At 36.3% G+C, this 72,089-nt stretch overlaps 1 protein-coding gene across 1 annotated transcript; it reads left to right on the top strand.

Moving 5' to 3' along the window:
- The first annotated feature begins 830 nt into the window (after positions 1–830).
- On the top strand, positions 831–46,184 carry CCDC170 (coiled-coil domain containing 170). The gene is made up of 13 exons (XM_085308422.1): positions 831–899; positions 2,242–2,318; positions 4,454–4,481; positions 10,103–10,234; positions 13,935–14,191; positions 19,920–20,064; positions 21,998–22,183; positions 30,565–30,882; positions 35,864–36,064; positions 38,875–39,048; positions 40,146–40,388; positions 41,256–41,492; positions 45,179–46,184. The coding sequence occupies exons 2-13, from the start codon at positions 2,242–2,244 to the stop codon at positions 45,377–45,379; spliced, it is 2,199 nt and encodes a 732-aa protein (XP_085164548.1). The 5' UTR covers positions 831–899; the 3' UTR covers positions 45,380–46,184.
- Positions 46,185–72,089: the final 25,905 nt, after the last annotated feature.

The following is a 72,089-nucleotide window of genomic DNA, read 5'->3' on the forward strand; positions in this document are numbered from 1 at the left end:
CCCGCGGGCGCCCAGGGCGCCGGCCTGGCAGCCGGGGTGGGTGCTTCCCAGCACAGCCGACTTCGCTGGGTGTTCTCCAGCGCAGGAGGAAACACGTCTCTACAGGAGCATCGCCGCACTCAAACCCTGCCTTAGCCGGTGGCGTTCRTGACTTCCCTGGGCTGCCATAACGCTGTTGGGCACGCCGCGTATTCTTGCAAATCTAAGGTTAATAGTCCAAAAACAATTTCCTCTGGCCTAAGGGGATTTCTTCACGTGTGCAACAGTATGCTGTGGGTTCTGCAGGGCAAAYGCCAGCTTTGAATCCAGAGATTGCTGAAGTCTCTGATGTGTTTCTTACAGCTTAAACTTGGACTTCAAACAAGGTAACTTGGTGGTACCACAGCGGTCCATTCSCTGTTGTTTTATCTACAGGAGGGAAAAAAAAATCTTCCTGTAGCAGTTCAAAACACATGAACTTCTCCCCATTAATTTAATAATATTATATGTGAGCAATTAATTGTATTACTGTTGTGTGCTTTCAGTACTTCCCCATAACGCCAGGAAAAGCCTGTGTTTTATGTATTATGCTACCGACCACCCCTCTTGTTATGCCTAAATGTGTAATATGCTAAATCCAGTAACTTGTTTCCTGACGGAAACGCTTGGGTGTCCTGGTAACGGCCGGTTTGGAAGCTCGCACACCACCCACCCGCTGCCTGCGCACCCCCGCGGAGGGGGGCGGGGCCTCGGCAAGCCCCGCCCACGTGGCCCGCCCCGCTCCCAGCCCCGTGCGCGACTCTCGCGATAAGCCGCGGTGCGCGTTGCTAAGCAACCGGCGGCGCGGACCGGCAGCGGCGGGCCCGGGCGGCCGCGGTCGCCCTGCGGTTCCGTGACGCGGGGGCGTCTAGGCCGCGGAGGTACCGCGGTGCTGCGCGGTAACCTCCCCCCCCCCAATCCCCTCCCGGGCGGCGGAGCAGGCCCCGGGGAGGTGACTGACGGCACCACCTGGCTGCTGGAGAGTTACCTGTGCGGTTTAGTTGATTTTGTGTGTGTGTATGTGCGTATATATAAAACATATATATACATATATATGCACACATATATATATACGTAAATAACTTCTGTAGTTGCATACCCACGTCAGTTATTGCTGAGTAAACTTCAGGCTTATCTTTACAAATTCAAGGACAAGAACTATTTTTTTTTCTCCTTTCCTTCCCCCCCCTTCTTGTTAAGTGCTGGGAAAGGGAGTATCTTTTATGTAGTAGGAATTTATTGTTATCTAAGAATTTCTCTGCGTTTCTTCCTCCTGGTTTGCTGTCTTTGATGTGAATTTAAAGGAGACGCCCAAGTATATTGATTGCAAAGATGGATCAAACTGTTTGCTAAAGATACAGTCGGAAACTTGTAACAGTTTCTTATTCTRAAGGGGGAACAACCTTAGTGTCTGAATGACTGGTTATCTCCTTAATAGTGAAATGTAATTTTGTAATTACGCTCTATTGTTGAGACCGTCACAAGGTCTACTGCTATCCAATACAATAGTTTGGGCCTGACTGAAAAGTTTTCATTAGCCTTGTTTAGTTACAGAATAGGTAGTAACCCYGTCCCAGGTCCTCCTCACCTGAAGTCGGGAGCTTGGAAACATTAGAATACTGTCAAAATTCAGATCTATAGTAGAAACTGTGATTTGTGGTTTATAAGCCTCAATTTATAATTAATCAACAATGCTAATCAGTCTGAATTGTGTATATGCCCATGCATTTAACTACATCTAGAGCATTTGCCATTTGTTAACTGTAGTAAAATGGACACTGTAGGAGAATTGCAGGAGTGTTGGCATTGTATGATGGTTTAATATATTTTTCTTCTTACAAAGTCATCTAACTTGATCAAGTTGATCAAGTAAAGACAGTAAAACAACAAGCTTTGTATAAAAAAAAATCCCACTTAGTCCCCACCTAAGCAGTTAATTTTGTTACACGTTRCTCCTTCTAAACATTATCTTAGTAAGTTTTCCAGCAATTTTTATTATTTTGAGACTAAAGACGTCAGCTCTTCCTCACCATTCATTTTGGAAAAGTGGTGAGACAAGACACCAGAGAGAATCCAAATTCCTTAATTTAACTGTATAGCTAAAGGATGAAGTAATGCAAAAAAAACATATTAAGCAACGTTTACAGAAGGTGATATGCTACTGCCTTGTAATTGTCTGGAGATGACTGCTGTGTTTTATCACATTAAACTTACTATATTTAGATGCAAAATCAGCACATCCTGACAGAAAGGAAAATGAAAGATGGAAATATGTTAACTTCTGCTTGTAATAGTAGAAGGTAAGACTGAAATTTTGATTGTCCTGAAACTTCTGTTTACGCCTATTAGTCAAGTTTGAAATTGGCTTCTTGAGTAAATAACAAAGACAGTGGTTTTTACCTTTCATTAATACCTTTTAATGGTTACTGTAAAAGAAGGTAGCACTGAGCATTGTTCTCCTGAAAGGCATTTAGAAAATTTCTCTGGTAATTTATTTGAGCTATTGGAAACACTTCAGTTTTGTATGTTTCTAGAAAAGTGTACTAATGTGTTTAAAGAAAAAAAATAGCAGGTATATAACAAAAAACCTTTTTTCGGAATTGAACACACAAAAACTGTGAAGAGTTTGACCTTGTTAGCAGGAAGAAAATAGAGTTGAAAGTGATCAAAAATAATGAGACATATCTGGCAGCTGATATAATGTGAAAGAGTAACTGATAAATCTGAAATGGTTTTGAAATATTACCTGCGAATTTAAAAATGCTATTAATATAGTATTAAAAATATTTTTAGATCTCCAAGGGGAGGCAAATTTTGCTAAGTATTACACAGAATTAACTTTATCCAAAAYACACATAGAAGCTGGTTTATTTACGAACAGAGATTTTTTTTTTTCCTGAGTAGATCTGATTTTTGTCTGTTTTCATTTGCGTTAACAATCTGCTTTATTGTATATTGATGGCTTATTGTTTTGACACTCATTGGTGTGTTTAGGTGCAGTGACTATTCTGAAGCTATGTGCATGCTGCTTGGCTGGTCATTTTTACCAAGCAAAACGTGTAATAGTCAAATTCTGCCTGCCTTCCCTTTATTTGACTCACTAATTAATGTCTGAACAGGGTTCAGYCTCCTGATTTTCATGGAACTTGTGGTTATTTATGTGAGACTTCCTTTTTCTCCTGCAGATTTTATGAAAAGTTGTACTCCTAAACTTGTTTCTTATTTTGAAGTAGATTATTTTCCAAAATAAAATTTATATGATCTGTGAATGCTGAAGCAGTTCTCTTGTCTTTTCTATSAATTTTACAGCAAAGTTTTGAAAATGGTGTTGTTGGAACATGTTTCAAATGTTTAATCAGAAAACTAAACTAATTAGATTCTGGAAAACAAACTTTTAATATTATCTTTYTTGCTGCTGTTACAATAGAGTCAGAACACAATGTTTAAGCTCCCCTTTTCAGCACTTCAGACCATGCAAAATKATTTTCTATGGATCCCCATTGATTTATAGGACACTTTAGCCTCCTACAGAAGCARTTGGATATTTGGGGACTGAATTTCCTTGTAATTTTTTAAGGAGCTAATTTTGGGTGGGAATGTCTCAACAATGCAGTCTCCCTGATACTTCGTACTAGATGTTGTCATCTTCTGGTGACAGCAAATAATAATCAGCTGTTGTACTGTGTTAAGAAAGTGCATCATATTTTCAGAAATGAAAACCATTTAAAGGTATATCTACATCCATGAATATTAATTTAGGTCATATTAGAAAGAAGTATTATAGTCTCAGGATCTCTCATTTTCTTGCTTTCAGAATATAAACTATTATGACACTGGAATTTGTACAATTGTCTTATTTTCAAATTTGCCCTTTGTCTTTAGGTATGTGATTATTGGATAGCCCAGTGTGTCCAATTGTRTACTAAGTTCTGTACAAATGTACAGTTAAAAATGGTCTACTAGTTAACTTATGGTCTAGGGAGAAAGGRGTGCGTTCAACCAATTAAAATTGATTACATGCTTGTTAGGCAGATTTAGTTTTTCTTGATTTATTACTGTAGAGTAGATAGAGGATAAAAAGAAGCTGTGATGAAATGAACAATAGCAATACATATAAAGCAGTTGCAGAAGGAGGTTCTACCTGCCAAAGGCCTATGTTTGCAGCTGAAACGGTGATTATAACTCAAAGTGAAAATGTCTATTTTAGCTAGAGGATGAAAATTTGAATATTGTGGAGGCCATCAAAGCTTCTGGTTTACTAGAAAAGCTTTCTTACAGTTTTCTGTTTTTTTCACCCTATTTAGTTGACAATAAATTATGAACTAGTTTAATGAAGCAGGTTATGAAAAATCTTGGAATGCCCTATATCCTCATTTCACAAAATCAGTTTAATTCTAATTTTCAATCTCTTTTCCTCTTTTTCCCCCCCCTGTAGTTTCAAGGGAAGAACGGAGTCGACAAAGGTTTGTGACTCATTGTTTGTTTTTGACATGGTAACCCTAATGTACTTAGGTGGTTTGGAAATGGGAAGAGGGAACCCCTGCCCTGAGTAGTGTATGTCTGCTATAGGCAAGAGGCAAGGGAAAGAATACGCTGGCAGGTCACTTAGGGTGATGCTTTACTGAGGGCTTTCTGTTTCAGTAGGGATTTATATGTATATTTTGGGAAAGGGATGGGAGCAGTGGCAGCAGTGTTTGCCAGGGTTGAAATTAGAGAGAGGAGCATCGGGAAAGGGCTTTATTAATAAAAGAAAAGTTGACAAAAGCAGAATGGGAATGAGCGACCTGAATGGTTGAAGGTTTTTGAAGTATTTAAGGAGGTATAAAACGAGTATTACTGAAGTTCTGCCAATCTGAAATTAGGTGAAGTTTGCTAATTCAATAACAAGAAGTTGGGTACCAGGAAGGTGAAAGTTGCTATTTTTTTTAAAAGAGAGAGAGAGAGAGAAAACTCAAAACAAAAATCCCCTCACAGCAACACCAACTTCATGTACTGTACTGATCAACTACATCTGCTGAAAAAATGCCTCTAAGCTGAGTTTTACAACTCTTGCATTTAAATTACTAATAAAGCTGAAAGTCTAAGTAGGTATTACTCATAAATATTGTAAACGTATTTTAAATTCTGTTTAGAATTTGAGTTGATACGACAAGCTTCATTTTCTTGCAGGTGAATAGAAAGTGATTAACAAAGGTTCATAAAGCAAATGTGAGACAYCCCTCCTTCTCCCTCAAACCGGAGTGGTTGAGTATTAATATATAGAATCATAGAATCAGTCAGGTTGGAAGGGACCTCTGGATATCAGGGGGGTCACCTAGAGCATGTTAGACAGGATTGTATCCAGGCGGGCCTTGAATATGAAGGTTTCTCCTGTCCATTGCCTCTAATTCTTTTAACATTTTATTTATTTTATTGCCTTAACAGTATTCAGTATAAACTAAATAGTATTGATGAGCTATTAGATTTGATTTTTTCCAGAGAAACTTAGAAGTGCCACATCTGCCTACTAAGTTTTATCTTTGCAGTAGAATCATGCCTGATGAAATGGTTTCATACAAGTATGTTTAATTACCAGACTTGTGAACAGCTGCAGGCAAAAGATTAAAAAAACCTATTCACTTAAATATGCATATCCCCTGCCAAAAATATAATTATACTAACTTTTCTAGTGTGGTGGTGCAATATATGATTAGCTTCGTATTTACAAAGGCACTTCAAGATGCAGAGAACTACTTCTATAGTAAATCTCACTAAAATTGTGAGTGAGTGAAATCGTGATTCTCTAACTTTTGCACCTGGCTTCATTTAAATCTATTTTAAATCCTACTGTATTTCCATCTTTGCATTTCCATTTTTTTAAAGTTCATCCCTTTAAAATCTAGTCATATGACAAATGTAGGTTTCAGAAGTTCCAGCTATAAAAGGTTTTCTCGTGTTGATTATTACTGAGGAACAGAGGCCTTCTTTCTTTGGCAACAGTCTATAATCTTTTCTTTTGTCAATTTTAAGATTTATTCCTTCTGTCTGTAGAGTCAAAATTGGTTGTGTTTGTTTAAGGAAAGAAAAAGAAAATATACAATAATATAGTAATATAAAAGTATTTATCTTTTTATTACTGTTTCCAAGCTCAAGCTATGGTTTTGGAGCCCTGTTGTATTACAGAATGAAACAAAAATCCCTTCTTCAGAAGATTTCAAGTGATATTAAACAACAAGTGGAGTAAAGCAAAAAGGCAGACAAAGTATCAGAGACAGCACATGCCTTGCCTTACTCCCTCAGAATGATGATAAGGTGTTGAGAAAATTAGTAGCTCTTTTATCTCAGAGTTTGTGTCCTGTATTATATGTGACCATGAGCTATACTGTATGTATCAATCTGACTTGATGAGTTGCAACTCCTGTGTTTTTGAAGGAGCACAACTGAGTTTTTTTGAGGGAGATCGATGTGATTGAACTGGATGGATCTAACCCAGTGTATATGAGAAAGCTGAAGAAAGATGAAAAAAAGAGTTGACAATATTATATGTACTAATCTAAGGTTGTTTACATTCTATTATAGTCCAAACTAGCAATTTTGCTTTATTTCCTAGGCCTTTTTACTTATGTTTCTGATAGGAGAGGGTTATTTCACTAGATGGTAGTCTGTTTAGAAAACTGTTCTTTCTTTTTGCTATTTTGAGTAGGTAGGAGCTGAGTTTCTGATTTATCTCAACTTGAAAACTGAAGCTGATATACATGAAAGCAGAAGGGCAGCATGTCACATTTTAACTTTATATGTACAAGAGTCTCTGTTAACCTCCTATAAACTCTGGATGCACCTTTAAAGTCATGGTTTCTGACATCATGAAACCTAAGTATTTTGGAACTTTCTTATCAAGCCGTCTGATGGCTGTTTCCACATGTGGCACATGGCTTTCCTTATCTCAGCTTTGGCAATCTGAGCTACACCCTCTTTGGTATAAAAGAAGGGAGTTCTTAGGAAAAGCTCCATAACTTCTTAAGCCCATCTGAAGTTGAAATAGCTATTAGTAGTGATGGTGAGTAATCGCTCACTTAAGGCTACCTTGGTACTTGAGGGCTGGCAGGAAGGAAATGTGACGCTTATTATTTTATTAGTAAGACATTTCATTTATAATTCTGCTTGAGAAGGCCTTGTTGGAAGTGCGTTGATTTCACAGCCTAAATTACTGTCMAGAATTACAGGAAAAATGTAGGGAAAGGAGAGTAAAAAGACCAAAATGATCTCAACTGAGCTGCTAGTTATTCTGTCTTTCTTACATCTCAGGTAGTTGTCTTCAAGTCAGTCAGTAGTCTTCTCTTAAAAAACACAATTTGTGCTTCAGTTGGTCTTCCACTCATGCAGTCTGAATAGCATATGAGAATGGAAATAAGCAAAATTTTTGTCTGAGATGTCTTCGCACAGAGCTAACTGTGTGTGCTGCTCCCTCTTGGTATGGGTTTCTCTTTAAAAAAAAAAAAAAATCTTTCTAAAGCCTAATCATGCCCTGAAGATAAGATGCAGCAGAAAACTATTTGTACTCCCAGTAGTTTTGGTAAGGGTTATATTGTCCACTGAACAGATGTAGAGTTTGTTTTTTCTAATTGAATATTTTTATGAACTATTCCAAGTTGCTTATTAATCCATAGAACACTGATGGTTTATTGACAGGCAAATTAAAAATACATTTGTGTGTGTGTGCGTGCATGCTTTTGTGCTCTAACCAGAACTGAAACAATTGCACAATTTGCAGAGGGACTTAATAAATCAAATCCATCTAGCTTTGGTCTGTTTCAGCGGCCCTTTTGTGTGTTTGGCTGCTCTCTTAATCACATCCCTCATGGACTTTTTCTATCACTATTCAGTGATGCTATTTTCCTAAAGCAGCCCACCACAGAAATGCTTCTTGCTTTTCTACTAAAATGCATATTTAAATCTATACTTGTGAAACAGTATTTACAAGCTTACTTATTACAGGAGGGTAATATTGTATTTGGAACTGAAATAGTTTTTATTCCAAAGTAAGATTTTCTTTTCAGGTAATTATCTAGAAATAACTTTTCATCTAATTCACACTACAATAAAGAATGAATTTTAAGTAAGATAAACCTATACAAAATGTGCAGCTTTTTCCATATGGAGTTAATACTGATTACATACTAAGATACTGTAGCCCATTAAGAAATTGTGAATGGCTTTCAAGAATTTGTATCTCCAAGTCTTGCTTGAAAAGAGTGTATTTCAAAAATAATGCCTTTGCTGGTCAGCATGAAGTGCAAGCAATACCTTGTCTCTCTCTTGTTTGGATACCTAGTTTCAATAGCAGTCATGACCTGGAGTAGATGTGCGTTCCTGATGCGTACTAAAAGCATTAGGATGGCAGTTTGGCTTCAGTCTTCTGTGGAAGCTGATGGAATAAAAATCTCATGTCCTCTCCTCTGCTRTATATGCTCCCAAATATCACTTAAACATAGTACTATTCTGAAGGTGTTAATGTCTTAGTTTTGTGGTTACTATTGATCTGAAAAAAAGTTCTGTCTTACAAAGTTTTTATCAACATCTCAAGTTTGAAGTTTTGTATGGAAAAATTTAAATATCAAAGGCAAAGAAATCCACTACACTTATTCTCCATTTTTATAGTAGAGCATACGTGAGAGAGCTTGTTTTGACAAGTCAAAAATGTGCATCTAAAAGAGCTCTAGCCTTACAAGTGGCCTGAAGGATACTACTGTGCTGGAGGCACAGAGCCAATGCTTRCCATCTATTAGAAGGGCTTGAAAAAGGATGAAAGGAGGTCAGTATGGCAATGATGACTTCTAGGGAGGAGAAACCATCATTCACTAAGCTGAACTTGTTTCTAAGTGAAGAAGTTCAAAAAGACCTTTAACCTTGGCAGGTTAGAAATAAAAGCAGAACTGTGCAAACCTTAAAGTGACTTTGAGGAGCAGGTAGGAGTGACTGGGTAGGTATGGACACCTTAACTTGATAAAGAGACAGCTGAGGCATGGAGAAGATTGAAAGGACTGATTTTTCACCATCTTGTCCAACATAAGAATTGGAGGTCATGAAATGTAAGTAGTAAAAGCCACACTGAAAAGTTAAGTGATTCTTTGCATAAGATGTACTTGTAGAGTTCCTTGCCAAACAACATTTTGGATGATGAAAGTTTATATGGATTGAAGAAAAGACTGGATAAGTTGSTAGAAGAGGAACGTTCTGAAGGTTACTAAATACATAGTAACTACAGGGAATAACCTGAGATGTAAATAATTGAAGGTTRTGGAGTTGTTGAAGGAGAACATACAGCACAAGCATGTGGTATTTACTCAGGGTTCTGTTTAAGGTTGCTGTTGGAAAGAAGATACTGAGAGAGATGCTCTAACTCTGTACAGGAGTTGCTACCATGTATCTTCATTTACTCCCCCCCCACATGCACGCGCTCTGTGTTTTTATCAGTTAAATTAACTTGGTGTTATTTAAGGCAACTGCAATTTCTGTGTTAAGTGCTGCAAGATACCTTTATAAAGAATAAAACTGAGGGTTCAGAACTACACCATTGCAGCTTCATTAGCCCAGTGGTTATAGCCCATTGCATAAAGGGAACTGTTGAAAGGCAAGAATAGCAGCAGCTAGAAGCAGGGTTGAGAAAAGTCAGATAACTTAATGATTGCGTACTTCGACTTTTATTTTCTCATTGGTTTTTTTCTTTCTCCTCCATACTGCTAAACTAGATAGATACACAGAGCAGCCCAGCACTTCTTAGGGGTAATGGGCTTATGTAAAGAATAAAAAAGTCTTTCTCTGACATCAAGGATACTTTATATATATTCATATTTAGTCATGCAGCAACCATGTAAGTGGCGCTGCTGATATACTTTGTCACCTTAAAGACACTGGTGACTGAACTTGCAGATGGAAGTGCTGACTGGTAGAAAAGTCACTGTTTACTCTAATAGAATCAGTTACTGTGGGAATAAGGTACTTGGAATAAATGCTGTTTAGTAGCTCAAAAGGCCCACCAAACACYGAAGCAAAGGTATGCAAAAATGTGATGTTTGATAGTTTTCTTTTTGTGTTGTCTTCCCAGGAATCTTATGATTGCTTTCCTTCGGATATTCCTGTCACTAGAGAGCAGATGAATCGATATCGGGCTGCAGCTGAAACTGCTCAGAGTGAACTTGCAGCACTTTTGGTGAAGTATGATTGTGCCCAGTCAGAGGTACATTTTAAAATACCTCCAAATCCTTCTCCAGACTTGAGGATTCTCTACAGTTACTTTCTGTAGAGGATAAAATATTCRTAGGAAGTCCAAAAGTCCTTGTCTTTTGATGTAGAATTTTTGTTTCTCATAACTTTTTTTTTTATTATTTTTATTTTATTTTTTACTCTGGTTGCTCGGTATCCGAGAACTTATTATGACTGTATATTTGAAATATTGGCACTAGAGTCTGTCTTTTACCATGGTCATTATTATCTTTGTGTGAATACACTATTTGGTAACTAAACCTGAAAGTTAATACTTCAGAATTGTGACTGTATAAAATTTGTGATTATTGTCATCCTGTTATTGCTGGCGACTTAATGTGTAGCTCCATCCTCGCTCATCTCTCCTTTTTAATGAAATTACAGCTCCCARAATTTGTATTTCTTATGTTGCCAGTGAAGGTGTGTTTGAGCTAATAAGGCTGATTGTAACTAGAGTAACTAAAGTACACATAAGCATAATTTTTTGCTCTCTCTGCTGTGGGGATGGTAACTCAGGAGAGATGTAAGGTAGGCAACTGGAGGAAGTAACATTTATAATGAACAATTGGATTTGTTTAGACAATTTTCAGAGTTTCTATATTTTCACTCTTTTTAAATATATAGCTGAATAGGACTTATTTAATCTGATTCTACAGTGCAGTCACTGGTCAGTTTTAAAATGGCAAAGATATTTGCTGCTGAGAGAAATGAAGTGCTGCATACATTTATCTGCATCCATAGATCTAGGGATATGTGTGTGTGAATGTATGTTTGTGTGTGCATAACATATATGTATACCTAAAACATGACAGAAACTTGAAACATTCATCATCCAATTAGTACTTTAAACATTTGTACATTTTACAAATGTGTATTTCTCTTGCACTTTGTAAAGTGCTTTGAGATACACTTCTGTAACACGTGAACATTAAAAAAGGCTCTGTCTGCCAATGAGATAAAATTTCTTTTATTACGGATAACAGCAAGAATATGTAATGTTATAGGAGAATGACTTATTAATAGAGTATCAAATTAAAACCACAGGGATGAGTGTGTGTCGGCTGAGCTGAACTTTGACCAGTTGATCCTGAAACTGCTGTAAAGATCCTGAAAATACTGTGAAGATTGTAAAAGGTCTTTAATGGCTATATAGGTTCAATAGTTTAACTCTACTTATCATTTTAAAAAAGTCATTCAAAACTTCATGTTCTCATGTAAATAATTTGTTCTCTATATTATTTGAAATCTTGAATGGCTTTACTGCCAGCATAACTGAGTGATTTATAGATTCTTTCAACATTCTTATTGCAAAAGCAAAAGAATAGTCAAGAAGGCAGCTGCTCATGCTCTTGTTAATAAAGACCTTCATGACCCAGTTAAGGTCAAAGTCTGGTTATGCTGAGTGCTCTGTAAAACTCATGATATGGGATTATTCTTGCCCTTTCTGCTGTTGAAACTGACCACAAAAACAATGGACAGAAGAAAAAAATATCCCATTTTGCAGATGGGGAGTTGAACCACAGAAAAATTTAAGATTATGAACATTTTAAGCTACAATAACTTGGTCCAGCTGCCAAACAAAGCAGCTCTATTGTTCATTCAGCTGCTCATTCCCTTCCCCACACTGCCTCATCCTTTGGGTTGACATGAATATCTGTGTAGTTATACAGCACACTGGGTTGGGGAAATGATTCATCTGAAGAATAAAGCCTCTCCTTCTGGGCTGTGCTTTAGCCGAATCAGTTTCCCAGGCTATGTTACTTCATAGCCTTATAAATATTTTTGCATAGCACAAAGAAGAGGGTGGAATATGGAGATGAAACATTTGAGCCTAGGAAGGGTCAAAGCTGCTTTCCTCAAAAACAATGCTGATTTATGTCAACTCTGAAGTGTCTGATGAACTAGTGCTTGCAGAGGAGGGGTTTTAGCAGTGTAAGCTGATCAGAGACTGAGCTGCTGTTGAAGGGGTGGTCTATCTACCTGACTTCTCAATAGTACCTTTTTTGCTGTAGCTTGAGTCATATCAGCTTTCTGATCCAGCTAAAAATAATAGTCTTTTTTTTTTTTTTTTTTTTTTTTTGAATGGAAGGACTAATTTTCACCACGTATCTCCATGAATATTAGCAACCACATATGGTCGGTGGTAAAAATGCATTGTAGGAAGAGAGGGAGATATGCTACAAAATCTAAAGATTTAGAATGTGGTTCCAAGACAGTTCTCAGTAAGACTGATATTTTTTTCCTCTTCAAAAGGGTTGTTCTGYGTCAGTGTTATAAACACTATGTTCRTTAGATCTTCAAAAAACCTACACTCTTCCTGCCTATCTCTTCTCCATAAAAAGTGAATTCTTTTCCTTCAGCTGAGTGAGTTAAATTGTTTTGTTGAGAAGTCAGACAAGTACCAGAGCCCAGAGCAATGCAAGGAAGAAGGCAGGAGTTGCATGGTGGGGAACATCCCTTTTCCAAGGCAACAACCATTCAAATGGTTCACTAGTCTCTTGAAATTTCACTCAGAGTGTCTGGAGTTTGTTCCAASTGATTAGACTCTGGTAGAACCATGAATTTATTCTGACCTCCTAAGTTACACTGTAATATCTTTAAATTTCTTAAAATATTTTTCACAACTTAAAAACCTTAATGCAAATCATAAAGAGCGGTTAATGCTTAGTTATGTGCCTATTAATTTTATATACTAGGAGCTAACRGGTCACCTTATATCTTGCTGCTTATAACTGAGTTGTAAGGAAAGCTTAAATGTGGCTTAACACTTCTTATAACAAAAATTCTGCTTTCAATTACTTGTTCCTTTTAACAACATATAATAGTAACACTGAAATTTTATGTGCCTGGCATGTCTGCCTCAAGCTCACTTTTTGGAGATGTTTGTAGCAGAAATAGTTGAGTAGAAAATGGTACTATAACTGAAAATTTTCAGGGAGGGAAAAGAAAAACAAATGAACTCCTTAAGCTGTTGGGAAGATCTAGCATCATCTTTGGAACAAGTTCTTGAAATTTGGCARTGATCTCTTCCTACCCTCCCCGAAGAGTCTTTCTGTTTCTGTGTAAATCCAGCTACATTGGGTTGGACTGAAAAATAACTGTTTGCATATACTGAGAAGAGGCTGCCTAGAGCACAACTCGAAAAATTTCATTGCCTCTGAAAAGGCTGCAAATCATCAAAACGCRATGCTCCACCCTCATAAAACAGGATCCTTTATATTTGCTGCTCCCAGCAACTGTAAATTATTTGTGTGATTGGGAACTAGAATTGGCAAAAGTGGGGAAACGGGCAAGAAGGTGGGAGTGATGGTGTTAACAGTATTGCAACTGTATATGTGTAASGAATGTGAGTTAAGGTTATGCAGAAAACCTTTACATTGGCTTTTCCTAAATTCTGAAATTATGAATGTATTTATCTTCCTGTAGGAGATTATATTAAAAAGTTGTATTACATAACAGAAGCTTTTTTTTTGCTAACCCCTTTTACTATTATTCTTTTCTACTTTGAAAAGAAAGTTAGTTGCCTCTCTCCACCCAGTCTCTTAGCAATACAAAACTGACACTTTTGTTCCAAAATGTCTCTTGTCACATTCTTAAACTTTTAATGTGGTTTGATATTTCAGTTTGGACAGACTTTTCCTTTCTTTTTGTGTTTTTTATTCTTCTGTTTATAGCTTCTTGAACTCAGATCCAAAATGGTCTCTAAAGAAGCCTCTTTTCAAGAGCTGAAGGCTGAAGCTGAAAGCTACAAGGAAAACAACGCTAGACAGACTTCTCTACTTATGTCTTTGCAAACCCGAGTTCAAGAGATGGAGGAAGAATTAAGTGTGCTCGCCACTTCTAAAAAGCAAACTGAGTTGAGAGCTCAGGAAGTATTCAAGGAGAGTTGGGAGCTGAAGGAGAAGCTTCATGAGCAAAATGCTGAACTTCAGTAAGATTYATATGAGCTATGAAACTATTTGTGTTTGCAATGACAGAATATAGCAGTTGTCAACAYAGAAAAATATGTCAGTAGGTAGACTTCATTGCAGGCCTCCTGAATTCTGTTTTGGTGCCTTGCAAAATCATTCTACTTGAGTGTGTGGAAGGTATTGAAATTAGTCTTCTGTTTTGAGTTGTTAGACCATAAATAAGGTTTTAAGAGTTGTGTCCTCTGGAGGAAAAATTAAGATATGGCTCAGCTTGGTATAACCTTATTTATCAAATATGAGCACAGAGGTCTGTTTCTGAGTGCAGCAAAAAAAAAAAAAAAAAAAAGGTATGGTTTCCTCATGCAGGTATTTCCAAGTATGGCACTGATGTAAACTTTATGCTTTTCATAGCACAGTTGTGATGAGTTCTATCTCCAGCAGCAGTCTATTGCCCTTGCCTGTCCTTATTATGTGATGCCTTTTCAGATACATATCTGTTGATTGGATTGGCTATGTGGTGGGCAGTAACTGTGCTGCTGCCCTCAGTCTTCTCTTCCCCAGRCTAAACAGGCCCAGTTCTTGCARATGTTCCTCGTAGGGCAGATGCTGCAGCCCTTTGATCATYTTCGTAGCCCTACACTGGACTCTCTCCAGTAGCTCCATGTCTCTCTTGTCCTGGAGAGCCCAGAACTGGACACAGTGCTCCAGATGAGGCCTCAGCAGGGCTGAGTAGAGGGACAGGATCACCTCCCTCGACCTGCTGGCAACACTCTTCCCAATGCAGCCYAGGATACCACTGGCCTTCTTGGCCACAAGGGCACATTGCTGGCTCATGGTCCACTTGTCATCCACCAGCTCTCCCAGGTCCTTCTCTGCAGAGCTGCTCTCCAGAAGGTCAGCCCCTAGCTTGTACTGATGCCTAGGGTTATTTTTCCCTAGGTGCAGGACCCTGCACTTGTTGAACCTCAGGAGGTTCCTCTCTGCCCAGCTCTCCAGCCTGTCCAGGCCTCTCTGAATGGCAGCACAGCCCTCAGGTGTGTCAGCCACTCCTCCCAGCTTGGTATCATCAGCAAACTTGCTGAGGAGGCACTCTGTCTCTTCATCCAGGTCACTGATGAATAAGTTGAGCAAGATGGACTGTTGGGGCATTCCACTAGCCTCAGGCCTCCAACTAGACTCTGCACCACTGATGACAACCCTCTGAGCTCTGCCTTTCAGCCAGTTCTCAATCCACCTCACTGTCCTSTTGTCTAACCCACACTTCCTGAGCTTGCCTAAGAGGATGTTATGGGAGAAAGTGTCGAAAGCCTTGCTTTTTTCCATTCTTGTAACCATTACARGGCTGGTATTTAAATGAGAATGCAATGTCCATCTTAATATTGTCTAGCAAAGMGCAAGATGAGTGTTTACCAGATGTCTGTTTTTCCCAAGTGAGTATTTTGCACAGCTCTTCCAGGCTTTGTGAATTTCAAGTGGATAATTAAGTTATTTTAGAACCTGGAGAAATCTATTATATTGCGCTTGTTTATTACCAGCTGARTTGCCAAAAGCCCTACCTGGAGAGTGCTGATGTGGATTGCCAAAGATTTTAGATTATAATCCAAATGTAAGCAAAAGAATAGTTAAGCCAAAAAGTATATTAKACATCCTTACAGGATAGTAAACATCACAGTCTCTAAGATAACARTTGTTAAGATTTAAAATGCTATCTTTGACCGAAAGAAAGAAGGATCTCTTACCCTACTTGCTTGACTCACTAGGAGAAAACTTTCAAAATAGTTTCATAGTAGTAGGCTTTTGTTACAGTTATGTGGCACAAATTTGTGCTGCCACCCCCAGTGTGGTCTTGTCCTTTACTTGCCTGCTCTGTTTTGCCTGGTTTGCTTTTGTTGGCACTTCCATTTGTRTGGCCACATGGTGAACAGGACCAGGGAACTGCTCCAAGTGATAACTAAATATGCCAATCCCAGATCCAGTTCACTGCACACGTAGTGTATACCACCAGAGTGCTAGCAAAAAAGGAAGGAAAAAAGGGAGGGTAAGCTTTCAAAGCTTTTTTCCTTCATCCTTTTTCTCATTCAGATGGTTATGTCCTCCCACTTAATACTAGTCAATATATTGACTTAGTGAGTTTTAGTTGCTTACTCTGACCACCTTAGTAGTGCATGGCACATGACTACCCATAAACAGACATTCAAGATTTTCACCACTAATTTCTAGAAGGAAAGAGCAAGTCAGTAGGCATGAAATGCACATTTGCATTCTATACCCAGGGATAGAATCAAAAATGTTTAATGAATTCTGTGATTGGTTTCCAAGAAGTACACCTCTCCTATTCAAAATGGTGCTTTTCTACTCAACAGGACTATTGCCATGGTATTTTTAGAGCCTGAAGTGTGAAAAGCTTTTTTTTTTTTTTCTTTTTTTTTCCTCATTCTCTTTGCTCATTAGTTCTGAAGAGCTAGCAAAACTGTGAAAGAGCTATGCTCCACTTTTTTTGTATCTCATTGCCTATCTTCTAGGTGCTCATACCTGTATGGTTGTACTGAAGGTAATTAAGGTTGTTCGTAGTTATCAAGTGTGTGCCTGGTACTTCAGATTCTTTATTTTTAGAAGCAGTTGCAGTTCTGTATGTGATGTGCCTTGATTTTCAGAGCCACAGGACAGTTTGCATGCTTAGAAGACAAGGAGATATTTTTCAATTTGTAAACTGAACACRTCTGAAATGGCAGTCACCAAGAAGCAATCCATATAAAGGCTTATTATGTCATTGCAGAGTAGCATGGACTTTAAAAAATACATTGCAAGTAATGATATGTGAAGTTCTCATGCCCTGGCTTTAAGGAGTGAATTTCATTTATTTTTSATTCAAAGATTACAAAGGAAAAATAATTTTAAAAGATTAAAATCTATATTTAAATTATGTTATCGTTGTTAACTTGCAGAAAAATTTGCCTCCAAAACTAGCCTGTACATTTTAAGAATGTAATTAATATATGCTTTGCTGCCTTGGCTATGTGTAAAATTGTCTAGAATCTGATAAAAGGTTGGAAAGTCATTGTTAACATTATAAAAGTTCTTATTAATATGAAGACTCTTTGAATATGTAATACCAAACATTTCATGAATCTGTTAGTGCTTTGAAAAAAGCTGTCTGCCTTATGATATTTCAAGTCCTCTTGAAGGTTAAGCTGACCATTAATATGTGAGACCAGATGTTTCCTGTGGTATATACAGCTTGTCTTAGYACTGCTGCACATTTGGGCTTCCCTAGACAGGTACTTTTTCCCCACTGAGAAGTTTTGCTTTGCACAGGAATTCAGGCTTTCCTCCATTCCTCCAGGATTTCCAGCTACTCTGTAACACAGTAACTTTGATCAAATTGCAGGATGTCAGAAGTACTAGATGATAACAGCACAGATCAACTCCATAGTGCATACACAGCAAGTTCAACATGGTCTGAGGTGTGGATTTTTGGTATGTGGGATCATGGAGTAGTTTAGGTTGGAAGGAACCATTTGAGGTCATCTGATCAAACCCCCCACTCAAAGCAGGGCCATCAGTTAGATGTGTGCGGGTCATCTGGGCACCACTTTGGCAGTAAATCTGACACCTGTGTTGAATCAGGCTTGTACAGGTACTTAGACTGCATACGAAGTATGATATACAAGTGTCAGTCTAATACAGTAGTGTATATGTGTGTATCCATTTCTGGATTCTCCACATTTCCACTTCTGATGTATCCCTCTTCAGGACAGCAGTTTAGTAGCCATCTTGCAGCTTAGTTTTGCTGGGGTAATGGAGGAGAATATCGGTTGCCTTGAAGTGAGGAAACTGAGGTACTTTTAATCTGAGGGCCAGAGCATGCCGCATAAAATAGCGCTCTTTTGGCTCAGTGTGTGTGCTGTGCAGTATTGCACAACATTTTCCTCATTCTATGTAGAGAAGTAATTAATGATTTTCATTTCTCTCTTTTATTCTTCTACTCTCTTYTGTTTTGCAGCAATGACAGCAACTGGGCTGATCCCCTTTCTACGGCAGTATCTTATGTTTTTTCATGGACTGCCTCTTTTGCTGACCGYCATGTATTTCCCAGAAGTGTCTCATGATGGTTTTTGATTATGGAATGGTGCTCAGTTGCTTCTTTAATTGCCATCCTAGAGAAAAATAAAGCAAAAGTGAAAAAGAGAGAGTCCTAAAACTGCAAGAATGGCCACCTTGGCATTGCTTACAACAATTCTGTGCTCTAATAAATAAATACTGTAATAGAATTAAAATAAAGTTGCTGAAGTTAACAGATAACTCTTCGGGGGTATCTTAGATCTCATTTTATTCTAGTGCTCAAATCTTSGTCAAGAACTTGCCTTAGAGAGTACCTTGCTTCTCCTCTAGAAGCTTGAAAGATTTCTAGCTCTTGTACCAATTGCATTTTTACCACTGAGTACTGTTCTAATATTAGTTATCTCTGAGAATAAATCTGAACTGAAAATTCTTTTTTTTTTTTTTTTTTCATTGCTGTTTGGTAGCATTATCTGTGATCTCTGCATGTTGCTGGGTTTAAGAAATGCTGTGAACAGCTTGATACCTGTTCCTTCTGACCGTGTCTGTTGAATGGTATACCAAGAATACAAACAATTCCTTCTGATTAGTTCTGTTCATTCTTATATATTCTGAAATGATGTTGGAGTTGATACCTGGATTTCACAAATCATTATTTTGAGCTCTTTGATTTTTTTTTYCCCAATTTGTTCTTTTGCAGTTTCTCAGGAGTGATGCTCAGTGCTACAGTGCCATGAACAAAGTTTAGCACTTCTATATGTTTATTATCTACATAGACTATGCCAGTACTTTTTTCCTAAACTTGTCTTTGTCTGTGGCAATGAAAAGAATGTAACCGTGTTCATGCAAATGAATTAAATCAACCACTCTGTTATTTCATTGTTCATTTTTATAGAGCACTTGAATACCTATACCTACTCTTCGTGCAGGTAACTTTGGCTGTTAACTGATAGATATGTCATGTGGGATGCGTATCTGCCTGATAGGTACCTTTGGAGAGTCCTGAAACTGAGAAAGAAGCTGCCTTGTCTGCAGACTTCTGTGATAGTTTTCTTGTTCGTTTGTTTTAACTTGATCCCCTTTGGCCTGATGAGGATTACACTTTTTTTTTTTTTTTCATCTTCTTTTTTGGGGTGTAGTGTTACACAGCAGAAGGCTGTGCCTACAGCAAACTACTGTCTCCCTTTTCTGGTTGCTGCTGCCTGTAAAATATTCTGGATGTCCTACACTTCCGTTCATCAGAGGGGGCTTTTCGCCCAGAGTCTGTGGAACAGCACTGTCAGGTGCCCCCCCACCCCCGACAGGGATTTGATCCCTTTCTTCCMCTTTTTACTTACCTTTTTACTTGCAGCCTCCATTACTATTATCTTGGGTGCACTTGTGTTAAGTTTATTGGGCTGCTGTGTCTTAGTGAAATCCTKTGCTAAGTAAGATGGGATCGTAGAGGATTATTTTAAAATGCTAATCAAAAGTGAAGATGAAAAAATGTTTACGCATAAGGCAACTAACAAGTTATATATATTAACATTTAGAGAATTATTTAACACACACAACTTGTAAAGATCATTTTACAATGTGCAGAAGCTAGCAATAATCTTAGGATAATGTTTTTTGGCTAGAACTCTGTTTCAGAGAACATTCATCCTGATATGCGCTTTCCTTTTTTTTTTTTTTTTTTTGGCTGATTAGTAAATGTTTGAATGAGCGTGAAGAAAGTAAGACTGAAGCTTTGAAGATTAGCAGAAAACATGAGGAGCTGCTAGTACAGCTTTCTGAATTCTTGGACACGGACATCAGAGAAAAAGAGGAAGCTCAAGAACATTTAATTTTAAAGGTAATTATGTGTAGGCAAAGGCTTTTTATTAGGTACTGATGAGACTCATTAAAACATTTCACTGTTTTATTACTCCAGTGGATATTCCTAAAATGAGTTTAATTCTTAAAAATATTTGACTTGACAAAAAATGCATTCATACTTCTATATGATTTTTAGGAAAATATTTATCAAAGAAATAAAGCAAATATTTCAACAACTTAAATGACAAAGACAAAATCTTTGTGCTAAATGACARCACTGTCTGTAAATCATTATTTAATCAGTTTTTCATATTGTCCTGATTTTACAGATGCTGAACACTATTAGACTTCACTGAACTCAGTTTTGTCTTACCTACATAAATATTTAATTAACGAGCAGTTCCTAAGTATGAACCCTGAGTAGATAGGTAGCTGAAAGCTTTCCTAAAACATTAGCAATGAGAATCACTAGATGACCTATAAATTGTACCACTAGTTCKTAATATTTATCTAAAGCCAATGTACCATTAAGTAGAAACATCTGAAATGGTCTACTCTGAAACAGCCTCTAACTGTGTCCTGTAACAAATTGCTATAAATTGCTGTGTGATGTATTTGAAACATAATCATAAAACTTTATTATCTTTTTTCAGAATATTTCTAAAGTTCTGGAAGCTAAGCTTCCATTCAGGAAAGGAAAATTGTTTTTATGATCTGTTAGCCTTTCAGATGCAGCTAAAGGCCAATTTATCCTAATTTTATGCATCTTTCTCATTTTTGTCTGGTGTTCTCTATCCCTACTTTTCTCTCACTTGGGAGCATACCAGCTATTTGGGGAAATTCTGCTTTAGTATATTCATATTATAAGAATTCTGGCTCTAAGGAATACTTAATAAATTAAACTTATTATTTATTTAAGTATGTGTCACAGTGATTTCTTACAGTCTTTGCTGTCATAATATTACAAGCACATTCAAATTGTAACAGATGCTCTACTGCAATCTGTCTAGTTATCATTTTAGGCAAATATATTTAGTGTTAAACTAACTCATACATGCTTTGAGTTAAACAAATAATGAGACATAGAGCTTAATAAAGAATGTGTTGACTTATGTTTAGTGACATAAATAAATCTAGATGGCAAATCTAGTTTGCACTGAAAATTGTGTGCTTTAGGAAAACATAACTACTTGTTTTTCTGTTTGGGGTCATGGTATGTGTATCTAGGTTGTCTTCTACATTATGGTTTAATTTAAGACAGAAGTGCTCTGGCTTAATCTGTAGAACCATCTTGCTGGTAGGAATCAGGGTACATTTTATTCCTTATTTTCCCTGTATACTCTCTTAAGTGTCCACACTCATCTATTCGGCTTCTTGGAAGCATATTGTGCCAAAATAGACCTAGAATCTTCCTGGAATTACTACTTTTTCCAAGGTGTCAGTTGTTCAGAACAYAAACTCACAAGTTATTTGGCCCCATCCTTGAATAAGCTAATGAAATAGCTGTTACTAGCTCAAGTCTCCCTGTGCCTAAAAAAATTCAAGCATGAAAAGAAGCTTTTGGTTTCTTATTCCAAAGCCTTGGGAAACATAAATCTTAGCAAACCAAACCAAAACTGTCTGCCTTTCACAAGAAGATAGTTACATGATCTGTTTTCATTTTTCTGACCTGCTTCATGTCAAGTACAGATACACAGAAGTGACAGTAGCTCTCTACATCTTTAATAGATCATAGAGATTGTGCGGAAATAAGTCTGAACCACGTTACACCAAGATGTGGGTTTGTGATGGGAATATGGTTTTCACTTTAAATGTCTTTCTACTATTTTAAAATGGAATAGTAGAATGCAATTATAAATCTAACCTACAGGTCTTAAACACCACGTTTTTAGGATGATTAGGATTGTGATGAATATAGATTACTGTTAAGTGTTCTTAAAATTTTACTAATATTTGAATTATTTGTCTAGGCCTGTGAAATATGTAAAGAAAATACGACACTAAAAAGCCAGATTGCTGTTCTTCAAGAAGCCATCAGTGYCCATGAGATGGAGTCCAAGGCTAACAGAGAAACTATCATGAGGCTTGTTTCAGAAATGACCAAAGAGCAGAAAAAGGCAGCAGGATACTGTCAAGACATGGAAAAACTTAGTAAGGTATGTAATTACAGGGTGTGCACGTTTGTCTTGTTTAGATATTTTTTAGATATTTCAAATTAATTTTCAGTAGAARGTGTATTAGAAAAAGTATTTTTGGCAAACCTTCAAGCGTCTTTACTAAGAAGAGAACATTTTTCTGTGGTTACCCTCTACTTTTTTAAATTCTGAAAATATATAGAGATTAAACATCAACACAGCTGAAGAGGGACCTGCTTCAGATTTGATGTTGACACTTGAAAATTGATATTTTTGCTTCCTTCATACAGTCGTAGGCTTWGCTGTTGCTTGCACAAACATGTAATTTCACAGAAGTTTTGTTAGAACAGTGCAAATGTATAGAGTTATTGAGTATCTCTGAGGCACAAGTATGGCACRAGGAAAAAGTACTCTTTTAAATAGTATTTATGGAATATCACTAGTTTTCTAAGGGTTATTCTACTGAGTTTCTTTAAAAATTCTAATGAGAAACTGAAAGGAATTACTAGAACAGTATTGTATTCTTTTCACTTAAAGAACTGGAAGTAAAGTGTCTTGCATTACAGACACTAGATTATTTGCTTTACCATGTGACAAACTCATGCTTCRTTGACTCATAGACAAGTAGGTTGTAGCCAGCAGCATGCCTCTTGCAGGAGAACACTGTTTTGCTTTRGAGAACCCATACAGGAAATCTGAGCAGGAATGAAGCTGTAAGTCAAGAATTCAATAAGTTCACCTAGCTACAGTTTGTAAAAGGTAAGAGTAAGTGAGCACTCCAAGAGAACTCACCTGAGAATTTTTGTGCTTTGCAAAGAATGGGCAGGTGACAATGTGAGTTATTGTAGCAGTTTTCCTGATTAAACAACACCTCACTTTGAGCAATAACTATAAAAAAGGAGCAGTTTACTAAAATGGTCATGATCTTCTGCAGGTACTGAAGCAGTGCAATTAAAGCTGAYAGGCAGAACTTAGGAAAATAAGAGCTGTGACTTAGGCTGCTAAATGATGTGGCTGAGTTAGGTATAGAAATTTTAACATAAATTGAAAACTTAGTTGCACAATGTTCTAAGTTAATATAATTACTCCTTCCTCCATATTAATCCTTCCCTGAACAAAAGTCCACCACTATATGCTTTAAAAGATGAAGTGTTCTGATTTGTTTGTAGGCATGGTACTTAAGAGATGAGAAATAGCTGATGGCATGCTTTAGAGAAGAAAGAATTTGCTATGGAGAAGATAAATATTAGGCACTAGGAGGGTCATAAATCTTTCTTCTGAAAGCACCTATAACAAAGCTATGTAACACATTCTGTCCAAGAATAAACTTAGAGTGAGAGCGCCTGTATTGAAAACTTAAACAGGTCCTTTCTGAACACTTTTTGTTCCCATACATTCARCACAAACTTGTGTTTGAATAAGGGGAAAATGTAGTATACTTAGTAGGTAAGCCAGAATCAGTCATTTTAAGTGAAGATGTTGGTTTCATTTGTGGTGTTTTGTAAGTTTGCTCTGACAGTCAAAACGTCTCCAAATTTCAGCAAGTTTTATGAAAAACATTTTCCTATGATTTATTGTGCAAATGCCTAATACATAATTTATTTTATTTGTTCTRCAGCAATATATTGTTAAATTAATAGCATAAGCAAGTTATGATGGAATTTTAGTGGTTCTCTATTTCTTGCCTTTCAAATGAAGTGTATGCCATTATGGCTTACATGGAGGTTGCAGATTCTTCCAGTGGTTTGGCTACAAAAAGTTACAGAWACTGAGTAAATTGATTGAGAAGGCTTTGTTTGCAACTGTGTATTAAAAATTCAATATTGAAAAAACAAATAAAAAGCAGAAGATTTTAATATATGTATCTAAGGTAGGATATAGAGCATCAGCTCTTCCCCTGATGGGTGTCTTACTAGGTTACAGTGGACACATCCTCAGTGGTATAAAGTAGACTTGACTTTGCTGCACAGTTTAAATAACCACATGGATACAATTGCACATCGTGATATGTACGCTTGTCAAAGAATAAAGCCTCCACACTGTCCAATCTATACTGTCATAGGCAACAAACAAATATTTCTCTGCTAGAGGAACACACACATTGCTCATTATACCTAGATTGTTTTCACAGAATCACAGAATGGTTGATGTTGGAAGGGACCTCTGGAGATCATCTAGTCCAAACCCACTGCTCAAGCAGGGTCACCTGGAGCATGTTAGACAGGGTTGCAACCAGGTGGGCCTTGAAGATCTCCAGAGAAGGGGACTCCACAACCTSTYTGGGCAAYCTGTGCYRGKGCTCTGTCACTATCACAGAGAAGAAATTCCCCCTCACGTTCAGGCGGAACTGCCTGTGCTTCAATTTCTGCCCATTGCCTCTTGTCCTCTCACATGGGGCAACTGAAAAGAGTTTGTCCCCATCTCCTCGACACCCTCCTTACACACATCGATAAGATCTCCCCTCAGTCTTCTCTTCCCCAGGCTAAACAGGCCCAGCTCTCGCAGCCCTCTGATCATTTTCGTAGCCCTGCACTGGACTCTCTCCAGTAGCTCCATGTCTCTCTTGTCTTGGGGAGCCCAGAACTGGACACAGTACTYGAGATGAGGCCTCAGCAGGGCTGAGTAGAGGGACAGGATCACCTCCCTCGACCTGCTGGCAACACTCTTCCCAATGCAGCCCAGGATACCACTGGCCTTCTTGGCCACAAGGGCACATTGCTGGCTMATGGTCAACTTGTCATCCACCAGCWCTCCCAGGTCCTTCTCTGCAGAGCTTCTTTCCAGCAGGTCAGCCCCTAGCCTGTACTGATGCATGGAGTTATTTCTTAACTTATTTTCTGAGCTTTTATTAATTGAATTGCCTGTAATAGAATTTACCCAGTGCAAATTGACTACAAGTGATTCTTTCCTGTATTTGCCTCAAGCTCTTAGTGTCAAATATGTTGGCTTTTTTTCTGTTTTCCCCCAGCTTTCTCTCTCAAAAATCTCCATAAGCGTATACAGGCTGTCACACAAGCCCCTTTATTTCTGTTCAGCAATTCTGTCAGTTTTCTTTAGCAAGCCTCAGACACAGCACTGTTATCTACCTTCTGTCTGATTTTTTTTTTGGCCACATAGTTGTTCAGACAAAACCAAGAGAGAAGTGAACTCCCTTTCTTGACCAAGTGCCTTTGTCACATTCAGAGGCAGCTATTGAACAATCATGTAAAACAGTTAATAGATTTTTAAATTCATGATGAAGAAAATGAAAGGCAAGTTGGTTTCACTGAAGCAGTATTATAGCAGAATATCAGGCTGATACATGTATAATCCAGAATGTTTTTGAATAAATGTGCTGTGATGTATGTTTTAGTCAGCGGGTTTTCATTTGAGCAATATTAGCATGTGAACCACAATTTTATCTATTCCCCCCTCAGCGTCACTGTATCACAACTGTCAAGCATTAAATGACAAATTAATATAATTAATCATAGCTTGACAACCAGCTTTTATTGTACCATATTACTTTTCTTTGTCTAAGAATTCTGAGCTCCCCAAATTTCTAACTGAACGTTGCAAGAACTTGCTCTTAGAATTCTGTAAATATTTTGCAAACCTTTATTCTGACAATGCTGGATATCAGATTCATATTTGCTGGAAAATAATTTGTAAATGCTAGCCAGATTTCTAGACTGAGAAATGGAATACTTGTTCTTTCTCACTGTGTGTCTAGAACGAGTGATGGTTTATTATGATAATTRTTGATTATATAGTTATGACGTTTTTGTATTGGGGAGAGCTTAAGAATGTCTGTAGCTCTTTAAAAAAAATTTCTGWTCTGCTCTAATCGAGTTTCATTCTAGTATTTAATAAGTTCCTATGTGGTATTTTTTTAAGGTATAGAATATAAAGCAGTTGTTTTGCCAGGTGAACTTGCCATTCATACAATATTGCCATTGCTGCACCACAATATCTGTTAAACTGGTTTGTTTTATTTCTCATTTTCTCTGATGATTCAACCTGGAAATACTTGTGATGCTTGCTGCAATGCTAATTTAAACATCAGTTTTACAAAGGTACGCGCCGTGTAGTGTCTGTAACTTAAAAAATATATTATCAAGCAATTTTAATTAATACAAATATAGTTATATCACTAATGCAAAATTAATCATGAAAACCTAATATTTTATTAGATTTAATATTTTATAAATTACTTTAAATACATATATTCTCTAATTAGCATCTAATCTCTACAACATATTTTCAATTAAAAAAATATTAAAATCAATTGACTTGATGAATGCATAAATAGACATAAGCTATTATTATTTAAGGAAACTGAATAAACTGCAGAGTTGAGAAACMTGCCTACATTTTGAATATGCCTCAATACTTTGTTTGTAAGAGACAGGAGGCCTGGCTGTTAGAGGCCTRGCTCTTTTTATTTGTAAGATTTGTCATAAAGAAAATAACTTTTAGGGACAGGTTTYAGCAGGCATTACAAATATTTCCAGGTTGAATCATCAGAGAAGACGGGAGATAAGAACAAGATAGTTTRCAGTTCATGTGGTATGGCAGCAGTAAGTGGACACTTGGCTGGAGTAAGAATTCATCTGGAAAGATACCTGAGATACCTGCATTCTCTTTTATACCTTCTGAATACTGCTAATGTAATTTGGTTTTTTTGTATATGCAATCACTGTAGTATATTGCCACCATGAAGCTCTTTGAGGTGCCCATGCCAATAACGATGATGTATTTTACATTCACATAAACTTCTGTTGTCCAAAACCCCTCTATGCTGCTTTCATCAAAATGCTGCGCTCTTGAAACAATGAAAGCTGGAAAGCTAAAAGTTTCCTCTGGAAAGATAACAAGTGCGTTAACATGTGGGTATTCCCAGGGAAAAAGAGGAGGAAATGGAGCTGCAGTTGGGGCAGAGGTGGTAATGCTACATGTTCATGAACGGGGTAATTGCACAGGAACGTGCTGCGAGAGACCTGCCAGACTGAGCTGTGAGAGCGGCAGCCTAGCAAGCAGCGGTGGGGCAAGCGCGTGGCGATTGCTTCTTGCTGGCGGGCCCTCCGCTGCCCTCCGTCCAGGATGCCCCTGTTCTAAGGCTGCAGCTCTGTCTTACCAGCTAATGCTGCTGCTACATTTGTGTGCTGCTGCATGCTTTGTTTCATTTTGACCAAAAACAAACAGTAAATTCCTCCAATTCTGTATGTTGTTCTGTATGTATATTGCCAAAGTCCAAGAAAGGCTCTGGACACTGTCATCTGTGTGAATGTCACTGTTCAATATGTCTAAATTCTTTTGACAAAGCCTCTCTTGTCTCATGAACTCTCAAGTCTGAATCCACCTTCCTACCGTGTAGTATTTTTCTTTATCTCATTGGAAGTAAGTCTCTGAGCTGTGCTTAGTTTGGAGTGGGAGAGTATTCTGAGGAAGTATATGCTTCCTCTGCTCTTGATGCACTYTTTGAGATGACTGTTACTGCCTACTATCAGAGACTAGCTGTTGATCTTTGGTCTGATTTGGTGTAGCTCTTCTCGTGTTACTCCCTTCTACTGAAGCTGTTTCACTTTTTGTGGATTAATTAAGTCTCTGAAGAGAGATCAATAGGGTGATCACCTCAGATGTAAGGATATTTATTATTACTATACAGATCTTATCCCTCCTTGTTTCTCTTCTGCAGTTTTAGTGCAATCATATCTCCCTGTATTTGCTTTACAGTATTAAATCCATCTCTTATTTTTTCTTATAAAATAATTTATCTCTTTCCATTTAAAAGATAGAAGTAAATTCCCTCACCTGTTCTGGCTTGAATGCATTCTCCATAAACACTTCTTATCTAATATTGAATGTTATTTCTGATGAGGCCTTGTCAGTGTCTTGAGTATTCATAGCATTACTCTTACATCTTCAAAAGTTAGTATCAGATTTTATTAGTGCAGGTAGACTGCCAGCAGATGAGTGTGGATAGACTACCTCTGGGCCTGAGTTCGTAAGTTTAAGTACAGCACCTGACACATGAACCCTTTAGCTCAGGTCTCTGATAGCTTAAGCATTTTTGGCACTGCTTTCTATTTCAGCATCCATTTTAGATTTGCTTCATCTGTTGTGTCTGTCAGTTATCTGACACTATATACCCTTGGTAAATCTATATTATATTTAATTCAGTTTTAATTTCTATAATTTCTGTAATTCTTATTTTTCAAAATTTTGTTCTATGTCAAAATTCACCAGCTTTTTTGACCTTAGAAGGTATATACCTTCATATAATTCAGAGCCATGGGACATTAGCCATAAACATTGAGGATCCAAAGAAAAAACTTGAGCTGTTATGATTCTATTCTTTCAGGGATGGAAATAGCTTTATCTCCCTGCAATGACCACATTAGGCTTTTAGGATTTTGCTTCTAGTTGAGACAGCACCTTTGCGGATTTTAGTATCCAAACTTCCAGATACTGTCCTACATTCAGACTGACCTTGCTTAAACTAGTCAGTGTGAATGTTCTCCATTCAGGATAGTTATTGAAGAATATTGTTCAGAGTTTTAAAGCTTTCAATTTTACTTGTTCTCATTCTATAAATTGTGTGTGTGTGTTTTTCATGTTTAGGCGTCAACAGGCTTGCAGTTACTTATTTAAAACCTTTATCTTTTGATTCAATTGTGTTTGTAGATGTTCACAATTTGAAACAGTTGTAATTAGGTAAACTCCCTGGTACTAGCAATACTAGCAAATTAATATTTGCAGTGTTTCTCTGAAAAGAAAAATAGAGATTGCTGAAAACTGTAATTGAAATAAACCACACTTTACTCTTTGCTGTAATTACCATAATRTAATTCTCAGCAAAGGTAGGAATTTCCTATTAATAGGACTTGTTTAGAACACAAAAGAGAAAATGACAAGGAATTGTGCCAACATTTGTTTCCAAGAGAGTTCTACAAGTACTTTAATGAATAATTACCTAAATGACAGGGTTTGTTTTTGGTTTGTTTTCATTTATGTGTTTGAATATTTGTTTTTTTGACAAATAGCTTTGAAGCTACTTAAAATTTTTAGCATTTTTAGTATATTATGTTTATATTTTATTTCCAAGGGTGTCTCCCAGACTCCTTTTTTTGTCTGCCATCACTACTGAGCTGTATGATTATTTCCAGATTTACTGCTTGATTAACCTGTGTTCCATTAGTACAAATGGCTTATTGTGCTACAGTTCTTTAATACCAATGAAGGCAATCTTAACTGATATCAACCCAGTTACTGAGCCTCCCCTAGGCAACTGAAAATTCTAAAGAAATTTAACTGCTCTCTGTAAATATGCCATCTAGTTGTCAAATTTTGTCTCTTGTGTGAAGTAATATTGCTTCCCATCTGTACCTATCAGTCAGATAATACCTCAAGGAATGAAGTCATACATACTCCTTGCTAAGCCTTCAGCTGAATTGACTGCAGATTTTATCCTTGTATATAAATATCTAATTGCTCTTAATTACTGCTATCCTAGAGAAAGGAAGGAGGTTCAAAAGCTGATTGAATAAAACAAACTTTGTGTTTAGATGAGATATTTTTCTTTCATATTTCTTTTATCATTTGCCTTTGTGTCATTGGTCAGGATACACAATTCTGTCTGTCTGCTCTGCTATCTTGGGCCAATAATTTATATAAAACATATATCTTTTTCTGCTTCCAAATGGAGTCTTGATTCATCAGAAGAGAAAGGAAAAATTACTTTTAAATGGTCTGAGCTTCAAATGAAAATTGTGGCTGTCAGAGGCTAATGAGAACCATGACAAAAGAATATTTATTCTTCAGGGTGAAATTGTTATTTAAGCATTTTCACTTTATTTTATGCTGTTTTAACATTTTTTTCTCTCTCTTCCCCCCCCCCTCTTTTTTTTTTTTTTAATTTGTTCCTGCCTTCCTACCCGTTCACTGTTTCTGTACACATAAATAATCTCAGGAATTTTTGTCACATTTAGGAAAGTTTAATTCTGTTCTTAACACTATATTTAAAGGTTTTATGTGCATTCATTCTTTTTCTTCCCAGATGTGGTACTTCGGCTTTGTTTGTATTACATTTTGTTCACTACTGAGTTTCAAAGTATCATTTTCTGAATGAAAATATAATCTAGCAATTGTTTCACAACCTCAAATTATGTTTAACCTGCAAATTTCGTCCATGTATTAATCTTGCAAGTCACTGCAAAGGTTAATCTAGTGTGATTACAGTATCTTTTGGGCTTTCATTAATTTCAGTGGGAGTTCTCCTGTGAAGCTCTGATGTTCTTGGCCCCGTATAAACAATACAGGTCCTAATTCCTCTAGTTGCAATACTAACTTCTGACGTGCTGCCTGCTTTGGGGAGTTCTAAAAGACTTTAAAAGTCTGATTTAATCTTTCATGTGTCTTAGGATCTTGACARTGCCGTAATAGCAAGACAGAGTTTGGAGACTGAGATCAGTACCCTCCAAGACACACTGATGGCTAGCCAGAAAGCTTGGGAAGCCTCAAAGGAAGAACTGCACAATCTGAAGAGATCTTCCAGCGAGCTAGATGGAAGTTTGAAGAACAGCCTAGAAGAGGCCAAGACTGCTCAAAACTCTTTGGTTTCTTTTAAAGAGCAAATTGCTACCCTACTCAGCAGTAGATCTGCAATAGTTAAGTCTTCTGAGAAGGCCATTTTGGAGAGGATCCGAGAAATAAACTGCAAAGAGGAGAGTAAAGAAATAGTAAGTGAGCAACTACTAGATTTTCCYAAGTTTTTTGTATTTATTCTCCTTAGCTCTTTTCTGTCTTATTTATCTGTTTAGTGTTGGTTCTTTCTCCTTAGATTTTGAAATTAGTTATTGGTAATTTACTTGTCTGATTTGATTTTAGGCCAAAAGTATATATGTTTTATTACACAAGAAGAGCTCAGGAATGAAATAAATAATAAATACTGTTAATGAGGGAAGACAAGGAATGTTTTTTTGGTTAAAACGTTGAAACTTGGTTTCAGTGCCTCTTAGCAGACCTCAGTGGCAGCATGGTCACTAGGATTTAGATGAACATCTTAGCAAGTATTGTTACAATTGTGACCTCAAGGACTGGACTATTTCTCAAAATTATATCTCAAAGACATAACTGATGAGGTGCACAGTTGTCTGGGGCAACTCCTCTCCCTCCAGTCCTCAAAGCCTGCACCTAGAAAATGCGTTTTTACACTTCCAATTAAACATTGTTGAAACTGTAACTTTTCACCATTCAGGAGAAAGGCAATAGCAAGGCAGACAAGCATTCTGATGCTTCTGATTGGAGGATTTTGGCTGGTTTTGTAAAGGAAGGGTATGTACAGGAAGAGAAGGGACAGCTCAGGAAGGAGGTGAGTCAGTGTGCTAAGTTAGGATAGCAAATCAGGCTTCAGCACAGTGTGAACAACGTCTGTATTCAGCCCTGACTGACTGTTAGTCAGAATACTGAATTTCTCTCGTGTTTATATGGACATATATTCCTTTTGTGAGCACAATGTTGTCAGAGAGGAGTGTTATTTAGTTAAAAAAAAGTGATACTAAATCAAAAGCTGTTTCTATCGAACTGCTAAAAARCAACTTTTGTGTCCTTGCCACACTTTAAGATTCTAGCATCTCCCATTGGTGAGACACTTTTTAAGTTAGCAAAGACTGTGTGTTTTTTATTCTGTCCATGACTGAAAACATTTCTTGTAAATAGCCCAGTGCATTTTAATTATTTTGTTTAAAAAAAAMCCCAGCTCTTCTAAACCTTAGTTTGAAAGCCAGTGTGCCAAATTTCAATGAAAAGAGATGAGCTTTGTGGAAGTGTTTAACGTCTTTATAGTTTTGCTGTAATGTGTCAGTGTGTTGTTGTCATAAAATGCTTCAGAACTGAAGTCTAATGGAAATTTTATGTGCATACATGTTTATATTATTTGCTGCTCGGCATACAGGGCACTCAGTTGAGATGTTGCTTAGTTTGACAGCTGCTGAGAAAGGGAAGTTTAAGTTGACTGGCAGTTACTGGGCAAAAGGTTTTGCTGCTGGGAAATGATTTTAAGGTGACATATATCTTATGTAAGGCTCAGCTGTGGCTAAGTTGTTACACTTAGTTTCTTTGCTGGTATACTACAGTATGTAGATATTTACATACTAGTTGTTTCAGTTCTTATTGTTCCTGATTTTATTACTCAATATTATTCAACATACTGGTTTGCCCACTTGATCATTTTGCAGACTGCTAGTATGGGAGAGATTCAAGCTCAGTCTTTATTTCGTTTTCCAGTTTCTTGAGAGGAACGTGTCTAGTTCTCCAAGTAACAGCACTGTTTCRAAAAGTCGTTCTGTTACATGGAACTACTATAAATTACATAAATAATTAGCTGTTCTTCCTGGACATGCACAGTAATAATCAGTTTTCATTCTGAACAAGAATAGCGATTATTTCTATTTTAGAGGTAAAGAAACTGAAGTTTCAGAAAACGGGTAGTTTTTCCATAAAAATCTTAGAATCTACTTGATTTCTGTGCTTTAACCTTCACTCTCTCAGAAAGACCTATTGACCCTTGCAATAGGAAACAGCTACAATTTTGGCCTGAAAACAGACATCTGTTTTCAGCATTTTTGCTATCAAAATTAAATATATGTGCTAAAAGGAAGCCTTTATCACTAAGACAGAGCAAGTGTCAGCTTTAACTTGCTGCTGCCTGTGCTGTGCATCTAAGATGCAGGTCTTGTCGTTGCCTTGTTTAGTTGATCTATGTCAGATACATCTAGCATACCATTGCTGCTTCTGCTAGCAAATACAGCAATTGCCTGCTAATACGTAAAGCAATACTCCCAGAATGTTAGTCCATTCTCAAACAATTTTGTGGCTCAGGAAGTTTCTGAACAATAAGTATTATCTCTAAGTGTAATATTGCTTGGTGAATTTAGTCCTTGAAGTTGAATACTGAAGTTTTGTGGATGATTGTATTTACCAAATGTATTTGATAATGTTTAATGTTTTACTGCTATGACTCAAAGATCTGGGAAAATTTGTCTGCATTGCCSTGAAGTGAACTATGTTACTAAAGCATTGCTGGCATCTATTCCTAGGAGGGTTTCCCATATTAAGATTAAGGAATTTGAAATAACCTTTTTGTTAGACACGTTTAAGCAGATTTGTTACAGCAAATAAAATTATAGCTGAAACTACTCTTTCTCCTGACTAACCTGCCCATCTGAGATAGGAACAGCTGATCCAATCATAAATTGTCTTAATTGTATCAGTTTTCAGCCATGTATATTGATATAACAGACTCCAAAAGGCCAAAATTGATTAGGCTCTACCACTGCTCCTACTGAAATCTCCTATTACTCTTTTTGACAAAATTCTTAGTGATTTTAATTACAATGTCATTAGTACTTATTTCATTTTAGGATCTATCTGCTTCTCCTTTGCTGCCACAACAGAGCTCTATACTGTTGTATCTATGCATATGTTTGTGCGCATGTTGCAACTTGTAATCCATCTGTGTAACATTTTGAGGAAGATTGGTGATGATACATGCTTGGGTTTTGTTATATACTTTTTCCAAAGAACAGAACAAGTGGAAAATAATTTGACAAGTAAARTTAAACATTGATAAATGCCAAGTACTACAGATATCATTTATATTTTCTTCTCCACTTTTTTTTTAATAATTCCTCACACTCTAGTTGCTTTTTTTGATCACTGGTAAGCCATAAGTCAGTATCTGTATGACACTGTATATATCCATGATGCTACTACATTCTGAATACCACACAAAGTTGTGATAATCTTCTCTTCCTCCCCCCAAACATTTAAAAAGGACAATAAAGTGTCTAGAGGCTTCCATGAAAGAAAAGATTCAAGGTAAAAATTTTTCAACTTGGAACAGTGAGTAGGATGCAGTAAAGCAAAATACAACTGCAAGTTATAAGGACAATAAGAGCAGTGGCAGCTCTAATGCTTTCCAGCTGATGGAGATCTCAAAAAGTTTTGTACTAGATGCATGTGTGTGCATATAAAACAGGAGAAGTTTAAGATAATGTCTTACAAAACAAGAACAGTACAACTTATTGCTGCTGTAAAAACTCCCTCCTCTAGAAGTGAGTATTTGGAATTTCTTGTAAGACAAGAAATAAGTGTCATCCAAGCAAATTAGCTGGTAGCCACTTTAAAATAAACAACAGGAAATGCCTTTCTTTACACACTGCTTAATTGAACCACACAAATCATTGGCACAGGAAATTATAGGAGTTCAGAACTGCAGAACCAAAAATACGGCCTTAATAAACAATTGGAGAAAGGCACAGCTAATAAGGGTGCAACTCTGTTTCAGGAAATCCCTAAACTGTTGATTGCTCATATGATAAAGATGAGAACCACTCCTGGATGCTCTTGAAGACAAACTAAAAGCCTGATGACTTTGTATCACACCCTTTATGATAGTTTGTATGTTTATGGTCTTCTGAAGCACATAAAAACCCCATGCAGCTGGACTAACTGTAGATGCACTCTGCAGCCTGATAAAGGGATTTGGTATTCTCTGACAGCAACACCTCTGYGTAGGCCCAAGTTACCAAAAATCTGTGTTTGCTACTGAGAGATATATATGATGCAGAACAGCTTAAGATGTATGTGTGGGTTCTTACAGTTTTATTATTGTTTAGTAGTTTACACCACTGTACAAGAAACAGTAATTTCTCAGTGTTTTTCAGGGAGTTTTGGTGCAAACTGTTGTTTGTATTTAATTGTGACTGAAGTTGGAAACCTTTGTATGCCATTAAAATTAATGGAAATTTTGCATGCTTATTCATTTTACTAACATGAGGTAAACAGATGTTTAAAATTAAGAGACTATTTGGAGATGAGTATCTGAAAACTGAGTTACAAATGCCCAACAATGAATTATCTAACCAAACAATTGTATGACAGTAAAACAGGAGAGAGGGAAAGAGGGAAGCAAGCAATTTTTTGAATAAAGCTAGTAACTTGGTTTATGGCAGTGGTATAATTAGATGTTGCCAAGCATTAATCTGTAAATACTTTACTATTTAAAAACCATTACACTGTACACCAGTTGCAAATTTAAGTGTGGAGCTATAACTGTTTTCAGAATCATCATATTTCTTGTTGTAGGATTTTTTATCCTTTTAGCTTTACAGAAAAAAAAYTAGCAAAACATTTTGGTTAAGTGCCCTTTAAAAACATTGTTAGCAGTTGAAAAGGACTCCTCTGAGACTTAGTTATTCTTATCTAAGTTCTTGTCTACATATTGTGTGTGTTTTCTAAAATGCTCTTATCTATTTTWTCCACTCAACTTCATGATAGACTGGAGATCATATATGGCCCTTTTTTAAAGGAAGCTATTTGACTGCCAGGTATTACTGGTTAGCTAGTGTCTTTGGAATGTTTGTGTCTAAATTAGTTTAAATTGAAATAGTTGTTTAAAAATACTTGCTCCTTTTAGTTGATTGACTCATCTTAGTTATAGTTTCTGTTGTTCATTATTTTATTGGGTGTCTCACACATAGCCACTTTGCCATTTTCTCCTGGTGGTTACAATAGATTTTTCTCTTTTTGCCTTTTAAAATTAATGTATTTTAAAGAGATTTTTTACCTTCTTTTTAACAATTTGATAGTGGGTCTTTCATATCTTTCCAACACTTCTGCACCCACCTAACACTGTCTCTTGGTTTGTTTGCTCCCTAGATGGTATCTCAGCTTGAAACTCAAATAGCTAAATTGACTGAAGCTTTGGAAAATCAGACCACATCGTACCAGGAAGCTCTGGAGAGGAGCAAGAAAGCTGAGAAACTATCTGAGACTTTCCAAGATGAACTGAAACATTTGGAAGAAGAATTGCTGTCCAGAGATATGATGCAAGATGGTTTGAAGCTTGAGAAACAAAAGGTAGTTGCATAGGTTTTTACTTTTGTATAAAAGTTAGTAAAGCCAGAGATAGWTAATTGTATTGCATTGATTAGCTTGAGTATTACAGTACTGCAAGTAATGTGAATTAGCAAAGTAAAGCATGCATGGATTAGTAATATCTTTTCTTTGACTAATAGTTTTAGTTGGAAAAAGTAGATAAGCTTCTGATTTCAAAGTTCATTTGATATGGAAAAAAAGAGATGTAAGAGTATATCAGAAAACCTTTAAGGGTTCTCTAATCTCAAAGCTACTGCATCTCTCTCTTGTATATTATTTGGTCTGCAGCATCTCAAGGTCCTGCAGTCCTAGCTGCTTTTATGGCCGTAGACCATTGTGTCTACCAAAATAGTTCTATTAATACTGTGAATGAACATGCTCTTTTTTGGAACATATCCACATTTCAAGAGTTTGAAAAATGGCATAATACTTTGACAACTAAACCAGCCATTCAATATAGTTAAGAAGGGCAAAGCGGATGGTAAATAGTAGCATGTTATGAAGCTGAGATCAGTGCTTCAGTGAGTAATTGTTGAGCTTGCAAAGAACTAACAATTTGATGCTGTTTTGTATTAGTCTATAATACAACAACTTTTATGAATAAAGCATCAACTGCCCTGGGAGCAAACAGGAAATAGAATTTCTTCCCCTCTGCTTCCTCTGAAGAACATGTGGCCTTAGTTTCTTATTTTTTTCTAGGTGTTACTGCAATAAAGAAATCTTTGCAGTTCTATTCTGTTAGTGAACGGCGTCAGTGCTTCTGCAGCTGTTGTTTTTAACTTTTTGAACTGGAAGCAGTGTGAAACAAAAAAAAGATTCTTGCCACTTTTATCGTTGTGGGCTCAAGCAACAGTTACAGAACTGACCAGGAAGATTTTATCTTTTCATTTGTGATTTTCCTCTGTTGTKACTTTGAAAGGATTATAAGCAGCAACAGAAATATCAGTTGCCTTCAGTTTTAATTTATGCTTTCTTACACATCTAAGAGAAAATAGACAAAACTAATCCAAATTTCACCAAAATGTATAGAGAAATTCTCCAGCAGTCCACAGATTGCTTGGTGTAAATTGAAAGACTGAAATATTTCTATAAAATGGTATAATTTGTTCCACAGAGACAGAAAGAGGGAGAAAAGATCTTTGCATTGTGTATAGCACTGTGGTGCCATATTCTTACTTATAAGTTCGGGAAGAAATGAGAGGCAAATTTGCTAAATGTACCTGGGGAAAGGTTGCGGGAGGGGGGGTGGGGCTGGGAAGCAGAAGGGACCTAACGTGGTAAGAAAACACTGTGTTCTCCAACACACAAGGAGTAGGATTTGATGACAATGATTTAATTAGCAGAATACACAYTATAACAAGTATAGTTCCAGTTCTTTGAATATATATTTCAGGAAAGTAGAGGAAGCTTTTTAGAGGTTTTTTTGATACAGTTCTGGAAAAAAGCTTATAAGAAACAGAATTAGTTGACAATATAAAGGTAGAATTAAGTGAAAATGTTTCTAGCAAAGGAGTGAAAACAATGTGAAATAGAAGATGATCTTCAGAAAAGCAGCCTTCAGTAAAGTTAGAAAACAGAGAGCGGTCTCTTGACTGAGGAGAAAAGGGTAGGTTAATAAGCATTTACTGAACAAAATTGTGTTAGAGCACAGCAAAAACCACTTCCAGGGCAAAGGAAAGGCAGGAAGGATAGTGAAATCCCAGCATATTTGCATCAAGAGTGCCTTAAATGATCAGAAAATTGGACAGAAATTGTATAAATGTGGAAATATATGGCTAAAGTTGAGTATAAAGGAATAACATATGTGTACAGATAGAAATCACATCAGGATGCAAAATGATTGAAAGCTGAAAACAAGGAAAACAGAAAAAGATTAAATATACCAAAAGTTAGAGAAAATGAAGGAAAATATGGTTCTTAGTGAAAAGAAGAAATTCAGTTTTCATAAAAGATGCTAATTGTGACCAGGGAAATAATGTAATTTTTAAAGGGCTAATAAGACAGGATAAAAAAGGGAGGAAAAAAGAAAAAGGGGAAAAAAGATTAAATAATATTTGATATGCTGTATGTRTTCACATCAGTACACAAGATGAAATTAATGTTAGAGCAATTAAAATTTTATTTGAAGCAATTTCTAAATTAATAACCATTATGTCTAGAATTTGCTTTTCCAAAGTAGGGCAAAATATTGGCTGTATTAACTTTCCTATGTCTCTTCATACTATATTGGATCTCCTCTGGCATCCCTGCTATTATTTTTATCTATGTTAATCAGCCAGAGCTCCCAGCAGTGGGCAGGCATTTCGAGTTAAGGGAGAAGACTGTGGCTGTCCTTTCTTCCTCCTGCCTGCCAGTGCCTGCTCGTGTAGAACAGCAGAGGCACAGAAYGCTACTGTAGTCAGAAGCATACACACACATGCCTAGTAGCTTTCTCGCTGTAGAGGAGGAAGACACAAGCTGGTCTTGCAAAGAAGATAAAGATACTAGGTCCAGGGACTTATGAACAAAATAAATGTTGATTGAAAAAGCGCAATTGAAGAACGGCAAATTTATCAGGATATTATTATTATTGTTATTACAAATAGGTATTATAAATATAAAAATATAAATAATATAAAAAGTATTATAAATATAAAAAGGTATTATAAWAAGATATATAAATCCTTTCAGTTCTGGATAATGACTGTTGGCTGTATTAGTTGGTTACCAGTTTAGGGGGAATTATTTTAAATTATACTGTGGGACTTTTAATGAAATTTTATTATCCTTTTCTCATTTTTTCATACCTTTAGTATCTGAAGTTTCTGGAACAACTTAATGAGAAGATGAAGCTGGATAGTATAGCAGCGGAGGTTGGATTTGATATGAATGTGGATGCAATTCTAGCTCGGGTAGAACAGTTAGTGAAACTGGAAGGTGATGCAGTGATTGAAAATAAGACTATGGCATATAGCCTAAGAAGGAAGGTAGGCAAAAAAAGATGTATTCTTACTGTTTGTTTCAAAGATTACATTGTTATGATTTTTTTTTATGATAGCTTGCTAGAGACAGAAGCCTTGAGGCTTTATTACATAAAGAGAAGATAGTAAACATTTTTGCAAACTGTGCAACCAAACTGCATGTTAAAACAATTAAAACTGCCAGTCAGTTACATGATACTGCTTCTCACAACTTCTGCAAAAAAAAGTTATAGTATGCATATTTATATATTTTTTTCAATAAACATTTGTAATATATATTTTTAAATGATTACTGACAATATTTAAATCTCAAAGGATCTCCTGGGAAGGAAGGCATGTTGCATCAACTTCTCTAGAAACTAATATAACACAGGTTGTACTTCACTAAGGATTTCAACATTTCTAACAACAATTGTGCCCTTTTAGGAATCTTGATAATCTGTCCAAGTTGGATTTAAAATCATACTATAGATTTTCTGAAAGTAATTWCCTCTCTAGTGGGGAGGATGTTCCAGAGTAAACCTCATAGTTCACAGAATGGAGGTAAGCAGCAGACCGGTAGTTCTCTGAGCACCAAAATTAAGAAAYTAAGCTGTGGGACTTTGTTTTGCAAGAGTGTATTAAAGCTTTCTTATTTMTGTATGTTGACTCTGCTTCTTACACACTGGCCTTAATAAACTACTTAAAGATGGGAATATCTTTAACTATGACCACTTAAATCACTGTTTGCTTAATGAATGTGTCTGTCTCAGATCAAATGCAAGAGGTTAAAGTCTCAGATGTTATATTATACTCTCATAGAATAGGAGTCTATATGTAAATTCACTCTAAAGACTGGTGCACAGACTTAAGGACAGCGAAGTACAATGTATTAATAGTAATACAAGAGGTATCATGTCAGTGTGTGTATTCACACTATATGTATATATAGTTTGTATAGGTATATATTTGCATATGTATATACTGCTTTACAGAGTTTTCAAAAGAGGACTGGGAATTCAGGTTAAACATGGAACAAGGAAAATAAATTTATGTAACTATCTGTGTAGAACCATTGTCTTTTGCAAATACTCTTTTAAATGTCCTTGTGGTTTTAAAACTAGTTGAAGACTCAGAAAGAAAAACTTGAAAGTAAAGAGTTGCACATGAACCTTCTGCGGCAAAAAATCTCCCAGCTGGAAGAAGAAAAGCAAGTAAGGACAGTCTTAGCTGTGGAGCGGGATGAGGCCAATCTCACCATCAGAAAGTTACATAAAGTGATAGAGAGGTTRCAGCAGCAGCTTGATCTGGCAAAGGAAACTAATACTGATCTCAAAGCTAAGCTGTCTGAAACTAATGAACTTAAGGTGAGTTAAAAGGTTACATTTGTGCTTCCGTCTATTTTTCTATTTCAGTTGAATACAGCTGTAGTTCATTTACAGTACAAGTGTTCATGGAGAACTGCTCAAATGCATTTAGRTTGGGAAAACAAATATATTATTACAATGTTTTGGATATTTTACAGTCTGTCTTGGTACACTAAATAGCGTCTGTAAAGCACAAGGTAATTCAAATTTATAAGAAAAATATAATCCCTTCCTCTCCTCTCAGTATGGCTGCAATGTTTTATTTTTGCATAAATAGCTCACAGAAAATCTATTCTGACTAATAGTGGGGAGAAGAGATTTTTTTTTCACATAAAACAGGCAAAAATAATTTTCATTGTTTTTGTGTTTTATTATCTTGTGGTGGAAATAAACTATCTGCTCTAACTGGTGGAAAAAAGTAGTTTGCAATCACTGAGAGCCTGCAACTACTGGAACTAGGGAAGGTTGATTTTGTGTGACTTTGTGTCTTATGGCTGATTAACTGAAGTAGGTAAGTAGGTGCAAATTCCAGTGGAAGGATTTTCTCTGGCAAAACACTTGGAAACTCTCATGTTGATTTTCCAGTGGCTAGCAGAGAATGAACTTGCACTGAAAGCTTTTGTATGTTCAGTTACCTCTTTTCCTGAAAGCCAGTAGAAAATTAACTGTCTTTGAAACAATAGTCTTCCTGTGAATTCAGTTGAAATTAGCCAATATGCTTCAAAAACTTTTCAGTTCACTGGTACATGTGATTTCCTCAAGAATCCATAAGAAACCACGTTAAAATGTGTGTTCTTAGTTAGCCATTTTTGTTATTTGTTCTTCTTAGATGAAAACATGTGAAGGATTTAACATTTATTATTGTAGATCAAAACTCTGGAGCAGAACAGAACAATAGAAGAACTTAGTAAGTCCCAAGGCAAATTACAAAGAATGAAAGAAAAGGCTGAGAAACAACTTACCTCTGTCAAATCAGAACTTCACTTAAAGGAACATAAAGCTAATGAAGATAAAGAAAAGGCCAAAATTATGTTAGAAGCAGTTACCAGTGAAATGAAGGTGCTTAAAACAACCCTTACAGAAGTAGCAAAGAGAGAGAGACAGGTAGGTGTATACTTGCTTCACAARTGCTAAATGTCATTCAGAACATAAGTGTGGTATAGCTAGAACAGCTATCCAGCTGTGCTGAAAACTTGTGTGAACACTCATAAATGAGGAAATACTAGCTCAGGTGAAAGCAGTAATTTGACCTAAAGTGGCAATTATGACTCTGAGAGGTAAAGTGCTTCAAGTTATACCTGCAATAGAATGAAAGATAAATATATGCCTTATTTTGTTTGTGCACTGCAACATACTCAATTTACATCCCATTTTGGAGAAGATGGATAAAAATTCTTCAGAATCTTATCTTTTTTTTTAAGATAAAGCTTTTCATGTATCTTAGATGCAAAACTTACTTACTTATTGCTATGAATAGGCCATAAATTCAAAGAACACAAATGTATTTCTGGGTTAATAAAACATTTAACTTACAACTCACCAGAGTCCAAAATCACCTACATTACACAAACCATTTGAGTACTTGCAGGTGGAATCATACTGCTAAACTGGGAGAAAAGCTGTTTGTAAAAAAACCTAAGTCTTGTGCTCCTGCACTGTGAATCAGCAGTAATGTCATTTTGCTAATATGAGACTTTCYAGAGATATTCATAGCATGCTGTCCTGGATCTTACCAGTTTACTTAACTAAAATTTTGGCTTAAGATTTTGCCTGGTGTTGTTATATCAGATAATTCTTTCTAAAATCTCTTTCATTAATAAATGCATGAGTTTTTTCCATACATTTGTGTGTATATGTACTGTGAGAAAATTATCAGAAACTGAATTTGCCACGATCTAATGGAACTGTTGATGTAGATAGACTGACAGCTTGTACAAACATTTGCACATTTTTTCCTTTATTATAAGGACTTTATTCGGTCCTAGTTTTCTTTTTTTTTCTTTCCTTTTTTTTTTGATATAATAAGACATCCTTCTACTTTCCTATAGGTACAAGGTGCAAATGTAGCATCCCCTTCTTCCTCCTCTCCCCAGTCTTGGGTTAATGTCCTCCATTGCATTCATCTTTTCTTCTCTTCTTTTACTTCAGATACTTTTACTCACTGGAGATGAGACACAAAGAAAATCTAACAAGAGTGTTTATCTGTGCAGAAAATACTTCATTTTTAATATTTATTGACATTTATCTWTTATTATTCCTCTCTTTTATTTCAAATTGTGACTAGCTTTGAAATATTAACTGCTATTGAAGGAAGCCTTAAATAGAGGGTTATGTGGCACTCATTAGCTTATAGCGTTTCAAGAAAATTGCTGTGTTCTTAATACCTATGTTGCACTGTTTTTAAAGCTGTAATACGTTTTTCATCTAAGGTTTTGTTAGATCCTTAAACGTTTTAGTACAAAATTTTAAAAGATGTTAGTGATGTGCATACGGTACTGTGCTTAGGAATATAAACATGCATTTTGCTTCATGTGAGGCATTCTGTAGAACTCTAAAAATAGTCCAATGTATATCTTCTGTTGCTTTTGTTTGTTTTTTTTTTTTAAACTGAGATTGAAGTTCCTTGGCTTGACATTTTTGCATCCAAGAGTGATGGTGCTCTTTGTCAGTTTGTGTAGAGAGGTAGAGAGAGTGTTTGAACTGCAGCTTTGTCTGTGCTGTACTTTATCTGCCACAATATAATCATCAGAAAAGTTTTATTTATTTATTTTTTAAGTGTTACTCCCTTAAAGTGGAAAAAAAATCCTTAATTTAAAATTCATATAGTGGATGACTTAAAGGATTTAAGGACTGTGTGTCCTTACATGCCTTGCTGATGAATGTCATTGAATATATTTTATATATTCACATATTGAAAATATTTATTGACCAATCAATATAACTGTGAAGTTATGACCTGCTTTTTCCATGAAAAGTAGAATGAGATGATTCCATACATYCTTTAATTTGTATCTGTTTCCTCTGGCAAAATTTTACTAGCTCATTAATCAGTGTCCATCCTTCACATAWAAATATGATTGTTCAGCTGGGTATACTCACCCTTGTCCTGATTAAACTGAACAGCTTAGAATGATAAAGATAAGGCATCAGTTGATTAGTTGTRTAGGCAGACATCTTATGGTAGTCTAATTATTCCAAAGACTGGATCCTTACAAGGGGAACGTCCTTTTTTTTTTCCACATAAAGTATTAATGTAAACAAATTCCAGCTCTGCTGCCTGTTTGATCTGTCTATGATCCAGATGTTTAAGAAACCCTTAGCTTCCACTATGTTGTACTTTTCTAGCATACTGCTAGCGCATCATGTCAGTTATCTACAGGTTTGGTACAGGCACTGAAGAGAACATATGAGAGCTTTTTTTTTTTTGATGTTACGTTGTGTTGCAGCATTTCACCCAAGGTGTTGTACTGCCTTAAGACAGACTGGGGTAAAGCGAACTGTCTCTGGCAAAATCTTGGTGTTGAGACCTTGCTTAATATTGCTTCAGGATCTGGCCTTCATATTACGGGGTTAGGGTTATAGGGTTTTTTGCTACTTGCTTCAAATATGATATTGTCTTGGGATTCTGCACAATATTCTTGGGGATGGCCATGTATTTTAGGGGCACTTTTATTTCTGTTCTTGCTCCTCCTTACCTATAACTCTCAAAGTTGAGTGCAGTGAATGCTACCACAACAGAGCATGAGTCTGAYTTCTTGATGGTTTGTGAAGTTTCTGTTACTGTGGGGTCTCTGTCAGGCTTGGGATATGAGACTTTGAAGTAAAAATAGGTAGCAACACAAGCCAATTTTATTTAATAGGAACTTTTTCCTCCTATGACTATGTGTTGATGATAAGGAGCATTAGAGCATTGGGGTTTTGTAATTCATAACCTATTTAAGAGGTGTTTAAGTTTAACTGATAGGACCTATATCTTGAGCTGAGGAGAGCAGCTCAGGGTTCATATTCATTTTGTCTCAAGTTTTTAATCTAGTTCCTGACAGGGTCACTAGTGATGACAGTTGTTTGTGGTTTTATTTGACAGTTATTGTGTGTCTGCCCATTTGGAATTGAAAAGAGAAAAATGGTTTCTTTAAGCACTTTGCCAAATAACCTTCACGTGATACGTTTTCAGCAGCTCTTCATAAAAGCAAAATGAATGTTTCTGAGGTTGCTGTCTGAATTTTGGCTGCATCCTGATTCCAAGTCAAAGAGAGACCCAGGGATGTGCCATTCCCTCATCTTTCCCCCGACGTCTTCCCTCCTGCCTTGGTTTTCCTGAGCAAGTACAGGTTCAAGAGGAGTGGTGGCAGACAGGTCAGAAGCTCAATGTCAGGACAAGYACCTTAGCATGTGCTGTGGCATGTGCCTGCCATGTTTCCAATTGTCTTATATAGTTTGCAGTCATTGAAGTGAAGTACAACTCCTCATCCTTGCCTCAGCTTTCACTGTTGAATCAGTTAGAGAGGTATGCTTGTGATAAATACTGYGGAGCATTTCAAATTGCGAGGAAAAATTCCAAGATTCTTAGCATCCCAGCTTTTCACTTGTTTTGTTGTTTGAAGTATGCCCGAAAGGCTCCATCTCCATACTACTCAGTATTGAGCAATGGCAGAAATTCTTACCTTTTGCATTGCTAATACAAATGTTTGTATCTCTATGTRTGCATATATATGTGCATATGTTTTTCCAGGAGTTTTCTTCACTTAATATTTAATTTATTAATGACTCTTTTCTGTTTGCTCTTGTAGCTGGCAGACTTCCGAGAGGTGGTCTCACGGATGCTAGGCCTCGATATTACCAGCCTAGCTCTTCCTGACTATGAAATCATCACACGTCTTGAAGGGTTGATTCACTCTCATCACCACCATTTTTTCCCCTGTGTCTGCCTCAAAGATACAGCAAAGATACAAGATGAACACTCGCAAAGAAACATACAGCTTCTTCACTGAAATACACATTTTGCAAGGAATCAGGACCAAGTGAAATTTTCTTTTCTTTTCTTTCCTTTTTTTTTTTTTCATATTTGCTATACATACATAGAAAACATTTGTGTTCCCTGCTCTACAGATACTTTCTTGAGCGGATTTTTAGTGTTTTGGTAGGGACTCTGAGTTGAAAGGATAGTGTAAAGCCAATAGCCTGGAGATACCAAACGGGGAAAAAAAATCCTYGGCAGCTTAATATTTCAGCTACAAAAATGATAGACAATATATGAACAATATATAGCACTCAGTTTTAATGCAGAGGCATGGAAGGCATGGGCCAACCAAGACCACTTMACAGTTTTTAGAAGTATTCTCAAAAATGTCAGCTTCAGTGAATTCCTTCTGCTTTACTCTGGGTGACAATGAAGAAATAAAATGGAGATGCTCCATCKTTTTCTCTTACGAGAGGGGTGTCTCAGTGTATTTTTATGCATAAGGACTTCAGCTTCAAGACGGTTGGAAATGAGAAGACTACCAGAGTTTTGGAATAAGTAATTCTTTCTTCATTTATTTTCTTTAGTCTACTACTGTGCCAAAACAAAAATTATGCCTTTTCGGGAAAGGCATCCCAGTTATATGTCTGGGATGGCTATATATGGTAGAATTGCATGTTGCCCTTGGTTTTGATGCCTTGGAAGTTTTTCTTTTAGTTGCTATGTTCCTTGGGCAATTAATCATTAGGCAAAATAAATTGTGGTTCTTCTGAATTAATAAAAATTATATAAAAACCTTCATCCACTACTGGAAGTAGTTGAATTAACAGAATATTTTAATTTCAGAAATTCTAAAACAATAGAAATAACTTTTAATCAAAAAAACTATGCATCTATCACCCTTTCTCTGTCATGTTAAAMATTTTTTAAAAAAATTGGAACAATAAATCTGTTGTAATAGTTTTGTCTAAGGTCTGCGTTTTTAGTTGTGTCTTCCCATTCTACATTTCATGTGGATTTATAAAACAGTAAAGAAGACTTATCTATGTCTTTAGGAGCTTTGTGGACTTTCAGCAGTATCTCAGCAAGCGATATGCCATTCACTAAAACTGAGCAATCTATTTTAAGAAAAAATGAGACTTTTTAAAGAAAGTATGGTAATTTTGGTATCTAGCTATAGACTGAGAGCATTATAGATYGGTTTTATTTTGCTTCTCTGAAGTATCGTGGCTCAGTGGGTGGTTCATAAGAAATACCAAGCTTTTGCAAAATTAGTGATTTAAGAAGATGGTAAATCATGTATTTTTATGTTCCARTGCTGCTTGGATTGTAACCAATTTCCTTTTTTTGCTTTATAAGGTAGCACTATTTTTAGGTAGATTTAATTAATGSAATGGAGGAAAACAATAATATTAATTCACATAGACTTAAACCTAGGGAAGCATCACATTTTCAAAGTAAAATAGCAGACCGAARTACAAATATTTCTAGGCATGCTATATGGGGAATTTGGAGAGTGGAAAAGAATGTAATAATTCTTCAAGAGAATGCAAATAATTTCWGCTTGCATTTTGCTGGTTCTGTAGTTACGTATGACAGCAGAATCCTTTCCAACTGATTAGTGTTAGTGCCTCTTTCCTCTTCTGCTTGAATTATAAGTAAACAACAAAAACTGATTTCCTCATCACATTAATAAATACTATACAAAGCACAGACACTAAATTAAACAAACTGCATTAAGAAATTAGGTCCAATTAGTCCAGATACTAAAATCATAACTTTAAGAAATAGTCTCTGAGAGTTCAAAATATCAAGTATGTATGTATATTTAGCTGTATTTTATGGATAAATGAGATAATTTCCTAATGTCTGCAAAGGGACTTAAAAACCCATGTTCCTGTATCTGGCCACCCAGTGATAAGCYGTGGAATCAGCAGCAAAGCCACAACCTCATGGAAGGCAGGAACGAAACTCTGCAGGTTACTTCAGGGGAGGTAGGTTTTTACAAGAAATTGGTAGTAAAGCTCATCTATTGTCTTCTGTGTTAAGCCAACAGTGCGTAGAACAAGGATTTTCTAATGTTGGCTTTGCTTTCTTTTCTTTCTTGTTTTTCCATAACACACAGATCCATGCTTTTTGAAATATTAATGCTATTGTAGTTTGCCAAGCGATATGAACCCTTAGATGATTGTTAATAATCCCGATATTTGCTTTTCTTTTRGAAGAGTGCTGATATCTTTGTTCACCTAGCCAAAGCAAATAACAAAACAAAAATAAAGCAGTAGTTTGACATGAACAAAGTTCAGGTGATTTTTGACCCATGCAATTTAATTAACCCCTGAACAAAGTTTAAACTGACTTGCAATCTTTTTTTAAGGTTTGCTTCATATAGTGTTGAACTCTCTCTACCCCACTTCCCCCCACTTTTGGTAAAACTGTCTAAATTTTTTTTTTTAAAGTACTAAACAAAGATGCATTCAATAGAGGACAGATTTGATAGAAATCTCTGCAAAATTTTAAGATTGTGTCAGCAGACAGACACCCCTCAGAGTAGGTCATTATTTTTACTGGGTTTGTTTGTATTAATAAATGGTATGTAATTAAGTTTGCTGCTATTTTATCAATTACTGTTTTATTGTGRTGAAGAAGTCTTGTCTTATAACAAAAATCTTGTCTTAAAATACATTTCAAAAATTATATGTAAAATCAGACTGATGSCATTAAAGGACTAGATTTTTGCTCCAAGTAGTGAGTAAATCAGTTCCAGTCACTTCTAATGAAGGCAACWACTTTAATCCAGATTGGCAATGTTAAAAAAACCCAAAACTCAAGAAACAAAAATACTGCAGTTGTTGATATTGAAATAAAGCAATTTACATGCCATAAATGTTTGTACTAATAAAAACACAATGCAAAAGACATAGTGAGTGTTATGATGTTATAAGTATATTAAAATACATGCAACTGAAATTTTTGACTAAATAACGTCAATAATATATTCTTCAAAATGCAGGAATCAAAGCAGTAGAACCATGATTCATCAATGAAATTAAGTGCAAAACACCTAAATGCTTTGCTGAATTAGAATCTGGAAGAGTAAAGACAGGTCACAGTATATTACTTCTCACCTTATGTTGCTCCAGAGTCTTTTGTTCGTATTGTATAAAGCAGTTTGCTTTTTTTTTTTTTTTTAATAATATCATGCACAATCCATGCTTTCTTAGGAGTGAAGGTGAACAAAAATAATCACTTGAGCTGTTCAGTTACTAAATACATGTGTAAATTAAGATGCAGGGGGAAATATAGATAACCCAAATCATAATAGGTGCTAAATAAAAAAGCAACTGGAGGATCAGGCACATTTCTAGAAATAAAGGCATAGTTCTACAGAAAAACTACTGATCCCATAGTGACCAAAACTTTTTCATGTGAAATAAAAGTATTTTTCATATTACAGATGCTGACCATTTCTTTTGACCAACAAAAGAAAGGGAAGCATAGAACAAAATGATGTACTATGAATTGAGAGAAAAAGGATCTCTGATATCATTGCAGCACAGAAAACAAAATAATGGTTCACTTTAAATCAGTTAACTGTGTGGAAAACAGAAAAATTGATATTTTGCCAGAATGTAAGTTGGAAAGAATGTTCAAACATAATCATTTGCAAATGGAAGATTTTAGATTGCTTTGCTCTTTYAACATAGCAAGTAAGAATCCTACATAGGACTTTTCTTTTCTGGAAAAAAGGGAGGATGAGCTTATAAAACTGTTTGTAATTATTTGGGAATAACCAAGCTATATAAAAAAGACAAGATAATTTGCTTAAAAAAGAAAAAAAGACTTTTCTRGTAACTTTAAACATCAGCTAATGAACACGAGGCAAAGAACACTTCTTTTGAGAAGGCAATAAATAAAATAGTTGATACTTTTTAAAAAAAGTTTTTTTTCCTATGATCATTAACTACACATTACATTGGTAAGTGGGAGAAATAAGAAAAAGAAGATTGCAGTGAGAACAAATGGGGTCCAGACTTTTCCATCCCAAGTGGTCCCAGTTGTGTCCAATGCCTTTTGGTAATCCTAGGAATGGGCCTGTAGATCATGAAGCCTAAGTTGGGAGTAGGAGCTGAATAGTGCTAGTGCTTATACATGTATATGTACACAGGTGTTTACTAGAATTTTAATTTATTGAGTGGGGGAAATGAATGTTTGTACYATATATTTTAATATTATTTTAAAATATGCTATTGAATGTAATTTAATTTGGGAAGGAACTTTGATCTACAAAATATTCCTGTTTACACACCTTAGTAGTAACTAGTAAATGCTATTGAGGGCATAAGGGGGCTCAGWTAATTCCTGAAGAATAAGCTTAGTTTCTGCTCCCAAAACTGTGAAGCTGCCTGCTGAGGGTAGTTATTCCTGAAAGGCAATAAAGGCAACCTCAGTGTTACACCACMTAAGTAGTGGTGCAGGACTGGAGCCCACAGCTGAGGAGCACCTCGGTGTGGGCYGCGTATCTGAGGGCACTTGCAGCTGACATGTGAAACCGGTCACCCTTTCTGCTTCTGYGTCCCCTCCTCAGCCGTAACGCTGGATACCTGGGGTATTGTGCTGTGCTTCAGGCTCTACGCTGTAAGCACTGTTTGCAAAAATATATATATGCATACCCAGTGCTCTTTTTAGGTGTTTTTCTGGAGCTGTTGGGATGGAAGCAGTAGGTGTGCTCTTGTGTGGGGAGGAGACAGGGCAGAAAGCTTCTCGTGGCCTTAAATGGATCCTAGGAACCAGCCAGTTCCTAGGCATGGACCACAAGGGCACAGGTTTGCTACTGCTGCTTCATGGTAGCAGTAGGAACAGTATGAGGGTAAAATGATGGCAACAGGCAAACTAGAAGTAATGTCACGGGTGYAGATATCTGTGAATTAAACAGGTAACATTTTTATAAGAACCATAACTATCCACATAGGTGAAGAAACCCTACTGGTTTTGGCATAAGAGTTCCTCATAGTTTTCCTTGGAATTTGGTCCAAGCCAGGTTGCACAGGGAAGTGTAGAGAAAATTGAAAGACTAGTACTGAGATTATCAAAATAATATCAGTTCCTAATCTTTTTAATAATGTTTGGTATTGTATACATTTAAAATAATGCTTCTTGTATGRTGTCACTATGCTGCATGACGCTCTCAGCTAGGTTTAGCTGCTTTAGAAGATACGCATTGAAAACGGTTGAATGGAGGATAAGCAATAAAACTGGAGTGTGTCCAGCAGGAATGAAGAAGAGAGATGGTAAGGTACATATAAATCTTTAGGCATTTAAATCTAGGCATGTACCAACTACATGATTTAGCTGCCTGGTAGKTTTGTGGAAGGAGGTGGGGAGAGCAAGTTTCTGAGATACATCCCACAAAGTTGTGAAGTTGAAATGGATTGACTTCAAATGGTTAAAAATATATTAAAAGATGTTTTTGTAATATTTTTTGTACTTACAAAATGGATGAAGCCATTGCATTTGTATTTCAGTTAGCAATTACTGGCATTTGTATTTCAGTTAGCAATTACTGGCTTTTTGGTTCATGTTTAGGATTAAAAAAGTATTAAAAATAGTAATTACAATAACAATTAGGTAAACCATAACCTGCCCAGGAAAGCCTAGGGATAAAAAGCATAAATTCTGGTAAATTTTCACTTAATAATATTTGCTRTATGTTAATCTTCCAATACAAGTGTGTATCTAACTGATCTCTGATGAAGTGGTGAAGGATGGTTGATCTAGTTTTCTGCATCACCTAGCAGGAATTCCTTGGTTGCCACTAATCCATATGATACTATTTGTTCTCCTGATATAAGCTATATTCCCTTTTTTACTACTAATAACTACTACTCCCTCGTTTTAATAGGTCAAGATAGCAGGTCATGGAGAGCATAGGATTTTAAAAAGARCAAATATTTGAAAAAGCAAACAGTAAAGATGGATTTGGGTAAATGACCTAAACAGAAAATAATGGAGTGCGCTTGGAGTAGGGGCAGAATAATTCTTTGGTGATAAATGTATATCTTATCTGCAAAGCTATAAAATTCTCTTGCCTGGCTTTGGGATGGAAAGAAGAGGAGCTGGTTGCAGTTGGAAATCTGCCCTTGATGAAGATGGAAAAGAGATGCTGGAGTAGGAGGGAGGGCTAATGAGCTGTTGGTGGAATTGCTTCCCAGTGATTACTGAATCAAAAAGGGTAAGCTTCTTTAAGTTTCATGAAGCTCTAGAAATGAGAACAATTAGATTGCTGCTTAGATCTCTCCCTTTCATACATAAAATGCCTGCACCAAGTGACAGAGAACCGTTATTCCTCCAGTAAGGATAATGTTTTTTTTACAGCAGCTCTCTTATTCTTAAACAATGTGCTTTAAAATACTGTAAATAAATTTTTTATAATGACTTCCGGGCCTGGAAAGCAAAGAGGTTGTATTCCTCCCCAAATGTATCCTATGCCATTTTCCTAAGAAATTATTGATTGGTTTGAGAGTCCAGTGAATATAGTCCTTTTCTAAAGCTCTAGTAGCATTGCTTGTAACTAAGCAGTTTGATGTTTTCCTTTATAAAAATTTCCTGTTATTTATGTGCAATACAGGCAATGTTTTCCAAGCCAGCTGCCTGCCTCAGCCAGAATTTATTCATTTGAAAATTCAAACCAAAATAGTTCAGACATTCCTAAGAATAAGACTGATGACAAATCCATAATTCTGCTTACGTCTATTAAAAAAAAAAAAAAAAAAAAAAAAAAAAAAAAGTGGGGCAAGTCAGCTCAAAGCAAAAAATTACTTCCTTTATAATGACTCTCCCTGGCTGCTCTGGGCCAGGATAAAAAAAAAACCAACATGTTTCTTCTCTGCTCCTCGTGGCCTTTTCACAAGAACTGTGTTGCGGTGAAAGGAGTRGCCTGACAGAACGGGAGACAGGCTTGGGAAGAAGCTAATTATGGCAAGGCACCTCTAAAGAAGACATTTGACCGAAGCCAAGGTTTTAGAGGGAAGCAAGAAAAAGGGAGTTGCACGGGAAAGGGATAGGAGAGGTGAACCACGAGCCTGCGGGGAGGGACGCGAGCGGCTGGGTTGGGCTGCGGTGGGGAAAGGAGGCTCCTAAGGGAGCTGAGCAACCAGGGAGCGAGGGGCAGCCACGGGGAGAAGAGAACAGGCGGAGACCGGAGAAGCCACGAGGCAGAGACTGGGACTGAGACGGTTGGGCGCAGTAAGGGCAAAAACCAAGAACGATGTGAGGAAGTTGGTGCTTGTGTACAAACGGAGGAGGAAGAGTAGGAGGAAGCAAGGTGACGGAGGATGGAAAATGCAACACGAAACCACACGTTATCACAGCGTTTTGTTCTGACCGGGCTCTGTGTGTGTATCGCCGCAGCTGCTGAAGGTGCCCTCTGTCTTCCATTTGTGCRGTACTGTTTTGTTTCCTTATTCACTTCTCGCAAGGACTGGCCTGATTCAATTTTGTTTGCACAAGCAGCAATACTTCCAGCTTTTTGCATCACCTGCAGACTTGGCTGTGCAATTTATAATCTTCTTTTAATATTGTCTTTATATACAGGGATTCTTTCTATCAGAAGGGCTTTAATATCTGGGTTTTGGATGTGCAGAGAACCCAGAATGATGGTTAAATTCAATAGGAGTTAAGAGGGTGCATATCCCCTGAAACTCAGGTCCTCTTTTTAGGGACACAATTTGAGTTCAAAAGCATATACAACCAAAAAATAAAATAATCTGCTTCTTGCCTCTGGCAGACCTCACCATTACTGTCAAAATGAAGAAAAAATAAGAAAAAGCTGYATTGAAAGTAGTCTAAATGCAAAGGTGAAAATTATAAATCCTTCAGACACAGGAATTCCTAAGAAAAGAATAATCTTCTGCAACCAGTGCTTTTCAGCTTTTTGCTTACTATAATGGCAATTTTGGTTTAGAAAAGTGAGAAATTAAAGGGGAATCCCTYCCTTTCTTGCTGCCACCTTCAGAGATCTTTTGCTCATCAACAGAKGACCAAGACATAGTCTCACCATGGGGTAGCAGAGCTCTGTGTTTTGACTGTCCTCAGCAAAGCTGCTCATACCTGCCTGCGCACCACTACTTGGTACGGGACACAGCTGGAACGTTGATTCTTTTATTTGGAAAACTGCAAAATGTTCAGAAGGTGACCTTATCCATGAAAAAGTATTATCATGAAGAAAAGTCACTTTTTCCATTGGAAGAATTCCTGACTTGTTACTGGTGTCTCAGGCAGTTTCCTTAGCTTTGGCTGAATGAAACATTTGACCAATGGATGTGATTTCAGCGTTATTAAACACAGGAGATCTGAGGAACGGCAGCTTTGGATAGCAGCAGAGAATCCTGTACCTCCTGATATGATAAAGCAATTCATTTTATAGTTTCYAAATGAAATAAGATTTTAAAAATCTTTTCTGTGTGTAAGATATGAAAGATAATTATAATTATAGCACCAAGAAGACCCTACTTAATAAAACAAACTAGTGAAATTAATAAATAAATGAATGCTTCTCATAGGGAAAAGAACATTACTGGTGGTTATCAGAAGTCTTAATCAACATCCATAGCATGATTCACAAAATATATAATTACTGTTTGTACTACTGTTTTAAGGAGGAAAATTTCATAAACATCATATTCCRTTTTACAAATCCTAGTGCTCTAGTAAGTAGATATTTCCCCTTTGCGACCCCAAATATTGAAAGTCCGTCTTTATAGCAACAAATGTACTTCATGACAGCACTTGTATGAGTCAGATTCTGCAAAACTTTGTGAATGTCAGAATTATTTTAGACTTTAACATGTGTAGAATACATTTTGTTATGTACTTTGGCCAATATTTCTGTCATAGATAAACCTCAAAAATACATTTAAAAGCTCTTTTTGCTAGAGCAAAATATTTTTTTTATGTAAGAGGAGAAAGTTCCTTACTGTTCCATTGGCCAAGACTCCAATTCTGTGAAGGTTAAGCACTGAAGATTTTATTCTCTGTTTAAAAGGAAGGTAATTACAGTTGCCTACCCACTTTAGAAAGTTCTTTAAAATTTCTGTAGAGGAAGCACTAGAGTATTATAAAATTATATTTAGTTACCCATAACTCTCTATAATTTGGTGAATTTTTTCTTTAGAAATWTTTGAAAATGTAGTTCTATGTTATTTGCTTCTAGTTTTGCTTTTAGCTTGCAATAAAATGTAATGATGTTTATTTCTAAGATAGGCTGTAATTTTTAGTGGCCCAGAAATTGCAATCTTTTAATGTTAAAAGAATACTAGTTTAGGCTGTTCTGAAAAGTTTCTTGTGTGTGACATATACTTTCATGGGTAAATTGGGCTACTTACAGAATAAATTTCTGACTACAATAAGATTTAAATAAATACCTCACAGATGACAGCATGCTTGTCTTCAAGTAGAATTGTAGTCAGAAGTTAACACTTCCTTTGGTTTTACCACTGTGTTGTTTTTCAGCTAGGTACAGATTAGTGGTCTTGTTATTCAATGTTAAAAAGAAAAAGCCTTCTCATGATAATCTTCCCATTTTTTGTAAAAGTAAGGGAGGTGCAACTGCCTAAACCTCTGCCATTTCTTCTTACATTTTGGGAAGCTGAAAGTGTGTTCTTGGGTTTGAAGAGTAAAGGTATACAAGGCTCTCGGGTGTGGGACTTGATACTTTCTGCCGCTACTAACATTTTCATTTTAATCACCTTGATTACTTTTTGTGAACCTACTGAGAGAGCAACCCTTAACTAATGAATATCGTGATAATATATTCCCTTTATCTGTTTCATCCTGTAGACCTTAAACACAGGTTTAGCACCATGTCCATTGCCCATATGGAAATGAAATCAACATTGTAAGAAAAAGTGTCAGAATGCAAAAATGCAATGATGTGATGAGCAGGAAATACACATTGTGCTGTCAAATAAGGGTAATATTGATAGTGATAATGAAGTCCTAATGATGACTTATTTTTAGTTAACACATCTCTTAGTAAATGTTTAATAATAACTTACTTATAATTAGACTATATTAAAATGCAGTAAAATAAATTATTAATTAAATTACTTATGATTTAAAGCCAAATATCTATTAATACTCTGACATAGTTCTTTCTATGACAGGATCGCGGAGTGCTTCACAAGGGAATATTGCTGGGCCACCGTTTCCATTTTTACAGATAGAGAAACTACAATAAAGTGAAGGTACTTGCTGAAGAACGCAGCAAAGCACAAAGTGGTCTCAGGRTCATCCGAATTCTGTCCTAGTGCTGATCCTTAATTCTGTCTTATGTCTGAATGTGATGCTTCACTGCTTTTTGGGTTCTTTTTTGGTTATATTTCCTGGCATGAAATTAGTAACAGCAACGTGTTTATTGCTATACCACAAAATACCAATTTTACAATTGCTACAGTAAACACGTTTGCTTCACTAAAACGAGATACGTTTCTCAGTGAAACACCTGAAAACTAACTCAGCTCAGCTGCAATCTGAATTGAACTTAAGTCTGCTTGGAAGACAATATGGAATGGGGTTTGAAATTATGCGGGGATTGTATTTAGCTTGGGTGTAATTGTAACATTGCTTTTACTCTCCCTTCTAAAATATCTGAATAGCATTGCCACAAACATTTGTAAATAATTCTAAATAGAAGGTGCTTATCAACATCACTAAGCGGTATAAAAAGAGATCCAGAGAAGTTAGAAATAAAAGCAGGAGATATGGTAAAATCCAGCTTAGGAAAAAAAAAAAAAGATTTTTATATTTCTAAGAGAAGAAATCCGAAACACAGGATTTGCAGTCTAGTGGAAAGAGATATTTTATCACAGGCAAAAAATTGGAGACCAAATGATAAAGAAATATAATTTTTGAGAAGGTGACTCATAAATGCCAAATAAACATTTGTAAGTGCAAATAGTCTGCAATACATCTGACATGAGTAYAAACTTATATAAGGACTTCTAATACAGGTAATGAAACTAAGAGGAACATCCAGGAAAAAATTACAGGTAAGTCTTAAATCACAAAATAGTCTCCAGAAAATACAGAAAATCTTCATATTTGGATCCAGAGATGCCCCAGGATATTTTATGAAGCAGGTTTATATTTCACAGTAGAATTTACAGTCTATATAGAGCAAAGAAGGKGTTAATTCAGCAAGCAATTAATGAACAGATGATCATGGGTCAAGCAGYCACCTATAGAAGAACCAAAAAAGGAGCATTATGGACTAAAAGATAAATTCATTCRGAAAGAGTAAAGACATAAAAGATAAATTCATTTGAAAAAAGTAAAGGCAATGGGACCTGATCTTCAGAGCGAATGGAAAGAAATTCTGGGATTTAAAGAGCCCAGCAGCCTAGGGTAGAGCAGGTAGGAAAGCCTTGCAAGTGAGGACATGGCAGTCTGCTACTCAGGCAGCGAATGCTGCTATATGATCAGCCGGCAGAAAAGAGAATGGTCTTAACAAGAACAACCTGGTTCTAATCTGCATTAGGAGACTTTAAATTTATAATTAAGAGCAGTCAAAATATTAAAATCCTAGGTCTTCTGATTACCTCAGGATGGGTTTGGTTTTGTCTCTCCCGGAAGTGCATACTACTTTTGCAGCTAGGCATGCTGTTTTTCACAATTCCACAAGGAAAACAACTGTAATTTTAACATATGAGTCTCAAAAAGATGTGAAAGGCTCAATATGTTTAATATAAATGAAGGGTAACATTTTTCACCCCAAAATATGTCTTCCTTCCCCTCCCCCCCCCCAAAAAAAAAAAGAAAAAAAAGAGTTGAAAAAGCCCAGAAGTAAAAGTGATCAGGTGGCACATGAAGACTCATTCCTCTGACAAACACTGGAGGTTAGTTGTGAAGTTGTGAAGGGCTGGCCTGGGGGATCAGGATGTTTGTGGCACAGAGACCTGGAATGAAAAGAAATGCAATGAGGAATAGGACCAGATCAGAAAGTGATAACTTGATGCCAGTGTAGAAGACCTACCTGAAATATTTGAATTAAGCTTCCACATGGATTTAATGTATTTTCTTCACATATCTCCAACTGTGTTATTGTCATTATTTGTTTTTCTAGCATATAATGATTCCAGGTTGTGGGACTTCGATGTGTGCTTATCCACAGCACAGGATAAGATGATGTTTGTTACTTATTATGCCATATCTAACTCAGTTATAGTCAATTATATGTAAAATGAATTATATGTTGTTTTATTATTCTTGTAATCCAGATAAAATGCATGCTTGAAAAAAATGACATTTTTTTCAGCAGTTTGTAGTGCCCTCTTAATGTTTTCATACTCACACTGAAGGCAACTCGTGTAGTAACGATCAGTTCTCATTTCTGCTCAAAAGACTTGTAGTCGTGAAATGGAAATAGTTTGCAGAAACTTTGGTAAAGAGCATATTGGTAGACCAGTAATAAACAGGCAGCAAAGGAGGAGCTTATTTACCAAAGGGTCATTAGTCTGGAAAAATCTGTCACAACAACTTGTGGTAGTTGCTGTGATTAAGATATGGCAGGACTATCAGAGGGACAGATGTGTCTGAGGAGAACTTGATCATTCCTGTCACAAGAAGAGAGACCGGAGTAGATGGATGTAAGATTCTTTTCGTCCAGAAATACGTTTYGTTATATTTTAGAGATCTTCCTAAGGTTGGTAATATTTGCATCAATATAAATAGCCATAGTGACATCTTGTCATATTGTTTTTATCCTCAGCTTTTGCAGTTAGAAGGTAAACTCAGGATTTTATTTATAATTATTTTTAAAATCTTACCCACAGCAGAGTAACACTTCTGTGTTTGAAAGAGGTACAGTAGGAAAAATAAGCTGTCAAATTGAAAATGAAGGTAATTGTTTTCTGGCAATAAGTTAAATAATTTGGYTATTGTGGGATTTATTATTTAAACTGATTTAAGTGTTATTCTGCTCAGAAACCTAAGCAGTACAAAATGTTTATTTTTTACTTTAAATTTTCAAATTGTAATATCTTTAATTTCTTTAAAAATCYTACATGTAATTTCTTTAACATTACATTATAATGTTCTGTGTACTTTATATGTATACTTATGTGTTTTAGTCTATCATTAGCCTACTATTGGTCTATTTAGTCTATTATTAAATACTGGCAGGATGCTACAATGGGCACTTACTGCAGGTGTCATATTTTACAGTCTAGTCTAGCATGAAGTACTATTGTGAACAGGGAAATGCTATCTTACAATGCTAATTACATAAGAAATAGTGTAGGAAGATGAATACCAGTGCATAATACAATTTAGGAGCTGGCTCTGTAGGAGGAAGGAATTAGCCTTTTGCCTAGTGAATTTTCAGAGATGCTGAATGCATTTGTGGAAACGTTCCTTTGGAAACCCAAGTAAACCAGCCGCATTTAGGAAGCAGGCAATAGTTGTCGTGGATGCAACTGAAATTCAGAACAACAAAATGGAAAATATTGACAATATTAGTGAGGAACATCCAACGCAACTGAGAGACAAAGTGCTACAAGGGTCCCTGCTACCAGGCAGCGAGACTCTGAGGCTGTTAGGTAACCGTGTGGTGCTGGGGCTTCCTAGGACTTTCATTCATTGCTTTCAACTAATACATTCAGTTCATTAGGATCATACAATTTTAGGATTAGCATAGGATATATATCAATTAGCTGCTTGTGTGTGTGTGCGTATGTGTGTGCATGCCTCTTGGAGGAGCAAAATCCTGACGAGCTGAAGGAAGTCACTTCCGAACATGCTCAGGAGACATTTCTCCTATCAAGGGTATCAGAGTGCCTGTGTTGGTCCTATGATGACCTGGTAAATTTAAACTAGAGAAAACATCAAACTATGTATCAATGTAGACACTGAAAAGAGTTCAGTTGTGGAGTCTTGTTCCTAATTGGATATTAATCCAATATCTTGGATTAATTAGAGTTAGTCCAGCCACTCATGGAGTGAATATTGTCTTTGAGTAGCCAACATTTTTAATTCCTGCAAGAAACGGTCCAGAGCACTGGTATCTATAGTTTTGATAGGAATTTTCTAAATGCAATTATTGATTTAAATAGACTTTAATTTCATTTCTCATAATTTAGCTAAACTTGTAACATCAAGAACCTTAATACTAGCAATGATAAAAACAAAAAGATATTGAAATGAAATGAGGGTCCATATGATGTTAATTAATTAATATTTTTCTTTGGGGCCACAAAATATTCATTTACCTTTAACAGAATGACCGACCAAACGACTGTCAGTCAGCCAATCTGATAAAGGTCAACTATTGAGAATCCAATGAGTCAGTACACAAACTAAGTGACCTGGGCAGTCATAAGTTCATTTCGTGTTTTGAAAGGAAAATGTGCTATTTTCATAGAAGTATCGGATATGTATCAATTAAAAAATCTTTAATGAAATTTTATGGCAGAAATATSAGTTCCACCAGTTTCCTGGTGATATTTCTTGTTCATCAGAGGTTCTCTGTGAATCTTGACAGCAAAAATCTAGGTTTAAATAAAACATTATGTTTTAATCTTTTAAAAATGTTATTTACTTTTAGTGTAGTCAAACTACTCTTCCCAACAGTAAAACTGACTGAGTAGAACTGTCAGGGGGAAAAAGACGACTATCTGACTATTCTATGTAGAGATTTACCTTTCAAATTGCAGAATAAAGCCTTGACTGCTTTTTCTTTATCTACGTTTGAAATGATTTAAAACCGATTTCACTCTCTATAGAAAATTAATGGCCTAGAAAAAATATTTATGTGACCTGCCATAGCAAAGTAGATCACTAATGTCTGATGCTTATGTAAGGAAATAACCAATATTAGATGCCACTGAAGGAGGACAGTTGTTAAGGAACTTTCTAACATGAACAAGTTTGTACAAAAGCTTGTTCTTTCAGACAAAGAAATTCCCTCCTATTCTTGGTTAGTAGCTGGTTTATTTTTCAATACCGTGCATACATTCTTTTAGGAAAAAATAATAGAAATAATACACATTAAGAATATAGTGGCATGAGAKACCTTTGGCTCTACCTGTTTAACTCTATGAGCCAGCTTAAATGTCTACATCTCTATGATATTCTAAATCTCTCTCTGTCATGCCTCCACTGAGGGAGTATTTTTGATTTCTGCGTGTCTGTTGCAGCATTTCTCATACTAGGGAACACATATTGTTTCCAGACTTACATAGCTTTTGTTTTTGTAAAGTTTTAGAAACCCACAGCTCACAGTAAAATCATAATGGAAATTAGACAATCTGTCTTAATGGGTAGATTATAAYTTTTCTTTTAATATTTATGTTTGTTTTATAAAATACCAGAAATGTATGCTTCTTGTATAAAACAGAGAAGCTGCTTTTTCTGTTAAGCTGATAGCTTCTTTTGTCGTATCTTCTGTCCTCTCACATTCCACTGTTCTGGCACCTACTATCTGCTGTGCCCTCTTTTATGAGGATCGTGACTATTACATCCATGTTCTCCCTTTCAAGTAAAAGCAAAAAATTGTTATGATTCAAAAAAAAATTCTTAAAGGATTAGAGATATACTCTGTCTTTAACATAGGATTATACTGGTCCTTAAGTAGGAATGGGAATTTCATGTGTAGATTCACAGAATATATTAAGTAAATGCAGCGTGATACTATTAGACAAAAGCACCTCTCAAAAAAACCCTCAGTAATTATGCTGTATATGTCTATTTAAATGATTGCTGCAAATAAATATGATTACTGTACACATCTGCTAATTCTGCARTTGCCCATTTGATGCCATTTGYAGCATGCTGAAAATGCTAATTTACTTTTACTTGTTAAATCCTGATTTTATGCTTGTTTTATCATCTGCTTCTGCTGTCTTGTGGAGCTGGAGAGTAACAAATATTTTTGGTTTGTGTGCTTGTTTGTGAGCAATATTTTTAGTAGTTTCAGCATTACTGTGGAAAAGGTGTTACTACATGCAGATTGTAAGCCACTCAGGTAAGGTTGTATGTTTTCCCCAGTATGTGTAGTGACACTGTACTATGACTGCTTATGTAAGTACGTATATTAACAGTATCTTCTACAAGCATGTGTGGCCCTGACAGAATAGTGTACGTGAAACTACAATTTTATCTATGAAGATGTTCCCTTCTTCTGATGTAGTTTGACATGAGTCAAGCTGGCTGTGTTTTGGGGGCCTGAAGCCTTCCGTTTTAGCAYGTCACATTAATCTCATCTTTCTGCCTTCCTGCAGGACAAACAGGACATTTGTTCAGCAGCTTTCTCCAATCTATTTTTTCACTGTCTGATAGGTTTTTGAGTTTTTTTTTTTTGATTGAAGAGTTTGATAAATTCAGCTGAGTCAGCTGTGATTTGGGGCAAGTGATGAAAATTTTTGAAAATGTTTGAGAAATGTGGTTTTAGGATTTTCCTAGGCTTTGAAAAAATTAACACCAATGAATGAGGATGTGAAATCAACACACAACCTAAAGTATTTGGCAATTCATTATGATTTTAGTTGGTTTGAATTGTGTGAATGCAATTGCTAAGTCAGAAATATCAAGGATGATAAAAATAACTGTTCAGTCAATAGAACCAGAAGAAAGGGGATGATACWAAAATTGGAAAATATATATTGTATATTGAAACAAAGTTCATGGCAATAAGGAGTCTAGCAAGTCCTGAGGATGCTTCTCCAAGAAATGGATAGCTTTTGCATTAGCTTTCTAAAATGGCTCTAGAASTGATTCCATAGTAGAGGGAAATTTGAGGGGGGAAAATATTTGAGGAATAAAAGGCAATAGCTTTAAATCCATTTTGATTCTATGAAATTGCACAGGTTGGGCAGAAGATAAGAAATAATTGAAATTCTGATCCCCTCCTGCCCGCAAAAATCTATTTTTTTAAAAAAATGGCTTGTATTTTCTTACTTTTTCATTGTGTCTATAGCTACTATTTGATCAGTATAATTGTTTATGTGTGTCCTCTTGTGTATCTAATGCAAGGKCTCCAGCTTTTGTATATCAAGGAGGTTTCTGCTGATTTCCTTCAGGTTATGCTGCCTAGTGTCAGCCAAAGATGAGGCCCTAGAAAKGAGTTCTCTTTAAAGAAAGAACTCTTTTCTCATCTTTCTTTGTTCTCAATARCTAATATATTTATTTTGTTACTCARTCCTGCCTTCAAATCYAGGTGATGCTTTGTTAAACCAAGTAAGCTGAGGTTTTACACCAACAGGCTGTGACTGTGAGAAATTACTTATGGATCTTCAACTTCTGAAGAATTAGAATACAAACTGTTACCTGAACTGTAGGCCACCYGGTAGCTTTAGGTATCTGCTTTTGTGATGCTTTTGGATGATAGAAGTTTGCTGTTTGTGGAAAGATTTSTCATATTATAGCAGAAGAAGGAAATAAGATACAGATTTGCAACAGCAATCTGGGGAGGATGTGCTAGTCTAAATAGCTTTCAGGAAATAATTGAAAAGTAAATGAAGATATTTTTTAGTTTTTCCTCTTCATCCTCTGAATTTACTTTGCATTGAGTAGACATCAGGTAATATTACTAGGAACATGTTTTTTTGCTCTTTATCCTTACATTGAAATCTAGCAAAAAGCTTTTATTTTTTATTTTATTTAATTTTTATTGGTCATAGGAAAGTGGAAGCTAGAGTAAGGAATTAAAAATGTGATCTTTTAAAAAGCTTTGGAAAAAGGACATTACTAGGTCATTTAGGTGATTAGTGCAATAGAAATGTTTACATTAATTTTCCAAAAAATAGTAATTGTAGAGATATTTTTGTCCTAGATTAAACTATTTACCCTCCACAATGTAGTCTCCTGAAACAATGGAAAATTTAACATATCTGTTTTCATGAATTGATTTGAAGATGGTCACAAGTAAATGCTGCATCTGTTGCCGAGAAGAGCAAATGAAACAAACTAGCATACCACCCAAAGCGCAATCAGTTTGAAAACTCTACATCAATGCTGATAATCTCATTYATAGATTGCAATACAGGTGTCAAAATCTGTTTCTTAATAAATATTTTAAAACCAGACTGTGCTCCTCTCAATTGCTTAGATATGGTTTGGGGTACTTTTCTGCTTCACAGMGCTCCTCTCAGAAGCAAATTGCTTCAGGAAACAGGAGGCAGAAATGGAAACCGTGTGTGACAGAGGGGAAGGGCTGCCCCGGCAGGGGAGAACTAATCCCTTCAGGGGTCACTTCCTTAGAAACCCCCAGCTTCTTCACTGGGGTGACAAGGACTCTCGATAAAACACCTATGTTTCCCAGGGGCATAATRAGTCTCTGAAACTGGTTCAGTCCACCTCTGCCAGCCACTATGTGTTCATTTCCAAAATACAGTTAGCTCGCAGTAATATTTTTGTTTAACTCTAATAATTTAAAAAAGCCCTTCTACAAAACAGTTTTTAAACTTTCAGATTTATAGTGCTGTGAATAAGAATCATCATCTGGACTTCATTAGAATTTTCCTGGCAAATTATTAATGCTGACAACATATTTTGATCAAGCAACTCCAATAACAGCAGTGCTAAGCAAGTTAAAAGCAACTTACATTACAGAAACGGGTCTACATAGTCTCTTAAAGTTTCTGCTAGTTTTTCCAGCCCTCAGCAAATGGTGGTGCTAGTACCTTATTTTTCATTCACTGTGTTTCCTTACTTCATGGTCATATCAGCCTCTTGGTGACTGCCAATGAGCAGATCTCATCATAGCTGAAAATTCAGGAACATGTGCAAAGAAGCCACCCAAATGGGCAAGAAATTTGAATATTCTCCCTCCTGGCTTCGTGCTTTAAAATGAGAAGACTGCAGGTATGAATCTGTCAAAGTAGGTAATCTATTTTTTTGTTGTCATTTATGTTTTGATTCATATCTGTTSTAACTTAAGTGCATGTGTATATTTATATGTACAGTAGGTTGGTATGCATTTTTTTTTGTGCTGTACCTATTGAGTATCTGTGTTACAGTTTATGAGAGTGGACTCTGAACCTCCTTCCATGAAAACTGGCTTCTGGAGCAATAACCAACTAAGATGTAGGTTTCCCYTTTCCCCAAGCAGCACCAGCAGCTTATCTACCATTCCCCAAACAAAATATGATGTATGCAGCTTCCTGTGAAGTTCCATACTGCAGAAATACCCATTGGCATCATAACAGTTTTTTAGTGTGTGCACTGGCTTGTGGAAGTATATGTGAGATAACCTTACTTTTAGAAAGACATAATAATATTTTATAAAGATTCAAAGTGTGCTTATTGAGTATGTCAGTGCCAGTTCTAGAAAATATCTATTAGCTACAGGTTTTGGTTTGGAGAAATTTCCAGAATTACCGATGACTTAGTGCACTTAATGTAGCAGCAAGTGTACGGCTACTGTAATTTTGCCCATTTAAAATCACAAGCTGGAAAAGCCGTTACTAGTTGTTTTGTGAGGTTCACGTTTTATCATCAGCTTGAAATTGTGCTTCTGGCTGTTAGTCACTGGGCTGCCAAAACTCAAGTGGCTTCAAGTGTGGGAGCTACTGGATCTGAGGGTAATAACGGGAAGGAGGTTATTTTATGGCTGATCTCCCTGCATAAGTAGTGTGTTTCCCTATGATAAAGAGGTTGTATCAGCCCCACCTATTATTAAAGTTGCCTGACACTTCCCATTAAGGAGTTTGTTTTCAGATGCTTACAATACAGTCAAATTTTAACTGTTTGAGTTGAAATCTGATCTGTTCTTATGTTGGAGTGCTTGACTGAAGCAAGCCTTTTGGGAAAATTCTAGGCAAAATATTAATTATTAAAAAATTAATCATAATTAGCCAATAAATATTTTTTTGAAAATGTCACTAGAGAAAATGGTATGATTTTGCTCAGTGAAGATAATGCTTTCTTTGTGGAACTTTAACGTAACTGTGGAACCTTTGATCTGCAGGTCACAGTTTCATGACCTCAGTGGGATGACACTCAGTGTAGGCTTTGTATTAGTGCAGAAAATGTGGACCCTTAAGAACTTTTGCACATATTCTGTGTGGCCTGCTAAAGGTATTTTCAACTCCTGCTTGGCCCTCTTTAAACGAAAGCTTCCCTGTATGAGTACCCCTGTGCTTTCTGAGTAGAGTCTTAACACTTGGAAGAGAAGCGGCCRTTTGCTCAAGGGTAGCCTTTTTCTCTGAAATCAGCCCAGGTCTGACTAAGCTTTAAGTTTTTTAAAGAACACGTAATTCAAAAATGCTCACATTTGCTAGGTGCTCTCCACTGAATTCCCTGAAGTTTATCTCTGTGTGCCCAGGCTGGAACTGTGTAGGGAGTTCCTGGGTGTTCCTGCTGTGCTGGCTATGGACATCTGTATGAAGCCCAGGAGCTCTTTCTCTTCATTGCCTATGCACCGTATAAGAGGAAGCCACCTAAAATTGAAAACAATGACAGCAGGCAGCCTGACCTTGGTTGAGGTATCAAGCCAAAAGCCTGGGACAAGGGGTCTGGGTGTAGAATACCATGAGGTAYTGGGACTGGAGGTTTTATGGGGAGAAGAACCTGGGCATTGGGGTTAATTTGATGAGCAAAAAGGACAGGATTTAGTGGTCAGCATAGGCTGGATAAAGAGATTAGGACTAGGAATGGGGAAAGGAGTTAAAGGGGGATAGCTGGAGGAAATGTGGGGAGATTGCTCTTATAAGACTCGAACAGAAGAAATGGGACTGGCAGGACACGTGCAGCCTAAGTRGGTGTTTCCTGTGGGAGCAACGGGAAAGGGAAAAAGGGTGTCCCATCCCGGCCTCCCAGAGGAGATGAATTGTGATCCTAAACCTAAGTAGTAAAGATCAAGACTAGCTAAGAAAGGCAAAAATGGAAAGAGTTGTATGTGAGGAAGAGACAGCCTAAGAAAGGCTGCAAGAGAAGGGACAGAAGAGATTTTTGCGATTGGTCTATAATTCTTAGTTCTTCACAGGAACTGAGGGTGTCAGAAGGCATGTAATTGAATTTTTGAGAGAGGAATATGATTCATTAGTTTATTTTTCAAACGTAGAAAGTTGTACACRAAATCTATTTTAAATATATTACCAAAGCTGCCATGAAAGTAACATAGAATGAATATACTCCAGAGTTAAAATAGCCTGTGCAGTCTTCATTTTGGGCTTTTTGTTCATACACATCCTGAAAAAAAAATTTTCATTCCATAGCAAATGGACAGAATGTAGGCACTGAATAGTCTATGAAAGATCATTTCCTGTTTTTTTTAATGTTATTGTAAGGCCAGTAGCAAAGAATTTTTACACATGTATCACACTAAGTGGTAATTTCATTAGAGAATTACCATTTATAACATATATATTTTAAATAGGTGGAGAGGAGAAGGTGACAAGGAAGCTTTTGTTCTGACCTGAATAATATGTCAGCTTTTCAGAACAAATTATGAAATAATTTGAAAGATTCAGCTAGTAAGCTGAAACCAAGAGGAAAAAAATTTGATAAGATTTCAGTTCTAGTAGGGAAATACTGATACTCCTCTATAAAYCATGGGCCAACCCTCATCTGCAGTAATACTCATGGTCTATCTTCAGGGAAGACAAACTCGGACTGAATTAGATGCATTGAGATTGCTGCAATAGGTGCAACTACAAGATTGATCAGATAGGGCATGAAACACATCATATAAGGCTAAAAAGACCAAATTCTTCAAGTTTAACTAGTTCAAGCTTAGCCTTTTTGCTTTCTAAAACACAGATTGTGAAAGAATCTGTTTGTCATCTGTAGTACCTCAAGAGGTAAAGGAATTATTTATACCAAGGGATTACACTGATACCAGGAAAAGTAGTTATTAGATGGCTACAAATAAATAGAGGCTGCAAATGAGAATAAGGTTTAAATCGTGACAATAGTAAGTTTCTTGAATGGTAGGAATTGTTGGAGTTGTAGGAGCAAAAACATTGCTGAGTTTCAAATAAGGAGTTTGGCCATGTTATGAAAGATATTATGTGCTATGGTTGTTTGTGATAACAAAGGGCTATGTTCACCACACTGCAATGGTATGTGTGTAGAGAAAGCCTGTGAAGACATCAAGTGTTCAAAGGAGGAACTGAATGGGTGCAGTAAGGAAGGGTGGTGAGGAGCCGGAACGCGAACACTGAGATCAGGATAAAGCTCAGAGTAGTCTTTGCTATGTGAGACATCTCCAGGCTGTGCTCCTTCCTTATATGAAACGGTTTAGCTGTGCGAATCGCAAGTCATCCAGGGAGCACTCGTATGCAGCTAAGTGGCAATGAAGATGTACAAAAGGAAATAATAAAGGCAACTGGTTTTTGTTTTAGCACTACTTAACCGTTGAGTGTCTGGCTTTGTCACCTAATAGTGTTCTTTTAATAGYTGTCTTGGAGAAAACTAGTGGCTTTTCTCCATAAGAGAGCCCAGCAATGAAATAGTACACACAGAGCGGACGACAGTGGATCAGCATCTAAGAGTAAAACTAACAGTGACTAACCTGTCACTCTAGACTCTACCTAAAGGTAGGCAAGAACTTTGTACAGTTGTCAGGTGAAATACATGAGGATGAACTCAGAAAATGTCATATCTGAATTATTATTATAGTCTCTGATGAATAAAGCAGAATTGAACTGCTTTTTAAACACAGGATCAGCATTTAATTAAAACACATTAAACAACAATGCTCTTTTCATTACAAAATTGGAAGGTGTATATAAAGCTTCACTTTATTTCTGGAGATCTGTTTGGAAGAATGAAACATTTTGTGCATATTTTTCTGCAAGTGTTTATCTAGATCTCTGTTCTTATTATATCTTACTGGGTGGTTTGCAGCTGTTGCTGTCAGAAAATTTTGCCACTGCTTAGTCAGCAGACAGCGAGCTCCTCAGCAGAAGAAAGCTCTCACACATTATAATATTCTTTACCTCRTCATGATATCTTGCACCCAAAGGAGAAGATTTATGCATTTAAATTAAAGCATCTATCTTGGGTACCTGTTAGGAACTGCATCTGGTTGTCAACTGGTTGGTTTGTAGATTAGCRCACACTTCTTTTCACTTTTCCTATTATACAGGAAACTCAAATGAGATGTGCATATCAAGAATAAGGTAGCATTATCAAATTAAAGTTCACCAGTGTGGTATCTTTGGAACTTTATCTGTTAGTGTCTAGTGAGACAAATTCTTGTTTGTACTTTCCAGTACAGAACTGTCATGAGAAGGCCTTAATGATGAGCTCATTTTCCAGTAGATGCAGCAGTCGTTGCTCATATATTTCTGTCTGCAAAATCAAAGACAATTCTGCCACAAGAAAATGGAAGATTTGTGATTTTATATTTTATGAATATAAAGAAGTGTGATAGACATAGTTTTGGAGAATGCGCTGAAGTGTGAGTTCCTGTTAGGTCAATTGAACCTAACTGACCTAGGTCCCTAAGGTCTTGGGCAATTATAATGGTAAGCAGAGAGAAACAAAAACAGCCAAAAATGTTTTAATTCAAGCAAAATTGTAATTATGTTTATTCCTTCAATTTTGTTATTTTCCCACTTTGTATGCCTTAAACAGACTGCATCAACAAAAAACAAATAGGCATGATTTAATCTTTTCAAACAAAGTAACATACAAGTAAAACCATATGACTAGGAACAATAGCTTCTRTGTCCTGTTCCTGCCATTTGCAGGTCCATAGATTGGTCCTTTGGCTAGTTACCAGAACTTGTAAAATGCTTTTAGGCAGCTGTCTCCCATTAAAGCCACATGTTACATCAATAAGGAACCACAGAAATGCAAATCTAACAGGAATTTTAGATCACTTACATATCTCCATAAACTAGGAAAGGATCAAGCCTGTCATCCCTGAAGAAGTTAAAAGCTTTCAGGAGAAGGGATTCCAGATCTCTAAATAATAATAAACTAATTTGGTATTTCTTTCCTCTGACAGTTAGAAGGGTCGTCTTAATTTAAGTCTTCAGTCATCTTACAAATTCTTTTTCATGCTCGCCTTTTTAAGCTATTGATCACTCAACTCTCTTACATATTGGAAGATCATTATTGTATCTTTCCTCAGACTCCACGTCTTCATAGAAAAGAAACCCAATCAGTACAGTCTTTCTTATCTTTTAGTTTGCTCCTCTGTTTAGAACCTTTAACACTGTTATGTTCTTCTGGGATCTGATTTGTTTGCATTATTATTGAAATTTGGTGAAATTAATTCTCCTTCTGAGAATTCATCAGTGACAAATACAGCRAAGTAACAGCTTCCTATGAATATAAGGGACACTTTGACTACCTAGCCAAATATTACCTATCTTGTGTTTGTGCATTTGATTTGATTATTTTCTAGTTTGGTAAGATTTTCTAGATGGTAAGAAACCATAGTTTGGTTTCTCTAATATAAAATAAACATAGAATATAGAAAAGAAAARCCACCTCTCAGGTACATCCTAATTAAAAGGTGCTGTGGAACAAACGGGTATGACTATTAAAAAATTGTGTTTTCTTAACAGTATTTTCATTATATTTGATAAATACAGAATTATGCAACTTTGTTAACAATATCTCTTGAGTTTCACAAACTTGTCAGTTTTATTCATGTTGTGAGATTGAATGGGGAACAATTAAATAAGTTAGGACTCTTAACCATGAAAAGARATGAATTAGGGGGTATTTGACAGAAATTTGCAAAGTTATGAGTGGCATTTGCTGTTCATCATTTCTTTCAGTACAGTGAAGCTAATAGAAGCCAGGTTCAAAACAAACAGAAGGAGATGTTTCTTTCATGCAGCAGTTGATAAACCTTAGAAATTCATGCCAAAGGATGTTACAGATAATTTATGTATATGCACATATAACATGTGATAGTTTGCATATATTCAAGGGAAAGTGGATAGGTGCATGGAAGAGAGAGCTGCTCAGGGTTAGTAAATGGATAAACCAGATCCATTTCAGAAAATTCCAAGAGCTGAGAATAGCCGGAGGGTAGCAATGTACTCAGAAGTAGTGCATGTACTTGTTTTGTTCAGACTCTTCCCTGAGTATCTGCTTCTGACCAGCGCTGGAGACAAAAAACTAGGAGAAGTGGACCCTTGGTGTGAACCAACAGATCAATTGTAATGCTGTCATGCTACTGGAAACCAAGGCAGTTTCCTAACAGCATCACAGAATCACCAGTTTCACTCCTTCAGTGGTACCTCTACAAATTATTTCATCAGGCTTTATTTCAACTCTCTTTTAGGAGGTATTCCATGGTGCATTTTTTGGCTAATCAGTGAGGGGCATAAAATGCAATCTAATATAATAAATACCATTGTGATTTAGTGGAAGAGGAAAGAAAATGTCTCCTTCAGAAATAGAATTAATTTTGCATTTCAAGAAGTAACTGCAAAATATACAGATTATCAAAAGAAACTACAGAGTATAACCCCACAAACCTACCAGTTTACTCTGTGCAAGCTTTATTCAAAGAATGAGTAACTTTTCAGAATTAGGTGTAACTGTAAAATACATACATGTAAGTCATAAGCTGTTCTCCCAAATAACAAAATACAGATAACAATGAAAAGGAACAGCTGGAAAGGAAAAGAATCAGAAAAGAATCAGAAAACTTTTTTTTTTAAAAAAAAAAGGGGGGGGGGGAGATCCAAAACTGAAAAGAGTTTTAAATGAATGTTTCCCTCTTTACTAGTTAATACCTTCACAATTTGACAAGTGGCAGTATATCTGTGTATAAATCACCTGCTGAAAAAGTGCAGCAATATTGAGATAAACTATTCAAAAGCAGCCTGGGAACTCAAATTAGCTTCTAAAAAAGCCCTTCCAAACCCCCAAAAGTTCTCCTGCAAATCATGTCTAGGTGGTGTTCTAACAGAAGACAACAGATTTGCAGTGAGGTCAATGGCAGGCAGCATTACCAAAAAGAGACATTTGTGTCTTGGACCTTGGAAAACAGATAGCACTTTAAAGCATTTGTCTGCACTCGTTAAGCTTGTTCACAGGTCTGGAGGAGTTACATACAAAGACTCTTTAAAGAAATGCAGAGAAAGTATTTTTTCTATCAATCAGTGAAAATAGAGAGGGCAGTAAATCATTCAAAGGAGCAACTTACTTTCTTCTGTGAGACATAAAGGGCTAACAAATTGGGCCTGTCATACAGCACAAGGTAGACTATTCAGACAGAATTTGTGGAAGAGAATAAATTTTTAAATTCAGGACAGAAGACAGAACACAACATCACCATTCCTAAGCAATCAGATAAGAGAAAAGTCATTCTTTGTTACATGGAGGTTGTGGAAGCTTTCAARCTTAGCAGTCGGAGTCCTAGAAATAGTAAGTCTGCTCTGCAGAGTTTCAGTGCAAGTTGTTTTAATCCTTCCTATAACAGAATTCAAATGATTTAAATCCAGACTAGTGTTTGGTTAAGGACTAAAGTAGTACTCTTGTGAACAGAACAAAAAGTTAGGAGATGAAAAGCCGTGTCAGATCCTTTTGTGTATCTTTGTAAGTGTATCTGTAAAATATASACAGCTTTGATTGTTTTTAAGCATCTGGCCTGCTCAAGATTTGGAAATCCCAGGACATTAGCTATTGTCCACTTTGAAAGCCTATTTCACAGTAAGGAAGATTTCATTATTCTGACCTTTTCCTTTTAATTTCATCCCACCTTCCCTATGTTGCACATTTGTTTTGTTACACCTTGTTAAATATTTTTTCTTGGCACCTTTCAGATTCTGCAG

The sequence above is a fragment of the Rhea americana genome, unplaced genomic scaffold (genome assembly GCF_003343005.1).
Source record: "Rhea americana isolate MKP2758 unplaced genomic scaffold, rheAme1 scaffold_275, whole genome shotgun sequence".
NCBI lineage: Eukaryota > Metazoa > Chordata > Aves > Rheiformes > Rheidae > Rhea > Rhea americana.